We start from the raw sequence: 54,482 nt of genomic DNA, 5'->3' as shown, positions 1-54,482 counted from the left end.
GATGCGGCAGCCTGCCCGGCCGCTTTCGGCTGTGGCGCTCCGCGGAGGGGCTGCGCGCTGCGGTGCTTTCCGGGGAGCGTTTACCTGTGGCGCTTAAAGAACTCTCGTTCCGGAAGGAAGGAAGTCACAAACAAATAAATATGTATATTTGTAGAATAAGTAATAATACATACGTATTTATTTGTTTGTGTTACTTTGCGTCTGTTCCCTTAGGCAGAAGTTGTGCGTTAGTGCGTTTCTCTTTATTTTTCACAAGGGAAATCTTTCCGAGAGAAGAACTGCGAGTAAAACTTTTTCAGATTTTTAGTATAGCTCAAATGCAATCACAAACTGATTGACTCTCTCTTGAAATTTCCTCTGTGTGCCCCTCCCATCCACCTGTGACAAGGGAGAGAATAATACCCTGCTTTGGATATTCGTAAATCATTTGATACCAGAGAGACAGAGGYTTTTCTTTTTGGTTGCAGAGCGGAGAGGGAAACATTCAGAAATAACTGGGTGAATTGTGATGGATACTTTTGCTTCCAAATGTGGTATTTGTGTGTGAGATCAATGCTGAACGGTTAGCGTTCCTGACCTCTTATCCGTGTACAGTTCTCCAGTATGTCATCTCTCTCTCYGTTGTTTTTATTTGGCAAATTTAATGTACATGTGAGCTAGGAATATTACTAAATCTTGTATTTTATTAAAAGTTAGTATTGACAGGAAAGTGTAGAGAGATTATGTGCACTGCTGAAATGGTTGGAATTTTGATCTATGGGTTACTTTTCTCCCCCCCCCCCCCCCCCCGTGGTGGTGTTCTGCAGCTCCGAGGGATTTTCCTTCTCTCCATTGGGGTATCCGGTGGGGGGGCACGACAGGGCTCTGCGCCCCCCTCCCACCGTGGTGGTGTTCTGCAGTCATGCCTGCAGATCTTCCCTGCTTAGGGTTGGTGACATAAAAATTTTAGGACTAAACAGGAAGATAATTGTGATCACTCTTTTGCTTGATGAGGAGGAGTCCCAAATGATTTCAGATGTGTAAATGGACAGTTACATAATAAGTTTCAAACAGCATTCCTGTTTGAAATGATAATAATAGTAAGCAGTAGGACCCTTCTTTTCAGAGGGGCTTTACTTTTGAGGTATTTACAGAGCTTTTTCATTTTGGTAAATGACAGCAATATAGTGAAGTAGAGTTTCCTGCTGGGAGGTGAAATTTAATGAGAAAGAAGTTTGCAGAATGCAGAAAATGGCTCAACATTCTTTTTGATCAAGTCAGATTGACTGGAGCAGTAAAATGGAAAATGAAAGGAGATTACTGCTGTTGCTTCTCATTTGTAGCTGTTAAGAGTGGTGAATGGAGTCATAAAAAGCAATTTAAAATCTCTGTAGAATAACTATTTCCAAAATAAGTGGAGTTAATGTTATGCGTGATCACAGAGTATGATTAAAGTGAATGTCAATGTCATCTTCTACTAGCGGCAGCATCCTGTTGCTGAAATTGTAAGGATAGCAATTACTGAACAAGGTTACAGTTTTTGCCGTTGGTCTCTTTATCTGAGCTCTGGAACATTCTTACAGTATGGCCTTATGTAAACAGAAAGTTAAGTGATTTTGCTTGCAATTACAGGAAATATTCTAGCATTTTGGCTGAAACAGCCTCAGGAGGGAAATAAACAAGATTCAGAAATGAAGTAATATTAAAAAAACATGAATTAAATGGTGTTGCTTATGGATAAAATGAAACTACTGTCAAAATGTTAGAAAACTTTCATTAAAAAGCAGGATGACATGTAAACGTGAAACAAGTTAGTTCTAATGATATTTTGAAAAAATAATTGACACAGAAGAAGTCAACCAAAATATTATGGCTTTTTTATAAGAATAATGGGAGCTTTGAGTAAGAGGTTGGACTAGATGACCTCCTGAGATCCCTTCCAATCTGAATTGTCATATTGTAGTGGTACTATGCTATTATAGAGTCTCATTTTTATTATATTTTCCTCTTTTTACCTGTGCTTGTATGCAACTGTTAACACTGTTATTAGGCAATACGGAGTAGTATTTTTTCCATTTAACTTAATAGGGCTGTTATTTCAAAGCCTCTAACCCTGACTGTGCACTTATTTCAGAGAGTTCTGTATGAATTCATATGTCCACCCACAAGGTTTTCAGCATAAGCCCAGTAAGATGACTAATAGGTGTACGACTGGCAAAGTTTCAGTCAGTGTTTCAACTCAACTGAAACTCCAGTTTCTCTAATTTGTTTTAGATGTGATTTCTTTATCAGTAGGTAAGTGAGGAGCTTTCTTGAATATTTGGGTATGAAATTTTGCAGAATATTCCGTAAGGTAGATGTATCTCTATGGAAACTTGAACAACAAAACAAAAATACTTACATACTGTGAAGTTTCTTTAAATCTTCCAGTAGAAGAACAATATAGTCTGTTTTACTGGTATATGCCATCTATTTTATTTTGCCCGATGCTGTGTTGCTCTAGAGAGTGTATTCTGTCACTTAGAAGGCCGGGAAGATGGGAGTACAGTGAGAGGTATATGAAGTGTGACTTCAGTTCTTTAAGTCTGATATCTGTGTCAGTTGTAGCCTGACTGATACTGGAAGAAAATTCACTCCAGTTTTAACCTCTGGTTATGCAGTGCTGAACATAAAGTGAGATACCCAATTCACATGGACAAAGATGTAACCGCTTATATTGTCTAGGGTACTGTGTTTCAGCTGATTTGATGTTTAAAGTAATTTCTAGGTTTCTTTCAGGCCGGTTGTCCTGTATGAGAAAGCCATTTCCTTTGGAAGAAAATATAGATGGTTCTTGAGCAGACAAGTAGAATGACGTGCTTATAGATAAGTCCATCTAATATTAATTACAAAATGACTGCGTTTCACATTCAAATACTCATATTTAAATCTGACTTGTGGGAAAGAGTCTAGTGTGGTGCAGTAACTATAGGTATTCTTTTAAATCAATACATATTTTGGCTTTCTAAAACCCCAGTAGACCTTCCATCTATGTCTTCATGGCACAGATTTCCATAGTAATGTTACATATTGCCTTTTCTTCTAAATATGTTGCTTTTACATATCTACGTGYCGCCTTTTGGCCTATTTCCCTCCCCCCCTTTTCTTAGTATCATTAGTATTTATTTTGTTGCTTTTTTATGAGTTAATTATATTTTTCTGTGAAATCAAGGTAAGATCAGAATATTTTCAGTTCAGTTCTTTATTCACTGGAACACTTTTTTTCTTGCTCTGTGTTTACATTGATATATTAAGCAGAGATTCTGTTGAGCTGCACAGCCTGCTACATGGATTTCTTTTTAAACTTACTATATTCAGTTTAAAATTCAACACAGTATGGGAATAGCTGTAAACTATTCTTTCAGACATTTATTTTTTATGTATTTGTTGATATAATGTTATTTGCCTTCTGTTTCTCACTCTGCTAGCTTTCAGTTTTGTTGGAATTTCTTGATCTGCTCTAGTCTTGAGTTTAATTAATTATCACTTCGGTGGTTTCAAATTTGCTGTTCAACACTTGTCCAGAGAGTGTTTAAAAAAAAAAAAAAAAAAAATCCAATACCAAACTTGGGAAATAGTTTTGGAGGGTTTAATGAACTTTTAAACAGAAAATAGATTCTTTAGACTGTGACTTTGGAAGTGCTTATATGCTTGCGTAAGTATGTACAGGATTGCACTTCTTGCTTTGTGTGTGTTTCCCCCTGTAGTTACATGTTCTAACTTTTATTTCAGTTCCTGAACTGGATGTTATTCTTGATGTGAAACTCTTGTTGGCAGTTATTTTAGCTGATTCCCCTTTATGCATCAGCTTCYTTTTTCTTTATCCATCATTTCTTCATTTCATGTGCTCACGGGTGTTCCAGTTGATTTTACAGGTTAAGAATGTCTTCTACAGATAGTTCTCGTTAAGCATATATTGTATTAATGTTTTAAATATGTAACAAATATTCAAAACAATATGTTTAAAGTTATTTGCATGTATAAGTTAAAAATCAGATAAACAGCAGTCAGGTCAAAGAAACTTTATTGTTATTTATCTAGCCTTTTATAAGAATAATTAGGAAATCAGTTGAGATCAGTTTGTGAGACCTTTTTATTTATTTATTTATTTATTTATTTATTTTTCCCCAGAGTGTAAGTCATCCTGCTTCTCTAAAATGAAGCATAGGAACAAACACTACTGAGATTTTTGGTTCTTAATATTTTAAGAGGGATGGTAGTAGATTTTCTATTTTAGCATTGACATTTTGAATATATAAATTAGAATGATATTTAAGAATGTTTTATATATTCTAAATGAATATTTCTGATTTTTATTCTCAATCTTGGTCAGCTACTGGGGTACATAGATTTCGCTCATAATTCTTATTTAATGCAGTGTGCGACTGCCTGGGGATCCATCACTATAAGAAATTTTTTAAATAGGAGAGGCACCTTGAGCTTTAAATTTCTGATCTTGCTACATGTAAATATACAATAAGTTTTTTTTTTTTACCTATAGGAAGCGATTTTGGAGACTTCAATTGTTAAAGTGCGTTTAGATTGGGAGCCTTGTTTACTTCAGCATGAAATTGTGGGATTACTTGCTTGGGTTCTGTTATAGAAATGGGGCCACAGGTGATGTCTGAGTTTCATTGAATATATCAGTAAAATTTAACTAAGAGTCTAATAAAAGCATTTGAAGACAAAGCCTGTTGGAAAACAACCATTAAATCCCTGATGAAAGGGCTGTGTGTGTGTGTGTGTGTGTGTGTGTGTTAAAAAGTTTCTTTGGAAAGTTGTTGTGGTAGTCAAACAGCATAGGAGACTTTGAGTTTATAAAGACAAAAAAGCTCTTAAAAACCCACAGCTTTCAAATTGAAGGTTCATGTTGAAGGATGATTTTGGGGGGAAAAAAGAAGAAAATTAAGTCTGTGTGTGGTATAGTTGGTGATTGCAGGTTTTAAAACAGGCACTATGAAATTACAGTAGCCAGTATAAGGTAGGAAAAATGTTCTCTTTTGCAGCATTTCCCAGTTATAGAGAATTTTGACATTCTTTCATGTTTAGTGCTGGTTCTGAAAAATGTTTCGATACTATTATATTTGTTCATAAGCTAAATATAGTGCAGTTGCAAAGGACAGCAATTCTCAGCTCTCTTCATGCTTCTCCACAAAGCAAAAGAGCATCCCAGTTTTATAAAGGAGTACTCCCGTATGCTGGAAATTCATGAGTTGGAAACAAATAGCAACTGGTCTGTATGAGTGTCCAAGTAGAATTCGAAAAGTTTTCACTCTAGTGTTGTAGACAACGATGATACAGAAGGCAAAATGTTCTTATCCTTCAAAATCAGAGGGAATGAAAGGAGTTGAATTAAGCGAAACCTGCAAAATTCTTTATTTATCAAGTGARACCTGCAAAACATTTTATTTATTAAGTGAAACAATCAAAATCAAACACTAAGTCCAACTATTTCYATTTCATAGGTGGTTGTGTGAAAGCTGCCAAGAGGATTGGTTAGCCTGAAAGTTTGTCTGTTTTTTCAGCTTTATCTGCAAACTGTTTCTCCCTGTGAAATATATCTTACACAGAGAGAAGCATTTCTTGTACAAACTGACTTTGGAAATTGCACTTGGAATTTCTGATCATGTTCCTGACTATTTTAACATAATTTGTAGCACTGGCAGTTCAGTACTCTTTTGATTCTTATACTGTACTAGCACTGCTAATCATTCAATGTATGATATATTATAATCCTATAATAACATGTACATAACAAAGTCTTTATTTTTTTATCCTCTAGTAAAATCAGATCTTAAGCTTGTTTTCCAAAATTACACACTTGATTTTCAAAATAGTTATGACATCTGGATGCCTACTCATATGATTAAAGATCAGTGTTAATTATGTTCTTTATAAGGAACAGATATATTCTTATTACATTGACAAATTGAGTCTGTTATGCAACTTTTTCAAATTTCTATGAGGAGTAAAAACTGTTAGTGGTACTCTTTTGTTCTTTGATATTTTAATATCTTGAGGTTTTACTCTATTTTGAGCAGTAACAGGCTCTACTTGCTCATCAGCTCGTGGCCAAGGGACAGAAGAATTTCTAATGCTGGGGAGAATGGGCAGAAATCTAAACAGTGAAAGGGTTTTGGCCCTTCTGGTAGGAGTTTTTGACTTACTATGGTGACAAGAGAGGCACTAAGGCTTGTAATTGCTAGGGAGCACTGGTTAATATATACATCTTCTTCACAATACTCATTACAGTATCCTCAAAGACAAGGATGAGTATGCAAACTTTTTCAATTGTTTATTACTCCAAGGAAACTGTCTGTATGGTCTCAGTTAGAAGGCATATTATATGAGCAGATAGATTGAATTGATACATATATCATGAGTATACATCCTGTATGAAGTTAAGGCTCMGCAGATGAAGGTTTTTCTTACTGAGACTTTAGTTGATTGAAAAGGGTATTCTAATTCTGATATGTATGATGTTTCACTAATAGAGCAGCCAAGCTTTGAGCAGTAGGGAGCAGGCTGTACCTGCTCTGTAGCTGATGGCACAGGGCAGGAAAATTTCTAACGCTGGGGAAGACAGGTGGGAATCTAAACAGAGGAACCTTCTGTCAGGGGTTGTAAATCAGGAAGTCAGAGACGTATGTCCYAGAGATCTAAGAGAAGGTATTGTATTTTTGTAATGTGTTATGATCAATTTAAGAAATTTCTTTCCTCAGCCTCTTATAAACACTAGAATTTGCTGTGCCCCAAGTTTTGTAAATGCCATAGCTCTTCGTAAGGTTTTACTATAAAATGTAGCAGTTAAGTGACCTAAGTTAAAACAACAACTTCTTGTTTTCTTTTTTGGAACAAGTGACAAGAAGGAAAGGGAGTGGACAGGATAATTTCTTAAACTGAACTCCCTGCCAAAACCAACCATTGTGTAACCACATCTTGGATAACCCCAAAGATGGAGTGATCTATAAAGGAAAGTTTGGGTTCACAGTGGAATCGGGATGTGGGATTGCATAAGAATCAGATCCTCAGCTGTGGGCAGAGCATGTGTCAGGGCAACAACTGGGTTCCAAAAGGTTGAGACTTTGGAATTAACCTAACAATTGTGTAAATAGGTGCATGGCTATCTCTTAATTGCTCTATACCTGTGCCTTCATAAACCTTTGCAACTCTGTTGTCTGTTTGGGAATAAATACTTTTGGTTGCTTTTATCTTAACCTGGCTTCAGTTAAAGGTGATTTCAAGGTAACTGGCTAACATTAGGATATTCTGTTCTCATGAGCCGGTTAATCCTTAAAGCTGGAACCAGGACTATTTACCGTAGTGCTTGGTGCTTTGAAAAGACAAAAGTTCCACTGAGTACCCATGGGTAATTTGGGAGTGTGCTTGCAGGAGTTGGGGAGATTAAGTTTAAGCTTGTGACAGTAAGAATCTGAACCTCTTACTAGAACTTCTAATAACTTTTAAAACTTGGATTCACCTTGCCTGTGCAAGGTAAATGTAAAAACTGAGCTAGACTCTTCAATTTTAATCGCTGTGTATTTGCTAATATAAAAGCACTGTGATGAAACAGAGATTCAGACTGAAAAGAAGAAGAAAAAAGCCTTATAGGTTTAGTCAGTTGAGGTTAATGAGATTATACCAATATAAGTGAGAGCCAAAACAATTTGAAGCTATTTCTACAGTATACTTGCAAGTTTGATTGTAGCGTAGATGAGTATACCTGTACTAGCTCAAGTGCCAACAGCCACATGTGTTGGAGGCGCAGCAGTGTGGATTGCACAGGACACTGCAAATTTCATATTACTTCTGCTACCCAGGCTGTTTCAGGTATATTAAGAGCATGTATAATGATATCTTTTGACTGCAGCAAATTTAAACTATTAACCATACCAATTTTCTTGGGCTTTGGTACTCCTCCAAGTCTATTTTCCAAGCAAGTGGCAGAGCTCTTGGTCTGATAGCTTATCAATATTTTTGTCTGTGGACTTACAAAACTGAGTGTTAAACTAACTTTAAAATGCAAGCTTTTTTTGTTTGTTTTTTAAAAAAATGTAATGTAAATTTTTGGTGTTTCCATGAGTTTTAGCACAGTAAAGATTTTTAGTGTTCTTAGACATTTAGTCTTGAGTAATACTAAAGTTTCTGGATAGCTTGATAATATACATTGTCTAGTTAATAATTTAAGATTTTATGCTATGGTTAAAAGATTGCATGAGGTGATGAAATAGTACTACTTATGGTTACATTTTCTTTAAAAGGAATGTTTAAAACTTTCTGTTATCTGATATTACAGCAACAGTTAACCACAGGTGAAAGCTATGACAGCTGGCAAGGGCAAAAAGGCTGCAAGCTACTTGTTTTCAAAAATTTATTCTACTTTGTTTCAAAGGATAGTCTCCAAAAAACAGCATCTCAGCATTGGTTTTGTGTAGTTGTTTGCTGTGGCGGTAGCCTTGTGGACTGCCCTACAGTTTCTGTGAAATGTCTTTGAGTTGCCGTATGTTTAGTTTACTTGAAGCTGGTTCTGGAAATGTGAAAAAACTTAACTTTTAAACTGCATGTGGTATTCACTTGTTGCTTTGTGTTAATGTGTCAAATTATTTTTCTTCTACCAAATCTAAAGTTTGTCTTGACTAAGAGATAATGTATTGTTTCTCTTTGTCATAATATAATTACAGTCTTTCCGACTAAGTTTGCCTAAGGGGAACTGACCTTCAGTGCCCTTTGTCATAGTTTTAAAACAATAGGTTGAATTTGTGTGGAACCAGGGAAAGTCTGCAGAGCCCACTAACTGAATCTGCAGAAGGAAATCAGAAGCATAACATGCCTGATCTGGGTGGACAGATAATTAATATAGATAAAAAGGTTTTCTTTAAATTACCATTTATTTTAAACTAAACCATTTAGAGATTATTGTGACAATTCTGCTAAAGCCTAGAGTTAGTCAAATAATAAAACTTTTGATTAAATACAGACACTATATGCGTAGACTAATGGCATAATTTGGGAGGCTTCTGGTCCAACCTCCAGTCCAAAACAGAATCAGCCATGAGATCAGAGAAGGTTGCTCAGGACTTTATCCAGTCAGGTAGTGAAAACCTCTGAGAATGGAGATGGCATAACTTCTCTGGGCTCTGGCTCCACTGCTAGGCTGTCCTCAGGGTGAAAAACTTTCTCCTTATCCCATGTGAAGCTCTCTGTTTCAGCGTAGTCCTGTTTTCTCTTATTCTATGAAGAGTCTGGCTCTACCTTTTCAATAACCTCTTTGAAGGTGCAAGGGTGTGTTAGGTCCCTCTGAAGTCCTCTCTGCTTGAGGCTGAACAAGCCCAGCGTCCTCAGGCTCTCCTCACTGCTGTGTGGGCTCCAGGCCCTGACCATCTTGGCGGGTTCTGCTGAAGTCGCCCTAATTGATCAATGTCTTTTTTGTACTGTGGTTAATGAGGGGTGGAACTCAACACAGAATTCTGCATTCAAATATGATGTGAACATTGCTGAAGTTTTAAAAAAGCCAGAACAGTAGGGAGTCAGTGGCTCTTCAGCAACCAAGCAGGAACATTTTCCTCTGCAAATTTATGTATAAAAATAACTATAAGATGAGATATTTTGGTTTCAAACCCTTGAAGAACATTGTGGCAAGAAACAATCTGTTCAGCTCATGTAATTATAGTGTTTCCCTTCTTTAGAGAACTGGTTAGTTTAAAATGTAAAATGTTTTTATAACATGCTTTGTTATGTAGCATCTCTTTAGAACTATGGTATTTAATAATGTCAATTTTAAAATGTTTTGTCTGTATATTTTARTTGCTGTCCCAATTTCCAAATACAACTTGCCAGAAATAAGTTAAAAATCAAATCTTGGGAGAAAAAAAATGCCAGCGTATTGTATGTAACTAACTAAATCCCAGAATCTAGCTACATATTGAGCTTCATAGCTGCTTATGTAAAAATGCAGTGTAATGTGTGTCTTGGTTGATGATACATACACATATGTATGTATTTATTCAAACAGTACAAAAGTATTATTTGATTGGTTTAACCATTAAAACCTATTCATTTTTCAGTCAAAGGGAATGTGAATAACTGAAGAACAGCAGCTGGAAAATACAAAGCCAAACCAGGAATACTTTGTATGAAATGTTCTCCAGTCTCAATTGTAATTTAAACAAATTTCTATTAGCTTCATTAATCTGTCTTGCCCTGAGATTGTTGCATATGTATATATTTACATATAATTTATATGTATACATTTTTATATTTGAATTATTTTTATTATCCTTGGTCCTGTAAGATTCGCTGACCTTTAAGCCCAACAAACTCTTTGAAGAGTAAGACCTTTTGTTTTTGACAAGTCATTAAACTTTCAACCAGTTAAGACAAATAAATTGTGTTTGATTGGAATGTCTTACTAACTGATTAAAAGGTACGCCAGTGGGATGCGGTTCTGTTTCCAGACTGACTTCTTTATTATGAATTTACAAGTCAGGATGGTTTAAATCTTTGTGTTGCTAAACAAAAAAATCTTTGAATTTCCTCCTGTAACGTTTTTTCTTACTAATATATGGGACTGACTACCACAAGGTAGAATGTAAGCTTCTCTTGAGGAATGTAAATGAAAAGTCGGTATTCCATTTTTTGTATTTTTAATGATTTTACTCTCTTAATTTAATAAAAGCTTATACTTCTAGCAATAAAATACTATTATACCAATGTTCTTTTATTTCTTACTGAGACTTATTACTATTCTTGAAAAAAGCTAACTATGTATATGTGTTAAAATTTTTCATTCTACTTCCTCTTCTTTCCTTTTGTTTTATATTAGTTTTTAAATCTCAAATTGCTGCCTTGCCTTATTACCAAATTAAGAWGAGCTAAAAATTTAGTTCTTAGTCTTGACTATGTGATATTAGTTGAAAACAGGCAAAGCAGCACTTTAAGAAATCCAAAATTTCATACTCTCATTTTGATCCTTTTTCTCTGCTGTAGAAGTATATCCATTTGGACACAGTAGACATGCATGTATTATCTGTGTAGTGTTACTGGATAAAGCTATCTTTGCTCATTTCCAGTTCAAAAGCAAATACAAATTCTCATCTAATTGCTAATTTGTTGTAATTTGTTACAATAAAATTTAAAATAGTTACGTGTTGTTTGGTACAATGTCTCTTCCATCCTGATTTCATTTCCAATTACTCATTGAGTTTTTAGAGAAAGTAATAAAATAAACAGAACAGATGGACATCCTTTGCTGTTGAGAAAATAAGACAGGAAATCATCCTCTATGATAACACATTAAGAAACAGGAAAAGAGAGACCAAAGGGGGGGGGGGGGAACCTAAAGCACATAGCCTCCCTGGCCAAAAAATACAAGATGTAGCAGCAGAGTTAAATGGATTTATGAACTCATTTAGTAAGCCTACATTGCAGACTGTGGAAAAATAGACATTTCTAAAAATTGTAGAGCCAAACTTATTGCTATGAATTATATTGCAGTATATTATTACAAGATAACTATTTTGAAGTTACAAATAAATGAGTCCCAGCTAAAAATATTATGGGGAAAACGTAATATATTGCTTTGATGTGGTCATATTCCATGTGCTGTAAAAAATGAATTTTCTTTCTTTCTTGCAAGACCAAAAACATTGCTGCTTTTCTTCTGTGTACTAGTGAATAGTAGGTGAATTTACAGCCAGCAACAGGAAGTCAGGAGGGCTCTGGAAATGAAATGACTTAAAGTTAGAGCAGGTTTGTAAACAACTTTGTTCCTTCATCAGTTTTTACCTTCTTACCATCTCTTTACTGTTCTTCAGATCTTTTTTTTTGCCTCGATTCTGTTCAGCCGTTTCCCTCCTATTGTGACTGTTTCCTTCCTATGATGTTTTTCGTTTCTTCTTTTTTTTTTTTTTCTATTAATGAAAGAGCCATTAGCTGCAGAGTTGTTCCCAGAGCCAAGGAATTTTTAAGATACTTTTTCTGATCTTGGCAGTGTCAAAGACTGACCTACTTGGAACCAAATGACAGGGCCCAGATCCAGCCGTTTGATCTTTCAGTTTACATTGGTAAAATACCTTTTGTGTTTTTCGATCCATGTCCTTGTCCAGATTGCTAGCATCTACTACTTGAAACAGAAGAATCTGTTCTAGGTTAAACTCTCYAGCCAAGTTTTGAATACATCTAGAAAGGAAAATTGGCACAGAATAAAAAAAAACGGAAGATGCATTAAATGAAAGAAATATTTAGGCTCAGGAACTTTCGTAATTGGTAAGATATAGTTGTATCTGCCAGTTGGGAAACAATGTTTAAAATTGGCTGGAAATTTGATTTTTCAATTGAAGGAGAATTGTTGCTGATTTTGAAGAGGAAATTGGTTATGATTTGTTAGCGAAAAATTGCTTGTGAAAACTAGATTTTGCATAGACTCAGTTCTATTAGTTTTGGTTGGGAAGGCTGTGATGCTGTGATCACAATTTATTTTGAAGTATGAGGAATGAGAAAAATCATTTTTTGTCTAGGGTGAAAAAAATGTAGACCAGCAGGTGGCTTTACAGTAGACTGGAGGAGAATTGATGTTTATTTTGAAATGAAGTTGGAAGAAAAAGGCAAAATGTATAATGAATGAGGAAAAAGAACAGATGACAGATGGGAAAAAGGTGCAAGTAATTGTGGGTGGGTGAGTAGTTCTGTATTGAAAGTACGGATAGTGAAAGTTCTATATGTGTTTTTTTGTTGGTATTTGTTTGTTTTAARCCTTAGCTGTTCATGTACACATTTAATTAGTAGTTAACAGTTCTTGGAATGTATTGTGCAATTTCAAATCTCAATGAGGCTGAAATTTTGATAGTGGAGAGGAGTACTGTGTTGTGATAAAAATTCAAAGACTCTTTTTTGTTACCTCTGTATAGATAGTTTATAACCTGATAGAATTTTGGGGCTATTTTTTCTGTATTTGAGTGTGTAGCTGACTCTTTCTTCACCTTGGTTGAAGGCTAGACACTCTGGCTGTATGTGAGCATTAAAGAATCTAAATATTTTTTCCAAAAAGAACTAGAATTGATTCTTCCAACAAGTATTGTCTCTAACACGTGCACGCACACACACACCCTTGCTTATTTTTCATCACTAGATTTTACCTGGAATGAGCAGAGGAATGAGCAGAAACTTCAATATCAGACTACAGACCTTTCTTTCTGTAGGCCATTAGATGAGATTAAATAGCAATTTGTTGAACAAATATTGCTCTTTGTTTTATCACATCTCTATTCTRCTGTCGCAGATGTTGTACAGATTAGTCTTGCAGTCGTGTTTTGTGATCTCTTTGCTGTTTGTTCCTACAGGCTTTTTTTTTTCTTTGTGTAATGGATAAAGTCCTTTTTGAGGMTGTTACTAAAGTATCAGATTGCAGTGCTAATGAATCATAATGAATTGTTATATATTATTAGAATTTTCTAAGTTGCAGAAACAATTTTATACATAATTGCACATGAAGTGTTTACAATAAAATACTGTATAATTCCAAGGTTTTTTTATGAGATAGTGTCTTTAGCATAGTATTATTGCTTATGTATTTGTTTATCACCCCATTTGTAAAGCTATAATGTGCCTCTTTTATGAAGCATATGATTAATCAAAATTAAAGTCACCTGCTTTCAAAATTTTAATGCATTATTAGCTGATATTACTGCTTCTGTTTAAAAACATTTGAAAGGTATTCACATTATTTAGGAAGCTGATCATCAAAATGCTATTACTGGACAAGCTTACACAAAGTCAGGCTTTAGCTAATCTCATTATGTGATTACAGTTGTATTTAAAGTGTTAAATAGTGTGTACAAGTAAGGAAAGAAATGGCAGGTCAGCTGTTGATTATGTGGACTGCATATGCGGGTGTCAGTTTGTTAGTTTGTCTTTTCGTTTTTGCCCTAGGATTTTGGAAGTCATGGTCAAGTAAAGAATTCCAGTTGTCATGTTTTCTGTTAGGAKTACTGTGATGATTAGATTCTTTCCTTGGAACAAATACATGATACGTAGAATTGGTAACATCATTTGAGATCTGCAATTGCATTCCTTTTATGAAGAATATGGAACAGTTTGCATACATGACTTTAGCTTACACATAGTGCTGGAACTAGTGGAACTTTAACACTATGGTCTAAGGTTAATTGTGACTTGATACAAAAAAAAATTGTAGTGCACTTATCAGGAAAATTTGTCAATGCTATGTTTAATGCTAGCCTAAAAATGAGCCTTCTAGAATCTTCTTTGCATATATTTCTAGGGTTTATGGAAATTTCTAAGCTAATTTGCTTCTCCATTAGAAGGCAGTCTCTGCAGTCTTGATGGTCATGTATAGTCTGATCAATAATTTGTACTCTTAAAGGATTGTTTCTAACTACTGACTTAAAGTGTTTTACCAGAAAACATTGCATATTATCATCTCCAGAAGCACTTGTAATGAACAAAATGCTCTTGAGAGATAAGCAAACGAAATAGTAGGGAGAGTTGGCTTTTTGTACATTTCCCCCCCACACACACACTTCTAGAGAAGGGGGGAAAAATGTCTCAAACAGAAGAATTAGTTTCTTTGCGGAATCCTGTTAGGAAAGCAGTGGAAAGGGGAAATGTCCAAAACAAGCAAAGGAAAAGGAATTTTAAGTAGGAAAGATTCACAAAATACAGACCAGATCAGGGATACAGATGCAAATGAAAAGGACTGAAGATAGTTTATTTTTTCATGTGTTTTTTTGTTTTATTTTTGTYTTTTTAGTAATGACATACAGAAGAGAAGGGGCAGAGTATAAAACTAGAGGAGAAAGTTAACTGAGATCCAACTGCCATAGTAGTTTTAATACTGCCGGACTGGAGGCTCAGCTTCCAAGTGCTTTGAGATTTTCCAGGCAATATGTTTGTATTTGAATGGTAAAGAGAGAGCTATTTAGTCACTTAGATGCCTAAGTCATGCTGTCACATTGGAGAAGCTCACGAACTGCATTACTGGCCAGTGAGAAGGATCCTCATCATTTGAGCAAAGGCAGCATGGAAATTATTGATTCTAGAGCARTTGTGGTCCTAGGAAGACAGTTGGGCTACAGGGGAAGCCTTTGTGCCTGTCTGGCTGTAATCCCCATATTAGTGACATGACTGAAGTTCATTATACGATGTGGTAATTATTGGCAAATACTTAAAAGCAGAGTATAAAAGAAAGATGATAGCAGAGGTGTACACTTGTTTGTGTATTCTTGTTTGTTTAGAGAGTAGAAGTACTTACAAAGTGAAGTAGGAGTAGAGTGAGGGGGGAGAGGATTGGCAAGGCATTGGAATTTGAAAGAAAGGTGTGTGGAAGCTTAGAAGAGCTGTTACCAACATTTTCTACAAACAAGCCTCAGAAGCAAGAGAATTGAGGTCCTGATGCAGAAGCCAATGAGGAGATAAGTGTTCAATCACCCCAAAAAAGGGGGAAAAAAGTTAGACTGGCAATGCTTTTTGTGATGCTAGGGCCTTGAGAAACTCATGAAGGCTGTACTACTGGACCTGTTTCTGAAGGGCTCTACAAGATGGGATAGTCAATGCTAYGTATCCTTCATTGATTGATGAAGGACAGCTCCTGAATTAACCAGAGATCAATAGCATAAATAGGAAACACTAGTAGATTTGTATTAATCTTCCTGCTTTATTGCTAGTACTGCTGGTGTAGGAATGGTGGGTGGGCACTGTGCTGACAAAATTCTTGCACTTACTCATACAATGTTGTTAAATAGTTGAAGGAACTCAGAAACATCTTTTTTAAAGGTAAGTGTAGGTAACTTTAATTTAATCACATACAATATAATATAAAATACCTTAAGAACAAAAGAACAGTCATAGTTGCATACATGATTGCAGCTCTGAAAATAGGCAAATTTCAAGTACCTTTAAAGAAGATCTGCAGCCTGATAATRTTTTTGTTTATGTGTATTAAAAAACTACAAAAACTATTCAGTATTATCATTCTACAGCTAAATTCTGATCTCTTTCTGGTGTAAAATACCCAACTCTCTGTACAAATATCCAACTCACTGTGCAATACAAATTCTCAAGAATTTAAATTGATAAATTATTAAATGCATGATTCCTATGTGAAAAGCGTGTCAACAATGTTAGACTTCTTAATTTGACTTAGCAGCAGCCTGTTTCCTATAGGCTTCCTGGAAGCCTGTTTCATTTGGTTTCTAGCCTTTTTGCAGTCAGGATGTCAGGATTCAAATGTACTCTGCATGTTTGGGCTTTCAGTCAGAGACTTGGTAAACTTACAAAATTAATTTGAATATTTCTCTACTGTCATTTTGAGATATGCAGAGGTGATGAACAAAAATGCTTGAATAATATGTTATGATTCAGTGGGTAGCTGAATAAATCTAGGATTATTTTATGTAGTCAGATTTTTTTTAAAACAAAGTTGATTCCTGAGTTAGTACGGAGGCAGTTGAAAGGTTGTTCATCTACATAAAAGAGAAGATGTAGCCTTTTGGAGGCAACCACCAGTAAATTTAAACCTCCCTGGACTCGTTACTTTGAAGGAAATTTCTGCGTAGCAGCCGCTGCTGTTTATTATTAATAGACTTGCTGGTTTTGGTAAATCTTTAACAAGCTTCCTTGTCCTAGATATTTCTTACAGTGTAAGCTAGGTGCAGTGTAAAGGAGAACTTGGAGTTCTGCTTGATTTGAGCCCTCTAAAGGTAGTGGAGGATTAAGGAGGCATGAGTAGGATAGCAATAAACATGTTATATTCCTTTCTTGTATTTACTGACAAATGAATAGTCAAATACTTTATTGTAATCACAAAGGGCAGAAAATCCTTTAATTGCCAAACACTGTACAGTTAGGAAAATCTTTTTCCCATTAAGATGGTTCTTCTCTGAAATTATTTTTTTTTCAATTTGAATGTAGTTATGATGCTTGCTGGGTGACATATCCATCCCACTACATGTCCTAGTTATCAAAAATACAAAAGTGTGTGGGGGGTTGAATGCTCTTTATATGGGAACTTTTGTGCAGAAGCCCAAAAGGTAGTCTTCAGTTTCAGAAGTCAGTCTGCCTCCTTCTGCCTTATTTTTTTTAAAGTCTACTAATGGAAATTGCTGGTCATTTAAGCTGAATAGAGTAGGATATGAGTTTCTGTCATATATTTTACATAGTGTACAGTACAGTGCTATGAAATATCCTTCAGCTTCAAGAAGAGGATTTGTCTTCATGTAATTTGATCTACACTGCTCAAGGCAACTGTTACTAAATCATGCTAGCCCAAAGATAGTTTAAAATCAAACCAGCCACTTTACATTTTCCTTTATTGCATTGCAAAATTTCTGATTAAGAGTAGATTTGTAAGATTACTGTTCTTTCTCATACAGTTCTTGTGATTTTCAGACTTTAATCAGAATCTGCTCCAGCAAGTTCAGTGATTGTATCAAACATTTTACTTCAGTAGTGACAAAAAAATGCTTATAACAACAGTTTTGTTTGATTTAATCTTGACTTTTTGCTTGTGATTGTTTAGTGCTTTAATATTTGTGATTTACATGTGTGTGTTTTCTTCAAGCTTTAAATATCACTTGTGCTGGGATTACAGAGCTGTATTCTGGTTTTGGATTTGACATAGGTTGTGTGTGAAGGTAAAATTGCCTCCACCCTTGATGACTAAGTATCTTGATTTATTTTTTTAAATATATATATATATATATATATATACACACACACACACACACACATACATACGTATGTGTATATATATAGTACATCTCTCCCCCACAATATGTCTGTGTATATATGTGTGTTTCTCCCTCTGTGTGTGTGTATGCCTATATATATATGTGTGTGTGTGTATGTAAAATATAAAAATGATGGAAATAAAATTGAATGTACATAATCACAGAGTGATTGAGGCTGGAAGGGACCTCTGATGATCACCCAGTCTCCTGCTCAGGCAGGGTGACCTAAAGCATGTTGCCCAGGACCATGTCCAGATGACTTTTCAATATCTCCGAGGATGGAGATTCCCCARCCTCTCTAGGCAACCTGTTTCGGTGCTCACAGTAAGGAAGCTTTTCCGTTTGTTCAGATGGACCTTCATGGGTTTCAGTTAATGTCCATTGCTTCTTGTCTTATTGCTGGGCACCACTGGCGCCATCCTTTTTACATTCTTCCTTCAGATGTTTATACACGTTGAAAAGATTGCCCCTCAGCCTTCTCTTCTCCAGGCTAAGCTGGCCCAGCTCTTGCAGCCTTCCTCATAGGAGAAATGCTCCAGTCTCTTTATCATCTTAATGACCCTTTACTGAACTCACTTCAGTAGCTCCGTGTGTCTCTTGTATTGAGGAGCTCAGAACTAGACCCAGCGCTCCAGGTGCAGCCTCACTAGGGCTAGGTGTAAATAGAGGGGAAGGATTTCTCCCTGAATGTGCTGGCAATTCTCTGCCTAATGCAGCCCAGGAGGCTGTTGGCGGCCTTTGCCACAAGTTTACATTGCTAATGATATCCAACTTGTTACCCACCAGGACTCTCAGTGTCCAGTCTGCAGAGCTACTTTTCAGTAGGTCAGCCACCTGCATGTGCTGCTGCATGAGATTATTCCTCCCTAAAGCCAGGACTCTGCACTTCCCTTTGAGCCTCATGAAGTTCCTCTCTGCCCAACTCTCCAGCCTGTTGAGGTCCCTCTGAATGGCAGCACAGACCTTCTATTTTGTATCATCAACAGACTTTCTGAGGAGGCACTCTGTTCCTTCATTCAGGTTGTTGATGAGTAAGTTGAACAGACTGGACCCGTATTGACCCTTGGGGGACACCACTAGTTACAGGCCCCCAAAATAGACTTTGTGCCACTAATCACAACTCTCTGAGTTCTTCTGTGCAGCCAGTTCTCRGTCCATTTCACTGTCTGCTCATGTAGCCCACAGTTCCTGAACTTGCCAGTGAGAATGTTGTGAGATACAGTGTCAAAAGCCTTCCTGAAGTCAAGGTAGACAACATCCACTGCTCTCCCCTCGTTTACCAGCCAGTCATCCCATCACAGAACCCTTTAAGATTGCTTAAGCATTATTTCCCCTGTATGAATACGTGGTGATTTTCTTGATCAGATTCTTAACCTCTACATGCTTGAGAATGGAATGTAGGTGAGCTGCTCCATTACCTTTCCAGGGATCAAGGTGAGACTGACTGGCCTGTAGTTCCCTTGGTCTTCCTTTTTGAAGGCTGGAGTGACATTAGCTTTTTTGGCCTCAGGAACCTMTCCTGTTCTCCATGTCTTTTCAAAGATGATTGAGTGTGGCCTTGCAATGACATCTGGCAACTCCCTCAGCACTTGTGAGTGCATCCCATCAGGGCCCACTGTGGATGTCCAGTTTGCTTAAGTGATACCTAACACTATCTTCCACGAAGAGAAAGTCTTCCTCTTTCCAGACCTTGCCGCTGGTCTCCAGGAGCTGGGATTCCTGAGGGCTAGGTTTAGAGGTAATAAGTGAAACAAAGAAGACATTTGGTAATTCTGTCTTWTCTGTGCTTTGTTACCAGGGCATATACCAGGGCTTTGTTATGCAGCAGCAGGCCCACATTCTCCCTAGTCTTCCTTTTGTAACTGATAAGTTTAAAGAAGCTGTTCTTGCAGTCCTTGACACCCCTCACCACGTTAAACTCCAGCTGGGGCTTGGTTCTCCTAGTCGCCTCCCTGCATACTTGGACGATGTCCCTGTATTTGTCCCATCTGGGCTGTCTATGCTTCCATCTCCTGCACRCAATTTTCTGAGATTTGCCAGGGGCTCTTTGCTCATCCGTGCAGGTYTCCTACCCGCTTTACCTGACTTCTTACTCACTGAGGTTGACCACTCTTCAKCTGGCAGCAAGTGATCATTGAATATCAAAAAGCTTTCTTGGACCTCACTTACTTCTAGGGCCCTATCCCATGGACTCTTCCAAGTAGCTCCCTGAGAAGGTCAAAGTTTGCTCTCCTAAAGTCCAGGGTTGTGATCGTCCTCTTTGCCCTGCTCCCTCTTCGCATAATCCCGAACTCCACTATTTTGTTTTGGAAGATTCATGATGATAGGATAAGAAACAACAAACACAAGAGGAAACATGGGGAATTATCATTAGGTATTAAGGAAAAACCTTTTTAGAATGAGGGTGATCAGATACTGAAACAAATTCTCCAGAGAGGTAAACGATTGTGAAATCTCCATCCCTAAAGATTTTAAAAACCTGACTGGATGGGCCTTTAGCAGCCTGAGAAAAACTGACTCTTCTCTGAGAAGGGATATTGGATCAAATGACCAACAGTCCCTTCCAAGMTGTATTAGTCTATGATTCTTTATTATTAATTGCCATGTTATCAGTCTTGATCATCTTTATATGTACAGTTTACAGTAACAGCTGTGATTTTTGTATTTGCTGCTGTATGAAAGCAATGTATTTTCTTACACCAGGGTAAATACTGAATTGTGTTACACTAGTGTGAATAATCATAATTGGAGAATAAATAGTCCTACTTGGTTTTAATTCCCTGTTGATAATTACTTTGATAATATGTATAGCAACATTATTAAAATGTCTAAGTGGAAATCCTTGTAAGAGGCTYTTGAACTTTCACAAATTTATTTGTTTAATTTCAGTGTCATACAATGAAATAAGTATGTTCATGGCCTTTTTCCTCTATAAAAACTTTTGCTTTCAGATTCTTCTAGAGTGTTCTAGAAGAATAGAAGTTTTCACCATGAAAAAGCTTTACTTAACTCTGCTGATTTTTCTTTATGTTTAGAAAGCTTCCGTTTTCAGTGGTAATTATGTTGAACATGTACTTCTGTGTCAGTTTACATCAGTGCATGACTGAGCCGTGTTCTTGTACACTTCCTTGTGTCTGTGCTAGCATTCCTGTGACTGTAGAATGAGAAGTGTCRAGAACTAGTCCTACTGAAATCTTTAAAATAGTCTTAGTTGAGTTTATTTTCTGAATGTTGTCGGTGTACAAATGCAAGTGCTGGTAAAAGGGAGCAGGTAGGAATACCAGGTGAAAGTGAGAGTGTGACGTCAGTATTCCAGATTTTCCCTAGTTTAAGGTACTGTGAAACTGCTGTCCTCTGAAGGGAAATTAAACTACGTTATCAAAATCAAGATTTTTTTTGAGTAAGTCTGATGCTTGAGTTGGTAAATAAATCATTAGTCATAATTTTTGGTCGTAATGAAACAGAAGTGCAGCTGGCTTTACATTTACTGATATTATAAATTAATTGAGCTGGTTGTTCAACTCGAAATGTAGCTGTCTCTTGGAGGTAAATTTTTGTGGCCTGTTACTGCAACAGATATTTCAAATGTGAAGTTTTATTAAATACTTGAAGTTGAGAGAAGAAGCAGGAGAGTATCGGTCTTGAAGCCATTTTCAATCTTGTGTTTGGTCTGTGAGGCAATGTTAGCTCTTTGCTGCCAGTTTTGTAAATAATCCTATGGTTTGTGAAATGGAAATTATAGGTCTGCAAAACCAGTGTACATGAATAATACTTTTAGTGAGCCTATCTATATTTAAGTATACGCAAGTCAGTTTTTTGTGATTTAAATGGTAGATGGATATATTTACATGCTGAAAAGTTAGCAGGTAGACCAGTTCATCAGGGACACATGCTGAAAGACATGGAAGGTAGGGTAAAGCATGTTGTAGTTTTCCTTTGGACTTTTGAAATCAACACGCTGATCCTGTATGAATTCAAAATACTGTTTGAAATTGCAGTACTAATAAAGGTAACAGTTACTTCTCCTACTTTAGCAGCTTCATTAATAACTTGCTTCTTTCAGTATGTAACTTGTTCTGATGACTTCAAGAATGCCATTTTAACATAGATCTTTTTTTTTCAGAACTCCAATTCTTTAGAACTGTCTCCAGTTCTTTTCATGTGTTAGCAAGATACTTAACTCTAGTATATGAGCATTGACAAAATGTGTTTGTGTGGTATCAATTTTCTTGTGATCTGTCAATCTTATGTGTGCACCACATTTGCATACTTACTATCCTTAACCTTACATTATTAATTAAATGCCCGTACTGCTGCTCTAGGTAGTCTGTATTTACTAGTGCCATTTTGAGATGCAGGCTTTCCCATTCATACAGCTCTCTCTGCTGGTCATCCAGTATAATCAGAAGTGCTCCACCATAAGCACAAGCAACTAAGGGTGTTTCCTTTAATCTACTTCTGTCTTTTCCTATTTATGGATCAGGAGAAGTCAGTAGAGAAGCCAGTTGCCACCTCCTCCTTCAAGTCCTTTCTAGGTCTTCAAGGATTTTAGGCTGTGTAATTCTGCCTTTTTCCCTGTTGTATTTCATATAAGTCATTGTTTTTGCCAAATGGATTTACAGTTCTGCCTAATCTTGTTGCCATGTTGTGTGTCTTTACTCAAGGGGGAAATGACCTTCTTTTCTATTTCTTGTCCTGTTTACCTAGTTATTTAATATGATATTAATATTTTATAATGGCTTATCTTTCTTACRTTATACAGGAACTGCTCGTAGCTGGTGCTTTCTTCATGATCTAAGAAACTTTTATCAGCTGTGCTGCTTTAGGTTTTGTTTCATTACTTGGAAACTGACTTGCTGAGTGTCTGGTAATGATCCTGTTTCCTCCAACTTGGTCAAGTTCTGATTCTCTTTCCTGGTTAGGTCACAGGAAAAGCAGATTGCTTAGTAGGATGGGGGAGAAAAACTGTAGAGAGTGATAAGAGTCAGAGAGAGGAAGCATTAAAAGAGAAGAAGGAAAATGTTTTGAAATTAGGACTTGGAAAATGAAGAATGATGTGTGATTTTGATGGGTGATCAACTATTTGGGGGTGAAAAAAGCAGAATCTCTAACTTAGTGCTACAAGTGCTGAGCAGTAACCTTTGAGAACACTCAGACACCTTTCTGTCTAATAGTTCTGGTGTTTGAAGGTCAAAGGGGTTTAAAGAACTGCCTGACTCCCATTGAAGTCACTGGGTCTTGGGTATTTGAAGTAATTGCTGTATTCCAGCTAAGGGCTTTCCTGTGCCTTGTAAACCTTTGAAAACAAGATAGAAATTTGCCAGAATATTAAGTAGCTAGTTCCACGCCATACAATTTTAAATGAGCGCTTACTATTCATCTGTAATATTGATCTCTGAGATAACATTGTCTGTCTGCATATTACTGTATAGTCTGTGGATAATACATTCCTAGGCTTTCTGATTTCTCTTTCACAGCATACATACAAAGGCTTTTTAAAATAGCAAATAATATTTTATGTTCAACTGTTTTTTATTGTTATCATTGATATGATTAAAAGTGCAGTTTACATGTTTCATACTAGAACAGTTGTGTGTTACTGCAAACTTTTGTCTTGGGAGCCCACCCACAAGGGGTGACTTCATTACAAAGTCTTTTTTATCCGGAGTCTAATTCTCTTTTGGAAGAGAAATGAAAACTGAAGTATTCTAGTAGTAGTGATGGTAGCATGGAATACTACTACTGTATGTAGGCATAAGTAATACTCTATGCTTTTCTCTCTTGGCATAAATTCCATATAGGCTTTCTAAGAATCAGTTCCCTGTTACACATTACCATTATTGTAAAGGCAGATGAGCAAAATCAGTTTAGTGGCATTYTACGTATTTTATTGTGTATAGGAAGTTCCATCTGAATGTGAGGAAAAACTTCTTCACGCTGAGGGTGACAGAGCACCATAACATGTTGCTTGGAGATGTTGTGGAGTCTCTTCTCAGGAGATACTCAAAAACTGCCTGTATACAATCCTGTGCAATGTGCTCTAGGTGACCCTGCTTGAATGGGTGGGTTGGACTAGATGATCTCCAGATCATCCAACTTCAACCACTCTGTGATTCTGTGAAATACAGAAATTAGAGGATGGGATCACACAAACATGTCAATTTGTGATATACAGCAAGTGCAGGAAAGTGGTGGGGAAAAAAAGAGAGAGAAGAGATGAGAGGTAAGACCATTTAGCAGTTTACTTTCCCTCAGAACAGGAAGAAGGTAGTCTGAAAAGGGAGTTAAGCAGCATGGGGCTAAGTTATGTTGGAGAGAATGTGCTTTTCTTAATGAAATGACAAGTGTTGGAGGAGAAGGAGAATGTATACTAGAGGAAGTCAAACTGATTGCTTGTAAGATGATCCTCAGTTTGAGAGCGAAGACAAAAGTAGGAGAGATTCTGAACTGAAGTAAGAGAAAGATGGGTTGTTAGCAGACTTGAGGATGGGAGAATAGAGGGAAGAGAAATAAAAAGAGAAGGGATGGGAGATTCAATAACCATATAAGCCAAATGAAAATAGAAAGGGAAATAAATGAGAAGTGACCAGTGGTGATGTGAGAAAATTGTGAAATAGCTGATGGAATCATGAGACTGAAGACTATACAGGGGAGATGCAGTACATGAGAGAGTAGATTGGGACTATTGCTTGATGAAGGCCAGTTGAAAGGAATGGTCCTTAGGCTTAGATCAAATAAAGACAGGAAGGCAAAGAAGGCCAGCCAAGGGCCAGAAGTTCGAGTTGTCAGGGCTGTGAGAAGAATTAGAGAGGTCTATGTTTAGTGATGAGAATGCTATGATAAGGAGTTGAAATCAGTGGAAGCAGAGGAGAAGAGCTGTACTATAATAGGTTATAAGAGCAGGGCATAGGGCAACATACAGAAGCAAAAAAAATAAAAGTAAAGTCTCCCTATAGTAATTAGCCTGACAAAATGTTATTTTGGTTTGTTTGTATTAAGTTAGAAATGATTGCATTAACAATTTTGCCTTTAGAAATGGCATAATGTTCTTAATGTTTGCTGTAGTCATGGTATGATTAGGCAGTACAAACTAATAAGTATTTTATTATATTTCACTTTAAAAATTGTTTTTGAGAAAAGAATTAAGGCTTTTTATTCTTTAAAAGATCTTGAACCTTATGACCAGACAATGTCTCATAATAAGAACAGAAATTTTGTCCCAATCAATCACTTCTTATTCACAGATGACTTAAGGAAATGAAATAATGGTAGTAGCTTTCTTCCTGACTTCTGTGTCAGTGTGAGCTCTCTTGTGTGCTCTCACGCGTGCGCCTGCACGCTCTCTTTTTTAAACTTAGCAGCTGACAGTATCTTTGTTCTTCCAAGCAGTTGCTGCTCTTTTCTTACTACACATACCTGTGTTGATTAGTGCCCAATACACAGCTGTAGGGTTTTTGGCAATCTCTGGGGAATGATGCTGGTGAGAAACAATTGAACTATTATATAAGCTAATGTATAGTGAGAGCAAAAGACATTGGGAAAGAATGAGTAGAACACCTTTGATGCAGAATGCTTTTAAAACTGGGAAGGAAGGAAGGGAACGGGATGTATGAAGACAGTCTCAGCAAATGATTAAATACCCTTCTGCCTTAAGTCACAGATAAGATTCCTGAAAATAGAGGAGTCCAAGGAGGTCTTGAATGTGATAATAACAAGGACTACAGTATAATGATAGTTAATACTGTAAAGAGGCTCATCAAACAAAAACCCCACTCATTTTACTTCTTTAAGTGTTGTTTTTAAAGAACATAGATGACTGTGTATTCATCCTGGCTTAGGAAGCTTGTGTATCATACATTTCTGTGAGACTACACTGGGGAAGTACTGCTGTAAAACTGTGCTACTCATGCACTTTTTCCTTGATACCTTTTCTTGGCCACAGTTGGAAGAAGAGCTAGGTATGCCTTTCATCTGATCCTATATAGCAATTTTCAAGTAAACAGCTTGGAAAAACTGTACTAAGAGGGAGTTAACTCTCAAAACCATGTTCTCTAATAGTAATTTAGGTGCAGAATGAATAAAAGCAACAGAACTAAGTGGATAATTAAAAAAACAAAATTAATCTAAAAATGCTTAGTGTGCAAAACACTGAAAGCATTCAAATTCAAGGAAAGATCTCTGCCTTTGGCCTTATAGATGATTCTGAAATATGTTTTCTGAATATCTGTCAGTAAACAAAATGTATTTAAAAGGGGATGATCAACAAAGCAAAGATGACCTGATATATGAATGTATATTACATTGCAGTGCACACAATGAAGTTTGTGTGCACAGTTAAAACTGTTTCAGAATGGCTATGAATATGTGTTTATTAAGAAACAGAAGAGCCTTTGTTGCTGTAGCTAAATGCTTGGGAGGTATTATTTCAAAATAGGAATTGGATTTACAAATGTTAAAATGCTTATTATATAGTAGTCTTTGAGGAAAAGGAGGATTGAATGCCTAATAGAAGTGAAAGGAATAGAACTGTTGAACTAGTTTAGGAAGAACCGTTTTTTAACCAGTAAGTGTGAAGGAAGTGAGCATTTCGTTCGTTGCTGTTAGCTATAAACAGAGTGTGGATCTTCCAGGAATGTTTATTGTTATACTTTCACTGTAGCAGTAAAAGCAACACCTTGGACTATGAAGCATTAAAGCATTAAAGATCAGAGAATGGAGCTAAGTTGAAGGGAAGCAAATGTTTAGGAGTTTAACTGTTGAAACAAGAAAGATTCTCTTTTCTGGGTCTTCAGTGAAGAATAGGAAAGGAAGGTAATTAGGCAGTGGCTGAAGCATGTGCAACAAAACAGCTTCTTGATAATGCATCTTTTTAAAAAATACGGCTTATGTCTGTTGTGTTTGTTGATGAGTTCATATGCCTCAAAGTGGTGTGGCCAGAAGCACTAGTTCATTTGTATTGTGCTGTCCTTGCTAGTGGAGAGTAGTTTTATTCACAATAAAGGAAATGCTTGTTGTCAAATTACAATCCGTTAGTGGTTACATCAAAAGCTACTGTATTGTCTGGTATGACTGCAGTTGCCGCTCAACTTCTAGTAACTACTGTGAACAGCATCTAGGGAAATATTAAGGGGGTCCAGAAATTTAACTGCCATTGCTGTTCAAATGCCTTTTTTTGTACAGGGAATGACTGAGTCTGGGTGAATAGTTAGTAAGAAATTCCTATCATACACTGATGACTGTAGGGAAATTAAAGAATTTCTCAAGCTTGTCATATTGATAGTCTGGGAAGAATGCTAATAATCTCAAAATAATTTATAGTGACTTGTATTCTGCGGATTTTTAAGATCTATTGATGTTAAAATTACGTGTTGATATTATTAATTCAAAAAGGTTAAGAAAAAACTCATTTAAAGACAGGTTACCTGTTTTTACTTTTCATACATCTGCTGTAAATATTACGATAATGATATGTAAAGGAGATGAGGAAGGAGATGTTGGATGGGAGTATCAGCAATGTTCGGTTTTGACTGAACTGACTGCAGTGGAAATATTGTGGAGAGGTTATGTCAGAACTCTGGTCTTTGTGATCTCCATTCTTTTACTGATAAAATATCTGCTGTATTCTCTGCCGCAGTCAGGCCCATAAAGCAGTTGTCCATGTGTTGGAACAATGCGTAAGGAGACTTGTCAGCTCAGAGTCAGCTACCTTAATGTAGAGATGTCATCAGTATTTCATAGAAAGAAACCAGTTGAGAGGCAAGTTAGTATTTGAGAAATGGCTAGTGGCTTGCTCCTCTTTTTTTTTTTTAATTTAATTAACTTTGACAGTCGCTTCAATGGACAAAAAAATGTATACCATCCAGTTTGCTGTGTTTTGAAGCTGACAACCACTCTTAAACCTGAATGAAYAGCATGGCTGAGGAATCACGTTGTAGAAAGACCAATTTCAATTTAACATTGGCAGGTGAGGATCAGCTAATGTATTGCCCTCACTTGAAGTACTGTTCAAGTTTCTCTTCAGTCTGCGCTTGGACCTATTTGACTTTTGTAGGATACTGAATCCTCTCGAGTCATGTTACAAGAAGAAACAACAACAACAACAAACCATAGTAGTAGTCCTGTGGCAAGAAACCAGGAAATGGCAAGCTGCTCCAAAACCTGTCTGGGAGGTGACTTACTATCTCTTTAGAAGACCACCAAGAAGTAGACCACTGAAATTCATAGAACAGATTGTATGTCTCTTTGTCTCAAGAAAGGAGTGATTGATTGATGTTAATATGTTCTGTCAACCTTTTCAAACATCTGTGTAGTATCACTGGAATACTTAGCACACCAAGTCTGTTTATATTTAAAGTGGTCACTTTAAAAGCTCTGGGGAAACCATGTAATTCCTTGTATCCAAGAAGAAGCAAAACTGGTCTATCTGAGCAGACAGATTGCCAAGAAACAGGGCAAATTGAATAGTTCACTATTCAGCTATGAAAATCTCATGTGTGAACTGGTGGACTATGCCAAACCATTTGTTCAGTTCTGTTCTATTTTGTATGGATTTAAGGAAAAACCAGATGATTGTAATCACTTTCAGTTTGGCACACTGTGCATCCTAGGTGGTATGAGAACAGCGCAGCTAGTTCTACATCTCTTATTTTTGTTTGAGTGTGGCAGATCATGAAGAATCTGGCTGGAACTACAGGGTTTAGAACTGCTTTATTGTCCAGGAGGAATACTTTGCTGCAAATATTCACAGTTCTGGTTACATTCAGTAAAACCAGAGGTCTCTCTGACAGGTAGCATTTTTCAATAGTAGGGAGTCCAAACGCCCCTTGTTCTCTCTCTGGGGATGTGCATAGTTTGTCCTCTTGTGCCACATTGTATGTCAATTATTTGAGGAATAGCAGGCAGCATCATTATTTTGTGAAGTGCGAATACCAGTGTGAAGGCTCAAAAGGCAATTTGGAGATCTGTATTAATTTAGTCTTGTTCAAGGGCTTTGTTGAGAGACTGCTCAAGCCTTCTCATGTTTTTCACCCAGAAGGAGCTTCTGAAGGCTTGCTTTTCTCGTGAAAGTCTTTCCTGGCCTTATTTTCTATCTCAAATATGATTTTATACATCTCATTTTTTTTACCTTTATCAGAAACAAGGATTAGGAATGTCAGCTACAAGAAGGTGGCATTTGTAATTGGGAGACACCTGAAAGGCTGTTAAGGCCACTTACTCCCCATTTTTAGAGAAGCAGAGATCACAGAAATCTTTGGCATAGAGACCCTAATCACCATTCTCTGAGGATCTACAACACGATCAAATCCTCCTTTGTCATTTTTTCCAGCATCTATTTTTTAAGAAGTGAGTAAATACTGCTTAGAGAGTGGTGGAAGAATAAAATAAGTATTTGGTGAAGATTAAAGTCATAATTCCTACCTCCCCCCAAACTGTGTATTTTAGAGGTAGCTCATCCCGCTTCTTTTTTCTACTTACAGGTAGCTATGATTTAGACACCATTGGAATGGAAGATTAATAAGCTTGTTACTCTGTTATGGGATGTGATCCTTATATATACAGATGTAGTATATAGATCTATTTGCCTGGGCATGCCAGGCAGAACTTGCAGAATGTTAGCAAGCTGGGGAGGGATCTCTGCTGAAAAGATGAATACTTACCAGTTCTCTTGGGTGAGTCTGGGACATGGGTAGAAGAGACTGATATACCCTCAGATAAGAGAGCAAGGAAAGAGCTTTATATAGCTAGACAGCAGTGTAGAGGTACAGGAGAGAAAGTGGAACTGATGTTAACTTTTTTCCCAGTTTTCTTGATTTCTCTGCCAAGTATGATGCTTGTAGTGAGCTGTCTCCATCTTGCACTTGAACTAAGGCTCCTGCCTTTTCTTCTCTCCTCTCCCATTATAAAGTATCTCATTCCTCTGATGGCTAACACTGCACCCAGCAAAAAAAATCATCATGAGAAGGTATTTTCTTCTCAGCAGTAGAGAGTTTCTTCCTACATTTTCATTTATATTCAGTTACATTTCAGAAGGTTAAAAAACAGAACACTTCAGCAGAAACTGATTGTGGCAAGATGCCTTAATTTCCTTCCTCTTTCAGTGTATTTTTCCAGGCATCGGACTGGATCCAGACTTTTGATCTTATTCAGTAGCTATTACAAATACATTTTTTACCTCCTGAGATCATGTAGATTCTGATCTGCTGGGTTTTTATACATCTGCTGATACGTGATCATCTGTTTACTTAATGTGCATTGAGCTTTACGCCTATCTAGGGATCCACTTTTCTCAAACAGCATTAAATAAGGTGGAGTAAATACTATACGACTGAGACGATTTGGGGTGAAATTGGAAGCAGGTTCTATTCTCAGTTGTGGATGTGGAAGTAAGAGGGAAGAAAAGAATTTCTTTCCACTGGAAAAGCTTTTGGAGGGAGGATGGGAAAAGAGGTGAAGAAACTTCAGACCTCTGGGCTCAAACTTGCCGTATTAATACATCCCTTTGAACACACAACTTTATTCAAATGATTCAAGTTTGGGGGCTGCTCAAGCAACATTTGGATTTAGAGTCAACATGTATAACAAGGATTCTTAAATGTTTATCTGTAGAAGATCTATTATTCTGCTATAACTGTCAACTTCTGGTATCTGTCGTCTCATCCTGTTTTCTCTCTCAATTCTCTCACTTTTTGCCAAAAGGCTTTGTCTGTGTTATCCATTTCTAGCCTCTTTTCTGTCAGAGAGCAGCCACGACACATAAAATGGGCAGAAATCTTTGGATGCGACTCAGGTGCTGTGAGGTGCTGCATATTGCTTAACAGGAGGTAGTCAGAAAGGTGGATAGTAGGGGTTTCAGAAAGACTCCACATCAGCTGAAAAGGAATCCTTCACCAGAGGATGAATCCTTTCCTTTATTATGCTGTCTTGCTGTCAACAATAGCATGTAGCTGTTAAAGTGCAAAGGAGAACTCCCTTCTGCTGTGCTATTTCATACGTTATTTTGATAACAGCCATTATGGATTATGACAGTTATTGAACTACCATAACTCCTTTTATCAGAAAGAAATTGACAGACAGAGCATACCACCTCTTGTAGTTCTGACTGAGACTTTCTGAAGTGCCTGTCAGGATCTGTCCCAGCATGTAATGTCCTTACATATGGTAGTGGTGACATATACTGATCATGCCAGCAGACTGATGTGGTCGAGGGTTAAATGGTGATACTGTTTATGAATAGTTTAAAGTGGAAAAAGCTAAAGGAGATGAATTTGATTTCTTTTAGAACCCCTCAGTATTGGCCCTGAGTGGGGATGGAAAAATAACCAAGTCCAATTTCTGTGACCTCATTTTTGTAATGTTTGGAATGATGCAGAGGCAACACATCTACATGCTAAAGGCAATTAGACTGGGTCAGTACTGCAGAGCCACTAAGAATCCTATTTCTGTTGAAGGCATGAGCAGTATCGTGGTGACCTATCAGGCACTCACAGACATACCTGTGACAAAGATGATTGTGGCAGTGTTGCAGTTGCTAGAGTTCAGTAAAGTGAAAAATACATGAAGTGTAATTGTGAAGGGAAATCCTGAAAGCAGATGGTAGAATCATCTTGTGGTGTACCTTACCTCAAGATGTGTGTTAAATCTCTCTCATCTTTTCCTCTTGATGCTTTTGTGTTTTGTTTTTAAAACGTGCTGCTGGTGTCAAGCTCAGTGTTTTTTGGGAGTAGGAGGATTCTTTTTCTTTCCCCTCAGAGTTTTCTTCTACATGTTAAAACTAAAAAATGAAACTGACATTCTGCTTATGGCAAAACTTGTGGTAAGAGTTGAATTTTAAAATGGATTTTGTTTTGCAATGTTTAAGCAGATCGGAGATTTCAACAGCACTTCCTTTGTGCTTGAGAGATCTTGTTACTTAATCTTTCATCTATTTACCTTCCTTGAAAGGAATTATGAGTTAGTTCATTCTTTCAGTAGAAAATAACATAATTTGGTACATTAAATACATTGAGAAACAAGGAATTATATTCAAGAAATTATGTTGGTCTGACCTACTGGTGCTTCACAGTGTGAACTTAAGCAAATAGTTTAGACTCTTTTGTGCTTCTGTTATATCTAGAAAATAAGAAAGATGATAATGTTTTCTCTGAAGCACTGTGAAAAATTACTCTGGTGCTGAAGTGCAGTGCAGACTAAAAATATGGAAATTATTGTGTTAGTTATGGAATTATGCAAATTACCAAACATTGTCTGGAATAGTGGAAGTAATGTGATGACGTTGGTGATAAACTTATCACTATTAGAAGTTTGTTCTATCATCTACAACAGAGCTGTTTTGGTGGATTTTGTTTATTTTTAAATAAATTCAGTAGCAAAAATGTTGTCTCTATCTAAAAAATATGTATGCTGCTCAGAGGGATGTAATTGCACTATGTGTAATTGCACTGTGCACTCTCTTGTTTGGTTTAAGAAAATGAAACTTGATTCAGCTATAATTTGATGAATTGGCAGACAAATATCTTGTTGTTTGGTTTGGATCTAGGTGTGGGTGGACTGTTTCTTGCATGTACTAGCGGTCGAAGTCCTTTCTACGTGCTGTTGAAGAAAAAAAAATCCCTTTGAATTATCATTTACTGGTAGATGACCAGACATGGTAAATATTAAGAGTATGAGCAGGTAGAACGATACCCATTTTTAGAAAATGAAATGGTTGGTCAGAAGAGATCCTTTCAAATACTTTCAGTATCTGCTTAGGATTTTAATAGGATTCAGCTTGCTAATTGGAGTGTACATTTAATAAATGCATTCATTGCTTGTGCAGGGTAGATCCTCAGAAGCTCACAGAATGCATAAAGAGAGGGGAAATCTTGATCAATTGTAAAATTCCTACTTAATTTCAGTACATCTCTGCAATTTGTTTTATATGTGAAACCATGTGTGCAAAAACCTCTTAAAGTGACTAGTTCAGCTGATTTCCAGACTAGTTCTGGAGACACAGATTTTTCTGTGCAGTTGGTAAGTTAAAAAGAAAACTGTAAGACAGTGTATTTCACTTGTATTTTTAGCTGTAGTTCTAATTAATCTAACTAAAAGTAATACAGCTTCTTGCTGTATTCTGTTTTACTGAATACAATTACTTTTAACTGGCCTTTTTCCTTGAGCTAGCTGTGGGTTTTTAGTAATTGTTGTTGTTATTGTTATTATTTTAATGATGTTATTAGTAACATAATTGTTACTAATACAGCTTGTTTTTTGTCATTTGTCCATTAGCCACATGTTAAACTATTAGTTTGTAATTCTTAGTCCTTTTTTATTTTGAGGTGTGGTTTTTGAAGTCCATAAAAGTCTACTCCTTTGCAATAGCTCTTTCCTTAATATTCATAGTTTAAGAGAGTTGAATTAAAGCTAAATATAAATATGTAAATAGATTCTGAAAAGTTACTTAAAGTGATTCATGAATTTGATCTAGAAAGAAGTCAGTCTTGTTCTGTTACTTAGAGACTGAAGTATCCTCAGTTTTGAAGAGATTACATTGCCATTGTAGAATGGCTGTTTGTGGGAAAATACCACCTTCAGGCAAGATGATTAAAAGAATATGGTTTCTGGTTTGGAGTTCAGCAGGAAAAACTGATGTGTATTGGTTCAAATTACTCAATGGGTACATTTGAAGAATTTTCTTGGGAGTAATGTGAGCTTGTTGTCAGTCATTGACATACAGATGGAAGCTCTGAAGTTAAGAGCCCAGAGGCAAAGCTAGTACTAGACTTTGAAATATGTACCTAAAGAATTGATGATTTTAATTTTCTTTTTATTTTCTAGCATCAGATAAGCTTTTTTAAAAATAGCTGAATAATTTAATTTGTTCAGTGGAAATTTTGTAATGTAATTTTGTTATAAAAAAAATTATTGGCTTAAAAAATACAGTCATGCTAGAGATGTTTCAACTTTACATTACAATGCCTTCTTGTAAAGGAACTGATAATAGCACAATCTTTAAAGATACATTTTGAAATCCAGAAAAGAACATTATATCATCCTATCTGATCTTCTGTATTTCATAGACCTGTTAGGTTTCAACTTTCCTCCTGCGCAATATCCATTAACTGCGATTTATCTAAAGTGTGTTTTTTCAAGAGTACATCTACTCATGATGTTTTAAAATCAAGAAATCTAGAATCTGCTGCTTTCTTGGCTGCTTGTTCCAGTAGTCTGATGTTCTTATTTCTGAAATAAAGAAAATTGTTGTGTTTCTAATACCTATTTATATATCTTCAATCTTCTGCTATTGTATACTATACAGGCTGTAATTACCTCTGCTTAAATAATAATTTGCTTTTCCTTCTTCTTCTTCTTCTTCTTCTTCTTTTTTTTTTTCTTCTTTTTTTTTTCTTCCCTCTTGATTTCATGTTAAGTGGTCTGCTGGACCTTTTTGAATTAGTAGTAAAGAATTATTAGGCTATTGCTCTCTGCAGTAACCTTACTGTCTTTTTTAGCATATAGTACTAAGAGTCAAGAAGACAGCTTTGTGTTGCTCTTATTTCAGAATTTAGGAATATAAGCAAAATGAACATAGGGAGTTCTTCATAAATTGATCTTATACAGAAATATCTTGTTCTCTCTTAGAAGCAAAGCGTAAAATTGAAAAGATTAGTCTTGCACTAAACAATCATCCGTAAATACTGGATACATAAAATGAGCATTTGACTCAGTTGAAAAAGCTGTCTTAAAGAAAAGAAAAAAGAAAAGAAAAAGGGAAAAAACCCACCAACACCAAATATTTGAAATGTTACATTTAGAAGATAGGATTGTCCTAAGTATACTTTTACACTTTATTTTAAAAAAGTTGTTCATTTTGATAAGAATTTTGCATAATCTCCAGGAACAGCATATTTTTATGACAAACTTTTGTTTACTTTCAGAGTTCTGTTTTTTTGGATTCCATTTTTTTCTGACAATCTGTGTTTATAGAGATAACATGATCTTGGCAAAGCATGTAGTGCTGTATCTTTGTGAAAGCTGGCTGGTATTTCAGATAGGGAACAAGTGAAGGGCTCTCAGGCCATTGATGATTAAGGAAGCATTAAATAAACTATCAAGCAAGTGCATTTTCCTGAATTGGAAAGGTAAAATTGTCAACATTGCTACCTTAAATTATTCAACAATATAAAGCATTAAAATAGTATTTAAAAAAATTATTCCTTTTTTAACATACTTCAGCCATTCTATTGAGGAATAACAGAAACTGCAATATTAATATATTGTACAATTGAACTCTAAATCATTATTGGATAGGTTTTTGAACTTATATGCACTTAGAAGGGTTGATTTTAAAAATACTAGTAATTAAATTATTTTGTTTATGGAGATCATTTACTTTCAAATACTTCTGTGGCACTGTCTCATTAAATTGTGCCTTGAATATCGTGTGTGTGTGTTTGGGGGGGAGTGTATTTGTTTTTTGTATTCACTTGTATCATGTTATGTAACCTGCACAAGGTTTTAGAATGATTTAAGTGTAATGTAGTTCATGCATATTTTCATCCATTTGTAGCCGTATTGAATCTATATAATACGAAAGTTGGGGGAAGTGCTTGGTTTTTGTTTGTTTTAAAGGACAAGGTTTTTGCTAAATGGATTACTTAGTACAGTGAGCTCTAACCTTGACTACAGTTTTAGCTATTGCTGCAATACCAAAGAAAGCTAAATAAAATTGTAAAAATCATATTTAGATTGTGTTATGTAGAATTGTCTTTTCTATAAACAAAATTCAAAGTTAATCACTTTCCAAGTTACTGTAACTGCTACGTCATTGTAAAAAAACTTACTTTGTTTCTCCTATAAGACTTGAAACTTTAAGCACTTTTCCACAGTAATAAAAACGCTTTGTGGAGGGAATTCATGCATGGAATTTTCATCAAGTCTGGCCTATTGATATGTAATTTCTAAACTGAAGTAATTAAGAGAAGTTGAAAAAGCATGGTAGACTGAAGATGTAGGCTTCTAGAGAGCCCAGAGAAGACACCGGATTCTTGCTATTGGCTGTTGTGTAGAGATTGCTGATTCACTCTGACTTCAAGGTTATCCTGTTTACGTTCTGACAATTTTTATTTTCTGAAAAAGGCTAATTTGGTGAAGCACGTGATTTCAGATTCTCTTCCAATATTACAAAAATTGGGACTGCATATACAAATAAGAGGCTAGTTTAATTCATCCAGAACTTCCACTTTTTTTGATGACACCATCTCAGGATTCACTGTCAGGTGCCAAAAATGGAAAAGTAGGAAACTCCGAAGAAGAAACAACGATGGGAACAGCTGTAAAGAAATTTTATATGTATAGTTTTGTAAAGAAAATCTTTTTGCTTTCCAGTCTCTAAGCAGAAAAGATGGTAGGGATGATATTCTCTGTGATATTTTTACCCTCTATGGTAAAGTTTGTAGTCTGTAAAGTTATACTTTTGCTCTGAAAAATAGAGATTTAGAAGTTTGATAGAGGATAGTAATCTCAATCATAATCTCCTGATTCTTGAAGCTGAACACTTCTTCATATAGCCAGCTCTGCAGAGAAGCATGGAACAGGAAGAAAAAGAGCCCCTTAAACCTTGTTTTAAACCTTTTTGGACACTTTTCCATCTTTTCTCTTTTGTTCTTTCTTCTATGTACCTCCTACTTGCCTACAAGAGGATAGCAGTGTTATGGCCCTTCCCCCTGCACCCAAATAATGCTCTGCTCTTAATTCACCTGAAGAAATTACAGCTCTTAGCCCATGTGAATTTCTATTCACTATGTAAACACATATGACAGTTACTTTAGAGGCAGTAGTTTCACTAACCTCTGAGGAGGGAAGTGGCCACACTGGGGAAGTGAGATAAGAGGGCAAGAAAAAGGAGATGATAGAATTCAGAAGGAAAGTCTGCAAGGGTTTAACTTTTTAAAATCTAGGTTTGGGAAAGGTTACTGAACAGCTGCAAATTAGTCAGTTTATCCTAATAGCCAATGGAGGTTGGAAAGAGTTATGACCTATTTTCTTGAAGGAGCGGTTTGATGTGAGGAAATGCTGTATCTTCTGTGAAGAAAGAGAAACTTTATTTTTTATTTTTTTTCCCTACCAGGATACAATTCTACTTGATAAAACTATGTTGTTTGCACAGAAGACAGGKTTTTTTTTGTAGATGTAGAACTCCAGAGCACTCCAGTAACTGGAGAGAAAAAAGAATGTATTGAAAGTCTGATGCGATTCAAAAGTGCCAAACTACTGCAAGTGGTGGGTCTTGGATGTTCTGTTTCTTTTGAGAGCAGACATTTAGCTGAGAACCCTCTATCTGCACAGGGAAAGGACAGGCCTTCAAAGACTGGGAAGGAGTAACAATTTTGAAACCTTTTCCATTGCAATACAATTAATGTCTGCTGTACCACTGTTCAGCTTTCTCAGATTGCAACGTGAAGCATATRTGACTTCTGAGGGCTACTGTAGCTTGCTTGGTTCTTGACAGCATTTACTAAACTGGCATTTGCTTTCTAACTATTGATGCTATTCTTTGGCAGCACAGCACTATAGTAACTACTCTTGGTTCATGTTTTGACAAATTCCTTTTCAGTTATGAGATGGGAATTATACTTTACAAAAGGACAGCTAGTTTTCTTCAGAAATATCTTACAGTATCATCTTCCCACTGTATCTGATCTGACTAGAAGTAGGAATCTTACAGTGCTTAAAATATCCAAGAAATCTGACAGAGTACTTGCTACTGCTGCCTTTACACTTTTTGCTTTCTTTTGCACTTTCAGTATTTATTATAAACTGTGAATGTAGCTGTAACTGTCTTGTGTGTCCTCTAGTGAAGATTGAAGGGTTTTTCCCTAAACTGTTCTCAACAAAAATGACATTTTGTAGAAGAATATTTTTTTTTTCTGTTCCTGTGATGAATCAGAGTATTTTTTTCCCCCACTTTGAAATGTGTGGGATGGGTTTTTCTGTTGTTATTTTTCATTTTCTCTTAATTTCTTGGTAATTCATTGGAAGTTTTTATTACGTAGAAGCCTATACTTCAACTRTTCTGTGTAGGACAGTGGTCCCTTGTATTTTATAATTAAAAGCTGCTAGGCAGAATGAGGCTGGTAGCCAGCAAGCTATTTTAACTTTGAGTGTACTTGGGGTGGACTTACAGAGAAAGAATTTGCTCAGTGTACACAAAAGCATCAGCAATTTATTTTTTTTATCTTTTTGAAAGAAATCAAAGAATCAGATTGAGACTTGTACTCTATTTAGCCCTTATTCCATGATCTGAGCTTTTGAGCAGAATTCATTTTTTTTGTATAGTTTATGCAACAGAAAAGCTAGCACAATACACCGTACCTGTGAAATTATCACTTAGTTCCTGTATGTACTAGACTTTATTTGTAAGAAAAAAATGAAATGTTGAGAATGTTTTGGAGGTCTTTCCTCCCTTCAATTGCCAACAAGTATGTGCAGACTGACCTGCTCATTCCTATCTTAAATTTGCTACGGTCATCTTTTATTGCATTGTTTAGAAGAATTTGAGAGACTTGTATAAGGGAATCATGGGAAATTGAAGTCATTTTTCACATACTTCCTGCAAAAGGTCTCTCTGACCTATTGTGGCTACTGCTCCTGTGTCCTCTGTGCATATAAAGCTGTGCGGATAATGGTGGCTCTGAATGGACTCAGATCACTCTGTCTGGGGAGACAAACGCAGCCAAAACAATTGGGCAACCATTAGAATTGCTTGGAAATTTTCTGATGAAATACTGTCTTGTTGAAATTTATCAGCATGGTGAAACAGAAATGTTTTGCAGATACAGACCAACTTTTGCCAAAGTTCTGATGGAACTTAGGCAGAGCTGTTCCTGTCGGCAGGTTTCTGATTTGATTGCTTTTCTGGCAATTTACCGACTTGGCAGGCTACTGTGAAGAACAAGTTTCTAGGATCTATTGTTCATTCAGCTTTCCAGACAGCACCCAAAGATTGCTTTCTTCCTGGAATAAGCTAGGGTAAGGGCTTCATTCTCTTATGCAGAACTTAGAAATAAAAAGAATGAGATTTCTATTTGGAATGAAAAAATTCAAATCCTTATACTCACTGCTTCTCTCTGGTTGGTTTGTTCATATTACTGGACCAGGCTGGGAACATGACTCTTTCCTTATGCAAAAGTTCATGGACGCTACTGAATTGCTGATGTAGACAGTGGTTTGCCAAGTAAAAACTGTAAGCAAATGTTATCTCCATTTCCTCAGGTTTTTTTAGCACATGTTTTGTCATTGATAAGGTAGAGATCTGTCATCTTCTTTCTGCATCTGCTTGTAACTATGTGCATTGAAATCTTGATCTATAAAAATCCTTCTCTGATATTAATGTACAGCTGACTAAACAGGAAAATTCAAAGTCATATAAATTTCTGTACTTGCTTTTAGTATGAGTAGTCTTTTCTCCTGTGTCTGTGACTTGACCTCACAGCAAGACAAGTTTTAGATCCCTCAAAAACAAAAATGTATTAGAAGAGAGTTCTTGGGTTTTCCAGATTGCTTGAGCACTTTTAAAGGTATTGCGGCACACTATGACTTTGGTAGAATTAGTAAGAGAAACATTTTCTGGTGAATTTGTGTTTAAAGATGTGTATCTCTTGCTATGTTTTTTTGTGTGAGAAGTACAAGCTAGTGATTTAGTGTGTTCAGACTGAACAAATGCTTTTAAGAGTCTCTGGTCCATCCTTCAAGGAGCAGTGGCACTTCTGCACACACTATTCCTTTAAAGAAACTACTTTTGCCTATCAAAAACATGTATGCATTTGGTTTCTTGTATTTTTACCTTTGTGTCTCAGAAAAGAATCAGATTATGAACATGAAAGAAATGTGAGGGTTACTGCATATTGCGTGTGCAATAGATCTGCTATTGTTTTGTTTTCAAGTTTTTTTAAAAAAGTTTTTGTAGTACAATAGGACATGCTGGATGTGTATCATAACAGATCTTAGTTGTTCTTTTTCAGGCTGCGTATTGAAACTGGACCCTGAAGATGTTTTGGATAAAAATACTAAGTGTAAAACAACAAACTGACCAATACAGTCAGAAGTGAGAAACTGTTGACTGACTTTTCTTCTTATTCCAATCCTTTTAGAGATAAAAGGAACTGTGTTTTTTATGAGAAGACCCATATTATTCTTTAGCACCTACTGATACTCTCCCATTAGTGCTTACCAATGAGAAACCTGATAGGATGTTTCTTGTGAGATATTTCTAGCCTCTTGTCTACCTACATACATACCATAACTTGGGAAGGCTTTAGTGATCAAGATCTTCCAAACTCTTTGGAGGAAGGGTGTGTGTACAAGCAGACGGAAATTGTGTACATTTTTGTAGGTTTTTATACAAGCTGTCCTGACAATGACAGGGAGACAGTCTATATATACAAGTCTTACTTGTGAATAGAAAAGGCTAATTTGATCTTCCCCATCACTTGCTTGTAGAATGAATATTAAAGGTGCTCAGTGACATAGCCACAATAGATCTACTAATTGTGTTCGAAGGAATTGTAAAAGCCTACTGAGAAGTGATTGTTTCAGACTGTAGAATCTCCTCTGTGTTGTATTCTTTGCAAATTATGGCAATTGGATAGATGATGTAGAAATTCATCATAACTGAGTCTAATTAGACTCTTAAATTTGTTTTAGAATTGGGCATTTAAATTCCTGCAGCTGCCAGAAATACAAACTGACTTAGATTTGAGTAAATAGAAGGAAAGCAAATGGGAAAACAAGGTTGCTAGCAAGRTGGTATGCTGCCAGAAACACAGAAATATAGGTGAGAATCTTAGGAATTGTCTGCTGCTAGAGCAAGTTGTGTCAGATAAAACTTAATCAGTCTAGAAGTGTGCAAAGTGAGTATTTTTGTAAGACTTTGGTGCTGAACCTATTTTTAATAGGAAGATCTGTGGATTTGTGCAGAAAATGTGCTTCAGTTTTCTTTTTAAGATGTCATGATAGCCACAATAAACCAGGTTTTCCTCTCTGAATTTCTTCGGTTTTTGTCCCAGACTGTGACCTGTTCTCTCATAAGCAAGTGGCCATTTTTCTATTTGGCATATGAAGTATGATAGGCTAGATATTAGGCTGCTTTATGCAACTGTTGCATTTGAAATGCACACTGCAATGCCACTGAGCTTATCATCATTCAAAGTGTTGCAACATTCAAAATGTTGCCTCATTCCACTGGGCACTGCTACCCAGAGAGTGGAAGGGACTTGAGTTCTTAGATAAACCTGGTTTGTTCCATCTGTTTATTGGCAGCTGTCTTGTATAACTAACAACAGTGTTGTGCAATTGATCTGGCGTTTGTGGAAAAGGTACACAATTCGCTGCAGTCAGGTGAATCTTCACATGCTTCTGCTCAAAGTCAAAAGTCTGACAGGGAGTTATGAATGCAAGGCAGTTGTGAATGAGATGAAGGGAAAGATTCAGTGGAGAATGGAATGGCCCTTTTAAACCAGAAAATAATTTAGAATACCCAGAAATACCTTCCACCCTGAACATGCATGAATAAGCAGCGATTCTGTGCTTCTTCACTTGAAGTTCATGCTGTCAGATCTGCATACTCGGACAGCAGTAGACTGCTCTTCCCTCAGCAGTTTTCTTTTGTATTTTAATATAGGTCTGGAGAACTCGCATAGTGGGTGCTATCTTCATTGGCTGACTAGACAGCAATTAAAGGGGCATCCCTGGAGGTGCACACAAAGTCCACAGCTGTCCAAACAAGGCAAAACTGGTGTTGTCCAAAGCTGATACTGCAAGGAGAAAAACACTAATCATTTTTGAAACAGTTTGATTTCCAGAGCGAGAGAAGCTGAATTTACTGCTCACTGAGATAGGTTCTTTTTTCTTCGGATATTGATGAGAGGCTCACTAGAGAGATTTTTTTTTGAAGAAATTGTTGCGTTGGCTTCCTGTTCTCTCCTGTCGGAAAAGATTTCTATCTGGAGAGACATCAATCCAAAATTTGCAGAGTACTCCCATTCTGAATTCTGCCCCTTTTAATCTTTCRATGCATTTTTATTTTTTCTTCTAGTCAGTGTTAAAATTCACTTTTGCTTCTTTATGAGGCTCTTTCCTATGTCTGGAGAGTCACAATATGGAACTTTATCTATTTTTACTGATGCAGAAAGCGGCTGTTGTGCTTAAATGCTTTCTTTCAAATGGTGTTTCTTGCAACTGCAGACATGTGCAAAAAAGGCAATGGTAAATGTGCCCTTGTCTTCCATGTTACTGGTTAACACCAAAGCACTTGTTAATTTTCAACTGAATTGAAAGGAGTAGCTACTATCAATTTTCAATTAGGTTAGAATTGATTGTTTTGGCTAAAGGAAGTGTTACTAAATGAAGTGAACATACCATCTCTTGCTTTATGTAATTTTTTCTCCTTATCATTTCTCCTTTTTTTGTGTAATACCAACAATTTTCTTAAACTGATGCCATATTTACACATACAGTATGTCAAATAGTTCATGTAGTAAAAGATATTTATTACTTTTAAATACTTAAAGATACTTTTAAATACTTAAATAATGAAAGAAAAGGACATGGTGAGTGCAAAAGAATAGAGAATTATACTTCAGATCAGGTGTCCATTTCATATCTTGCTAGAACTGGGGAGCACTCCTTACTASAACCGAGAAGACAGAGTGTATTTGAAAAAAGACAGTAGGAATATAGACAGAAGAAATAGGAGGGGATCACTTCATCTGAAGCTAAACATAGATTTTAATGAATAGTCAATGGAGTAGTGTAGTGTTAAATAATGATCTATTATGTATTGTTCACAGCCATCAGCTTATCTTTTTATATTAGTGTGTTTTTATTACATATAGGTTATGTTCCACCTGTATGTGTACTTTATTTGGCCTCCTGTGAAAGCGGCAGCAAGTGAGTGACTTGTGATGTGCTTATTTAAAAGACTTCATCTCTTGTGTACCTCTTGTTTAATACAGAGCTTTCTTAAGTGATTAAAGGTAATCAGCAACCAAGGAATTTATTTGTAGTGAGAGAATGCTCTGATTTTGAACCTTCAAAGGTGTATTTTCGAAGTTGTGTGACTTCTGATCCTGGTGTTGAGGGCATATGAAAAAAAACATTTGATGAGATTTACTATATCAGTAGTAGTTTCAGACTAGTTAACTAATTTCTGCCTGGTAGGAATAAAACAATAATATGAATCATTGCAGCTATGCATAAGAATAAATAACATAGGTTCTCAGTTAGTGGAGTTGGTGTTACAAAGAGGAATAGAGAACTGCAGGTAAACATATTGAATTGTGGATGCTGGTGACTTAGAGCAGTGTGAGGAATGATTATGCTGATCTTTCAAACTCAAATTTGGAATATTATTCTGATCAGGAATATCAAAATTATCCTGTTGGATCAGGTCACTGTTCTTCTGTTCCAGAATCGAGTCTTGTATGGTTAGCAACTTGAATCTCTAAATCATTAACATTTATATACCTTCCAAATTTTAGGTAATATATTCCTGTTGTATATGAATAGACAAGCCATTTTTAACTTGATTATTATATTTCAAACATCTACTTCCAGCTGTATGTGRGCTTGGTACATTGCTGCTGTTTGAGAAACCATACTTTCCTGGTACTGTCAAGAGCTTACCTAGAAAAGTTGTATTTATGTATATTAAATCTGTTATACCAGCTATAAAAATACTTTATACAAACATAAATTCTTTTATACGACAGTGTGATAACCAGTCTGTTACGCATATCCTAAAAAATGATACTCAAGTTATATTCTGCTAACAGGCTGGCTAATGTCTCCAGAACTACTTAAAATGTAGCCTCGAATTCTAACTGTTAAAAAAGCTGAACAAATATTTCTTTTGCCATGTTTCATGTTTCTGGGCTGAAGCAATGATCTCTCAATGGAGCAAAGAGAGGGAAAATGACAATGTCCAGTTGGTGGCTTATCGCTTAAGAAACACAGGTGAAAGCAATTCAGTTGATAGGAATTGCTCTTTCACACCACTTTCCTGTGAATAGGAACCACGTGTTTCAGTTACTGCACACATATAGCTCTTTTGACCCTTAGTAGTAGAACTGTTTCCTTTATAAGATCAATGCCTAGAAGGTGTATTTTTTCTTTTTCTGTGAAGAAGCTGATTCAGGGAGATTTCATTACTTGCTGTCTGCTTTACCTGTCTGCTTCATCTGCACTTTGKCATAAAAGACAATGTTGAAACTTGAAAACAGTTTAAATTGAAGTGATGATGTGAATATACGGATTGTCTCTCTGGAGATTGTTCACATGCTGTTATTTAATGGAACCCTTAGAATTAAAGCAACAAAGAGAATAAAGTAGAGTATTTACATTTTTGACTATACTTTGTACATATTCGATTTCACATTCTTAGATATGATTAAGCAAGTTGTTTCTTTTGTTTGTTTTCCCCCCTCATGTAGAAATAAGGAGGCAGTGCTAGCTTTTTTTTTTTTTTGGAATTGGCAAGTCTGTCCCCAGAGATGCAAAATCTGGGAAGGAGAGCCAGAAACAGGCATGTAGTTTTCAGGGCTTTTTAGTTCATTTGAAATTGGCCAGGTTTTCAGGTTATTGTATAAAACTGGGAGCATGACAGCAGTATTTCCATTTAGCATTCTATAGAAATAACATTATATCTTGTAATATAAATGAAATGGAAGGATCTGTCAATTCGATAGTAGCAGAAGTAAAGGTGTACTTCCAATAGAGGATTATTATTGTAGTATTTTAGAAAACTGCTATGCTAATTAAAGGAGAATGACACAAACATTACTGCCTTGCATATTGTTGACAAAGAGGAACTAAAATACCTTTTAAGTATGGTGATGTTTTTAGGGATATAATGGTTATTTTCTTCTAAGAAATATGATTTTCTTAATGGCTCAAGAGAAGGCCCGCTCTCCCTCCTACTCTCCCCCCTTTATTGAGCATTGACTTGCTACTAGTGTGCTGCTTTTGCAGTGGAAAGCACAAATCTGTACATTTTGAGGTATTTGGCTGAGACCCTGAGGACCCATATGTTCTATGGATCAGGCACAAGTAGGCATTCATTCAGTGAGTGATACTTGCACATTGAAATGCAGATTTCAACTTCTGTGATATACTGGCTTTTGTGTTGCTTCAATTTAGGAATTAAAATTATATACTTTTCTTGTGGTGATGGTGACTCTTTTTTTCAGAATTACCGTGAAGGTACTGTAGTTTTCTTTTATGTGTAACTGGATATTTTTATCTGTAGTGTAGCTCATTAAATTAAGTCTTCCTCCTTTAAGATATTTAATTCAACAAAAGATGACTAATTTTTGTGTTCTGATTCTGTGGAGTATCTTAGGCCCACATGAATGTGTAATCATACACTCATCCTTTCCTTGGATATTGTAATCGTGAACAGAAAATTTAAAAATCGTGTTCCAAACAGCTGTTTTATGATAAAATATTATAATTCAGTATAAACTGAAGCTGTTGTAAATTATGCTTCAAGAATGAAATACTYGTTTACCTATTTAAAACAGTAGGTAACATTTATAAATCTAATCTTTGACTATCAACTTGTTTATAGCTCTTCTAGCTATTATTAGATGTAGCTAATTGAATTCCAAGTGGTAGCTATTTAGTATATGGTTTTAATGAAAGCAAGGCTTATAGGTTGTGATCAAAGCTTTTACCATAAGCATAGATTATACTGATTAAAATTACAATGGAGTCGCAACAGAGCAAATAYTGGCCTTTGGGATATACTGTCAATCTCGTTTCTTTTTTACGCTTACCAAACATATCAGTGGTTTTGTATAAAGTTATTCATCTCTTTTTGATTATGTTTATGAGACAGTATTTTTAGTTTGAGTTACTAGGAAGTAGAGTTATGTGATTAGCCTGAGAGGAGGTCGTCTTGTTTTGAATCTACTGTAGATAGGAAGACTTGTCATGTCTACTTGTTCATTTTGAATCTTCTCTCAGTTGACATGTCATGTTTTATTTTAAGTGTCTGCCTAAGAGTAAAGCACAACTGAAAGGTGATATTCCTACCCTTTTTTCCCCTTTATCAGTGCCAATTTGTGATCTGGGTAGTTATTTTGTCTTGTATGTTCTTAGCACGATCTTTTATCTTAAACTGGGATTATAATGAGTTGCACAGGTATCATTTAAAAGAGTATTTTTGCCATCACAGTTTAACTAGCATGTTTCAGCTACTCAGGTGTGCCTGTAATGTATACAATTCAGTGAAAGATAATAGATGATCCAGTTGGACTACCTTTATTTTTCTGTCATAGTTACTTTTCTGAGTTAGGACTATATAGTATAGTCCTAATATAGTATAGTTAGACTATATAGTAAGTCAAAATGAAACTCACTTCCACTAAACCTTCTAAGCTATTCTCTAGCCCTCAGTTAGTAGGCGTTCATGTTTTCCATGCATCAGAACAGTACTATCATTAGATGAGACTATTACAAGTAAAACCAAATACAATTAGTCAAGGAGTACTCCTTACGTTTCTTCTAGGCAAATGCTCTGAACAGAACCCAAACCAACAATGGCCTGTCTTACAATGACAAACATGGAAGGCACAGCCACTTCTACTATCCACCAAAACGGTGACATCCTTGGGAATACCAGTGCACCCAAGCAGACTGAACCATTGCTTCAAGTGCGCCTTTATCATTCCCCTGGGAAGACAGGAGACGATTACCTGCAATTTCCAGCTGGAGAATATGTTGCAGAAGAGATCTGTGCCGTTGCTTGTAAAGCTTGTGGTAAGTGTATACATAATGATTTTTCCTAGTGAATTTCCTAGTAGCATTTTGATTGAAAATGTAATCTCTCCAGTGTCTTTCTAGTGTCAGAAGTGGTTGGAGAGCAGCAGGCTACAAAACTGTTCCTGTCAAAAGTATTTTGAGGATGAGGTTAGAGTCAGGTGGCTGCTATCTCTTTCAAGTGGTTTAAAAGTACACTGTCATTTATCTGGAAGCTTTCTTTTGCTGACCTGAGATGTAGTTTGGATGGTTAAATTACAGCTGGAGCTTGAAAGCATTAGAATTATATTATAGTGCAACTCTGCAAAACATTAGTCCTGACAATTGTGTAGCGTCAACTTGTTGACTCATTGAAATAAAATGAGTAAATATAACAGGGTAGGAAATTAAAAGATGCTTTCCTGTTTACATCTAGGAATGCTTATATTTGCCCAGAAGCTGCAACCTGTAGTAAAATGATTCAAAAATGCATTTTGTGCACTTCCCCCCCCCCTTTTTTTTTAATGCGGAAGTATGCTGAATTCATCATTCAGGAATTTTGGAAGAAAAATACATTAGTCCCAATAAATAATCCCAATAAATTCTGGATATTAAAGTAACTACCTTTTCACTCTAAGCACGCATGCATGCATGCACACTGTCTGTATCTCTGATTTTAGAGATTTTTAGACTGTCAGTAGTACAAGGCTAGGTTTGTCTTTTGACTTCAAGTGCCTCATTACAGGTGCAAATGAAGTTGAAGGGGTCTGTAATTCCAATTACTACTTTTCCAGTGAGCCACAAATATGAAGCTGCTGACTCTGACTGTACTTAGTATTTTGTTATGTTTAACCACCTTATCCTTTTGGGTTTTTTTTGTTTGTTTTTTGCTATTTCATTGTGAACTGTTGCTTACGTAACCTCTTAATGATTTAAATCTTTTGGGGGCTCTACCAGTTTTTTCTGTGCTATGGAATGTCTCATAATAACTGTTAGTAAGTTGTGTAATCTGAGTTGGTAGTTTGAGCATGGGCTAGTTTCACAAAGATTCTTCTGGGTTAAGAGCTGTTGTTCCTTGGAATTCTTTAGGCCTTGCAGAGTCTAATTAAAATGAATAACAAGACATCTGATTACAATTTTTTTCAGTTATTCTTGTAATGAATGTACTTTTCTGTTAGTTAAAGCTCATCTTCAAAAGAAGCTCCCAATCTAGTTTGAATTCAATAGGAAAATAAATTCCTTGAATACTTGATTAGCTGTTTCTGTGGTTATTGCTTGTCTCTCCTTTTTCTTCCTTGTTTCTAACTAGAGTTTGCCTTGCTTCAGCTTCCAGCCATTTCAGTTCAAGTTATATTTTTTCTTCCTTTCCTCATCACCAGCTCTAGGGAGACGTATACTGTAACTAGATTGTTTTTAAGTCTTTTTCTTTCCTTTTTTGATAAAGCTTAAATTGATTGATTTTTTTTTTCAGCTCAGCTGTCTTAATAGTTTTAATTCTTTTGACCGTCTTCTGTACCATCTCCAGTTTCACAGGAAAACGCACAGGCCAGGCTGTGTGTAATATTCTTCTAACCTATGTCACAAACATAGAGAATCCTATTCCAACTAATCCAGGAATCCAGTTAGTCCTGTTTCCTGCTACATCATTTGAAGATGTGCTTGCTGTGATATGATGTTGCTTGTTTTCTGTGATCTCACCAATCCCTCTCAGGGCTTCTGCTTTTTTGGGGTAGCAGCTCCTGTTTTGTACCTATAGCTAGTTCCTAGCTCCTTGACTGTTTTCAGAATAATTCTATGTGGATGATCCTTCCTAGTGAGCAGTTCTTATCTTTGTTTCTTTTATTTCATCATTCTTCATCAGGATTTGTAAATTCTATTTGCAGTGATTTTGTACTTAATTCTATATCTCCTATGAAAACGTTCTATCATGTTGAGGCTTTATCAATATAGAACCAAAGCAGAGAAACTCTTCTGGAGGCTGTTTTCTACCTGGTAGCTATTATGGCAGCATTACGCAACCTGTTTTTCAAAAGGATTTATGACCTCATTTCCTTCTGAATTGATGAAGAAGGCTGAAATGACTGGAAGTTTTTGTTTCCTTCCTTAAGAGGTATTAGTGCTTGAATCACAAGGTACTAGTTATTATGACTTTTGTTTTCTGGGAGGTTTTGTAAGGCAGAGCACGTAGAGAGCAAAGCCAGTGCTGTCAAACAGTGTTTATGTTGCCAAAATTCTTTAACGAATTTGCTATGAATCAGAATATTTAATAAGAAGAGGGCAGTTCAGGTCGTAGAAATGTCCAAAATACAACAAATTTGGTAGTTTTCAATGAACTTCCTCTGTGATTTGAGCAATTGTTGGTCTCTGGCAGTATTAGTTGTATAGAGGTATGACTGTGTGTGTGTTATTTGTGTGTGATACTTGTTTTTGTAAGCAGGGTTGGATCTAGTCTAGTGTTACCAGTCCTACAGAAAATATGGCATACCTTTTACATATTTCAAACAATTAATGGGTTTCCAGTGTATGCTGATTTGGCTTTACATCTGTTGTATATAGTATGTATTGGCTATATAACTGTCAGTCTGTATAAATATTATTCTGTCATTGCATGCCAGTTTGAGACAAGCAGAAGTTAAACCATTCCTCACATTATGTAAAGCAACTTCCTATTTTTTGTAAAGGAGCTACAGTAAGTAGAAAATTTCTTGCAGGTTGTTCAGATTTATATAGGAAACTGAACACAAAATGAGAAATCAAATTTTCTAACTTGAAATACCATAATAAACGAAGTATCTTGAAATTAAGGTTTATGTGAATATTCATTATCATGGACTTCGCTAGCAGTGCCATGTAACAGACTACTGAGTAACAATTTTTGAAGATAACACTAGGAACAAGAGAAGTCTTTGATTTCAGCCTGAGAGGGAAAATGATCTCAGAGGAACTAACCATGAAAATGAAACATAACAGATCAGGAACAGTTTTAGAGGTAGTAGAATCATTGTAATAGGTCTTTGAAATTTACTGTCTGAGATTCGTTTTCCAAATCATAATCTTAAATCCTTTCTTTTTCTTCTTTCCCTCAAAGTAATCGTAAATGAAATTACTACTTTAAATTGGTTTTAGGGAGCATGAGTTCGTTTTACAGAAATACCAAGCAATTAAGGCCATTTGAATGGAAGCAGTGGTAATGGTTTGGGGGAGCTACTAGAGGTGCTGTGAGACAGGGATAAAGCAGACCTGGTGTAATATTTTACAAGGGAATTATTTATATAACAGTGTAAAGTGTTTGTTCATAGGTTCAGTTTAACTCAAAATAAAAATTTTTAAAGAATTTGTAAAGCTGTTTTTAAAAATTGGTAGGTAGAATAAAAAAGCATGACATGAGTTTTGTTGCAGAATGGGCTGATCAGATACAGTTTTCTTGGGACATCTCAAGTCTTTGAATTTAAATTTTGGATGTATGTACTTTTATCCAGAAAGTAAGTATGTTTAGTATACTGTGTTGGTGCAATTATTCTGTACCAGTAATTTGCAGTAAAATATTCTTGTAAATGGTTTTAGCATTTTAATCAACAGACCAGATAGTTACAAAATCTGTTCAATCCTGTGGAGTCAGTTAAAAAAGCCATTTATAAAATGTAACTTACCAGAATCATTAATAATTTTCTTTTAATTTCTAAGATAACACTGCATTGATTTATTCCTTCAGCTGAATTATATGAGTGAAAAATAAAAGTATCTTGCCTGCTTTAACATAAACAYGGTTTTGTTTCATTATGACCTACCCTGAGTGTCACATTTTATTGCTTGTCTTATTGTTTGATGTGTAGACTAGACTAGTATCTCCTTCCCTCTTCAAGTATAAGAAGTTTTAATACAGTTTGTCAATGGTTGCAGTTCATCCTTCCATGCTGTCAAGTCTTATGCCTTTAACCCATTTTCCAAATTTCAGCATTTCCATCTCATGGATACACAACACTGTAGCATGCTCCAGTACTGTGGCATCTGTCCTCTCTCAGACTGTACCTGCAACCAGGAAACACAAAGCAAATTAAAACTCTGGTGCTGCTGAAGAGTTGATAGTGTTCCTCCCTTAGAGTCCTTAGGTCCTGCAGCAGCTCTGCTCTCCACTCGTGACTGTGTCCATGTTTTGAGTATGAACGTACTCGTCAGTCACATGATGTTGACCCATTGGCATGTAATGCTAAGGCTGATTGTGGAGTTCTCGCTGTTGGAAATCATTAAGAAAAACAGGTGCTAGCAGGGATAAAGCTGATTCTGCCTTAAAATAGGAAACAGTCTGACTGCTTCTCTGATTCTGTAAAGCTCCTTCAAAATACAGAATTTGTTAGCCACTTTTATCTGCTGTTCTGTTTTCTCAAATAAATTCAAGCTCAATAGATGATTTTGTTAAAAAGTTTTTTCAGCAATCCAAAAGACTGAAATCACAGTCTTTTTTTTTTTTTTGGGGGGGGGGGGGGTTGTAAAAGTAACAGAATGGTTTTTCTTTCTGAGTGTGTTACATTTTTGTTTTATTTCTATGTAAAATACAGTTACCATTAGCTTTCATGACAGTGACAAATTCCAGTGTATGCATGTTTTATATATATTGTATTTCTTTTTGTATTCCTTGACTTCCTTTCAGTATACTCATGGACTTCACATTCTTAAAGTCTTAAGGTCACATCCTGTGGACTATGGGCCTTACACCACCCCATCTTAGCTTCTTTTCAAAATTATTCTTCAATTCATTTGTTTAAAACCATCCCTGTGTACAGAGATATCTTCTTGAGAGCATACAGTGAAAACATCAAGTTTTTTTATGGCTCACCCTTCTCTACTTTATAGAGAGGAAAATGGGTGAAATGAAGAAGGAAGGCAGAATAGCATCATACTGTGCCATGTGAGGTGTAAAACCACTGTTTTGAACCCAAATTGTTCCTCAGAAAGTCTGGACAGAAATAAAAGAGTTAGGACAGAGGCAAAATGCTAAACTTGATTAAGGAATCAAGGTGAATATTTATTTTATAAATATATGAAAGTTTTTTAGATGGTTTTAACAAAGGGTTTCTTATTTTCTTAAGTTTCCTTGTTAAGCATTCCCAGTTTCTGCAAGCTTTGGATTTGAATGTATCTTCTGTATTGTTTTTCATGGCACTAAGAGAGCACTGGAAGAAAGTATTTTCCTTGGAACATACAATCTTCATTTACTTAGATTTCACTCCTATTGCAGGATATATTTTCAGAGATAAATTTACTATGTATTGCCTTTACTATATTCCGTTTTAGTCAGATTTTTAGCTGTATTAAGCTGTTCTTGCAGCTTCTGTAATAGATTATGTTACTCATTTTCACTTAAGGAGGAGAATTTAATTGTATGTCATCTATTCTGTTTTGGAGGGATGTATGTTCTGCAGTTTGGTGATGTCACTGAAATTGATGTAATGATAACTGAATTCACTTTAAAGTAGCTTAGCTGGGTCGTGATTTCAACACAGCTATAGTGGTGTGGTCTTCAGTTTCTTGGGAAATCCTTTGGATGCCTGAACTCATATGCTTTAACTGCTATGTGTACAGATTGCAGTTATGTCTTAGTTTGCAGGGCAGGCTTACTCTACACTTCGCTTGCTATACTGATAGTGATCCTTTTTGCATCTCAGTTGGAACTTTTTTGTTCTGACTAAATATGTTTCTATTAGTGCCTGAGCTCTGAACAACATTACTTTGTATGTTAAATATTCTCTTTAAGTTCCATCAAATGCCTACTTTTTGAAATTATGAGTGTGTTTAAACTTGGAGCCTCTGTTTTGTCAATTTCCTTATCTCTCTGTTTTTAATGCTTTTTTTTTTAAATCTCTTTAATTTCTCTGACAGACTTTTGAACAGTGTTTTTGTGCCAGAACAGTTCTGTGTTCCTTCTCTGTGTTTATGCTTTCTGTATCCTTGATTAACCAAGATGAAACTAAGGAATCTTTTTCCTTAGTGTTCTCAGCTATTGCTCTGAATATTTTTTAACAGCAGTTAAACATAGTTGGACTTAACTATTTTTCATATATTCCTTTTGCAGAAAATTCAGTTAGTTCTGTGTTACAAAGCTACATAAATAAGGCTCATGTTTCATATTGCTCGTTCAGGTAGTTGTTTTGAATCATATTGACCCACTTATCTTCTATAGTGACAACATTTACTATAACAGAGGGGAAGGAAACGAGGTGAGAAATGTTATTTTCCTTTAAAGTGTTAGAATACATCTTAGTTTCTTTGATATTATAGTTCTTTACAACGAAACACAGAAGACAGGAAATGTCCTTCCAAATACAACAAATTGATTTCTGTAGTTTGTGATTGAGTAGATCTGGTTGTTAGTTCTTGTTAAAACAATTCTGAATTGTTTTGGGAAAATTATTTTCCAGTTTTGTGTAGTTAACAGTACTTGTTTATTTTGTCCTTAACTGAGCTAATGAAGTGTAGATGGCGTGTGGTTGTCCTAGTCGTGATGATTTTCTTTGTATTACTTTGCATTTAAATTTCCTTCAGTATAAAAACATAAGATCAAGGCCTGGATCTGTTTTTGGAAAAAGTAAGTAAAGACAATGCACTGTTCTTCACTGCTATTTCTTAATTAAACAAGGAGGTTGAGTGCCTATTGCATTAAATGCCATTCTGAGAAAATTTGGTAATCTAAGCATAAAGTATAGGATAGCAGGTGAATACAGTTTTTAGTAAGAGAACATAAAGGAAGAATGAGAAAATAGATTGACAAAAATGACCTGCACTTTATAGGGTGCTGGTTGCAATGGTACTGCCAGTGACAGAGCAGCACAGTGAATAATTCGAGAATTTGTCAAATTGCTACTGCTAGCATGCAAAAAWWTTTTTTTTWAAAAAGGCTGTTTCTGTGTAAAAATGGTTCCTTACAAATGTTTATTTCTCTGTTCTTTGTTCAGGTATCATGCCAGTGTATCATAACATGTTCGCACTCATGAGTAAAACAGAGAGAATTTGGTATCCCCCAAATCACATCTTCCATGTGGATGAAACAACTAGATTCACTCTACTTTACCGAATAAGGTAATAAAACGCAAATGTAACTCTTTTCCCATTAATGCAAAAGCTATATAGAAAAAAAAAAAAACAGTAAGATACTTGATAGTGTCTCGAAAAAACATATGGGCATATTGTTGGAAAGATCTGTGTAAAAGATACAGATAAAATAATAAAATCGAGTAGGTTTAAATAATGTACTTTTATCTGCTGTCATTCCACAGATTACTGTTTGCCATTTCAGGTTGAAGAAACACACAATAAAAATAAAATAGAAGTAAAAATATATTTTTTTTCTTAATAATCTCTTAAAATTTTTTCTCCATTTGAGCTCCTGTGTGCTTATCTGTTTGGAATTACTGGGAGTTTTGAGATGTAAAATTGTCTCATGTAGTCTGTAGGATGTCTGCAATAGAACTATTTGGGTCTAATCTGATTTTTGAAAGTGGAATTTTAAAGCTCTATTCACAGTTTTTCATACTAAAGGAACTCATTTCTTTGAATTACATAATGTGGTCTGATTATTCCTTTGGTAATTAGCTGCAAATTGAGACCCTGAAAAAGTTTCCTTAGTTTGTACATTTCATTAGTATAGTAATATAAATTTCTAGAAATTGCATAGAACTGTTAATATATTTGTTGGAAAAGACTTTTGGAGGTCATCTGGTCCACCCTTTGTTCAAAACGGAATGTCATTACCACTAGGTCAGGATTTTGTCTACTCAATACTTGAAAGCTGTGAAGATTACACTATTTCTCTGGGCAAGCTGTTTCAATGTTGTTTTAATCTGACATACCCTTATTAACTTCTCCAATGCTGTACATAAAACTCACTGTAAAATCACTTTTTTTTTTTTTTTTTTTTTTTTATTTAGTAGTCTAAATATATATGATTTGATC

General features: G+C 35.9%; 1 long non-coding RNA gene across 4 annotated transcripts; it reads left to right on the top strand.

The window, feature by feature from the left end:
• Positions 1-30,055: 30,055 nt before the first annotated feature.
• LOC146588214 (uncharacterized) lies at positions 30,056-53,638 on the top strand. 4 transcript variants are annotated; one of them, XR_014897468.1, is made up of 4 exons: positions 30,056-30,145; positions 42,632-42,686; positions 46,306-46,556; positions 53,486-53,638. It is a non-coding gene; the product is annotated as an uncharacterized LOC146588214 (long non-coding RNA). The 4 variants fall into 4 exon arrangements; XR_014897467.1 differs by lacking the exon at positions 30,056-30,145 and adding an exon at positions 34,781-34,879 and having other exon boundaries at positions 53,486-53,637; XR_014897470.1 differs by lacking the exon at positions 30,056-30,145 and adding an exon at positions 36,878-37,019.
• Positions 53,639-54,482: the final 844 nt, after the last annotated feature.

This window comes from Rhea americana, unplaced genomic scaffold (genome assembly GCF_003343005.1).
Source record: "Rhea americana isolate MKP2758 unplaced genomic scaffold, rheAme1 scaffold_530, whole genome shotgun sequence".
NCBI classification, from domain to species: domain Eukaryota; kingdom Metazoa; phylum Chordata; class Aves; order Rheiformes; family Rheidae; genus Rhea; species Rhea americana.
This window is presented reverse-complemented; position numbering and strand designations above follow the sequence as displayed.